At 41.1% G+C, this 53,583-nt stretch overlaps 5 protein-coding genes across 9 annotated transcripts; 2 read left to right on the top strand and 3 right to left on the bottom strand.

Moving 5' to 3' along the window:
* Positions 1 to 2,549: 2,549 nt before the first annotated feature.
* On the bottom strand, positions 2,550 to 3,683 carry drd1a (dopamine receptor D1a; the record flags this gene model as incomplete). Its single annotated transcript, XM_084549830.1, has 1 exon — positions 2,550 to 3,683. Exon 1 carries the CDS (start codon positions 3,666 to 3,668, stop codon positions 2,550 to 2,552), a length of 1,119 nt encoding a protein of 372 aa, XP_084405956.1. The 5' UTR covers positions 3,669 to 3,683.
* A 12,748-nt stretch (positions 3,684 to 16,431) lies between these two features.
* On the bottom strand, positions 16,432 to 19,944 carry nek12 (NIMA-related kinase 12; the record flags this gene model as incomplete). The annotated part of the gene is made up of 2 exons (XM_084549829.1): positions 16,432 to 17,114; positions 18,852 to 19,944. The coding sequence occupies 2 exons, from the start codon at positions 19,942 to 19,944 to the stop codon at positions 16,912 to 16,914; spliced, it is 1,296 nt and encodes a 431-aa protein (XP_084405955.1). The 3' UTR covers positions 16,432 to 16,911.
* Positions 19,945 to 20,704: 760 nt separating this feature from the next.
* On the top strand, positions 20,705 to 27,917 carry pin4 (protein (peptidylprolyl cis/trans isomerase) NIMA-interacting, 4 (parvulin)). Its single transcript, XM_084549831.1, has 4 exons — positions 20,705 to 20,842; positions 21,022 to 21,089; positions 21,729 to 21,848; positions 26,880 to 27,917. Exons 1-4 carry the CDS (start codon positions 20,806 to 20,808, stop codon positions 27,036 to 27,038), a joined length of 384 nt encoding a protein of 127 aa, XP_084405957.1. The 5' UTR covers positions 20,705 to 20,805; the 3' UTR covers positions 27,039 to 27,917.
* A 472-nt stretch (positions 27,918 to 28,389) lies between these two features.
* Positions 28,390 to 34,773, top strand: faf2 (Fas associated factor family member 2). The gene is made up of 11 exons (XM_084549824.1): positions 28,390 to 28,483; positions 29,327 to 29,395; positions 29,507 to 29,641; positions 30,606 to 30,682; positions 30,771 to 30,909; positions 31,003 to 31,088; positions 31,328 to 31,419; positions 31,972 to 32,149; positions 32,834 to 33,005; positions 33,103 to 33,246; positions 33,495 to 34,773. Exons 1-11 carry the CDS (start codon positions 28,421 to 28,423, stop codon positions 33,675 to 33,677), a joined length of 1,338 nt encoding a protein of 445 aa, XP_084405950.1. The 5' UTR covers positions 28,390 to 28,420; the 3' UTR covers positions 33,678 to 34,773.
* Positions 34,774 to 36,772: 1,999 nt separating this feature from the next.
* Positions 36,773 to 52,244, bottom strand: rnf44 (ring finger protein 44). Of its 5 annotated transcripts, XR_014699195.1 has the most exons (13): positions 50,265 to 50,564; positions 48,775 to 48,967; positions 48,074 to 48,296; positions 47,723 to 47,890; positions 47,091 to 47,264; positions 46,828 to 46,989; positions 43,296 to 43,411; positions 42,631 to 42,718; positions 40,936 to 41,057; positions 40,752 to 40,851; positions 40,496 to 40,648; positions 39,010 to 39,059; positions 36,773 to 36,888 (listed from the first exon to the last, which is right to left on the bottom strand). XR_014699195.1 is itself a non-coding variant. In XM_084549826.1 (11 exons), the coding sequence occupies exons 2-11, from the start codon at positions 48,879 to 48,881 to the stop codon at positions 40,586 to 40,588; spliced, it is 1,323 nt and encodes a 440-aa protein (XP_084405952.1). In that variant the 5' UTR covers positions 48,882 to 48,967; positions 51,961 to 52,244; the 3' UTR covers positions 36,779 to 40,585. The 5 variants fall into 5 exon arrangements, 3 of the variants coding, with proteins under 3 accessions (XP_084405952.1, XP_084405951.1, XP_084405953.1); XR_014699194.1 differs by having other exon boundaries at positions 39,010 to 40,648; XM_084549826.1 differs by lacking the exon at positions 50,265 to 50,564 and adding an exon at positions 51,961 to 52,244 and having other exon boundaries at positions 36,779 to 40,648.
* Positions 52,245 to 53,583: the final 1,339 nt, after the last annotated feature.

The raw sequence follows: 53,583 nt of genomic DNA, 5'->3' as shown, positions 1-53,583 counted from the left end.
GTTCCCCCTTTGGACTCTGGTGTGAAATTGGCTCCAGGAAGTTTGACGTGTGGAGGTCAAAGCTGTGCAGCCGGTCACACAAACACCACACAGCGGATTTCATCAAACTGGACAAACACACGTTTATTAACCTGTCCGTTGAGATATTTCCACATGGCTGAAGCAGACACTGCACAACGTTTTCTTCTGATGGGTTCTACTGTTGTGGATGAAACATAACAACATGTATGCAACGGTCAGACCTAGGTACAATTGCAATGATCACATTTACACACAGCTACAACTTCTGTCATTACAACTGACCAAAGTGGAGGTAAATGTTGATGAGAGCAATGCCGTCTGTTCTTTCTAATCCACCATGCAACACTTCTCTTTAGTGGATCATTCCCGGGTCTTATTGTCATAGTTTTGTCCATTAAATACTGTATGAAACTGAGAGATGCTTACCTTAGCTTAGCTTAGTTTAGCATAGCATAAAGATTGTAAGCAATGATTCTAACTGGCTTTGTCCAAAAGTCAAAAGAAAGATCTCCAAGACCTCTGCAGCTTTGCAAATTTACTAATTGTGTCGTAATTTGAACTGTAAAAATAGACAATTTCATGACTTGCGACACATTCTAGTCCCGTTCTTAATGTGTGGTTAAATGGGGCTGTGTAAAGTTAATGACCCACTTTCCAAAATGCGGAACTCTATGTTTTCATCCTGACTGGGGACGACACAGTGACATTACTAAGAATACGTCAGACAAGAAATACAAGCAGTCAGATACAATCAGATCATTGCTTAAAAAAAAAAACAAGTCTCCAATTTAGTCACCTTATTTGTAAGAAAACTAAGGAAACTGTAAAAATCATTTCCACTGTAAACATGCATCACAGTTCACAGACTCAGCTTTCACGTGTATTGTACCTTTGTTGTTGTGTGCGCTCAAGAGATCCCTGTTTAACAGAACTACATTCGACCTTAGGAAATCATCTGATCTGGAATGATTTGCTTGGAATTAAAGTTTTTTTAACATTCACAAAGTCCACCGTCCGTCTAATCCACCGCACGTCTCGTGGTGCTCAGTAAACTGGAGTATTGTTGTTCATTTTGTTCATATAAAGTGCATAAAACTATAACTCGAGGAAGCAATTTGTTTTTGAAAAACTGCAGATAACGACAAAGCTGTTTCTCTCTCTTTCGGTAAATCCACCTCTATGAAATAAACGGAACCACAATAGAGTTTAGGACTGGGTTATTAAAGTTGTTCAAGCAAATTACTTTTTTTGTTTTGTTTCTTTCTTACTTAGAATTTGCCAGCGTTGCATTTGAGCCATGCCGTTCTCTTTGTAGTGACACTACATATACATATATCACTCTGGGTTATGCCTCCAAGAAAAGTGACTTCAACGATATATACGTTGCCAGACTGAGGGCTGGTTTACAGCCTCTCTGATCATCTGGCAGCTTGAGTTTCATGCCCTGTTGTATTTCATCGAAGAATCACCAGTAAACTGAATGGTGTAAATATCACACCAAGGCCAAACCTATAAGAATAAGACCCACGTTGATGTAAACTAAGCTGATCCTTGAATAATTCACTTCAAACAGCAAATAATAGTCCAACATGGTTCAGCCTTTCACAGATGAGGTCCCAAACAGGTCAAGTAAAACCTTTGTTTGGGTCTCTGCATTTTCCAAAAAAAAAAGAGGTCATCAGCTGTTGTTTATAAAAGATAATGCACACACAGGTAATACGAGACACTCGTCCATAGAACACTACGTTCAACGAATCATGTTTGAGGTGTTTGTTGAGTAAATTTGGTTTACAGTTCTGATAATTTGACATTTGGACGTTATAAATACCTGGGCTCGAATCTGCCTGCATGCTGTCAGTAATGTTAATAAATCTCCACTTCTCTGATCTTTCTTTTAAAACACATTAAATCAAAACTCTTCATTCTAGTTGTAATATTAAGTCACTTGTGGGTGTATTTTTACCTGTGCATACGCATGATTTGGTTTGAAGCTTTATCGCGGTTGTCCTTGCAGAGCCCAGGGTTTTAATGCAATGAGTAACAGCGTTTCTGTGTGCTGTCACGTAATTTCTCGTAGCGTGCGTGCTCGGTGCTACACTGTATTTGGACGATCGCGTTTTGACAGTGTTTGTTTCTGTGTACGTGTATGTGACGGTACTAAAGAGAGCGGTGTCTGACGGCATTAGAGTGTGCTCTGCCCAGTCATGGGATTATCTATTCCAGGAGCGTGTCAGCACTGCTGCACTCCCAGATCCCTGGCACAACAGCCAAGAGTCTTTATCTCAATCCCAAATCCCCCTCTCCTCTTTCTGGAGCTTCTCCCATCTGAAGACAGTACAGAGACCTCTGTGATCACAGAAAAACAGTCTGCACAAAGGCAGCCCAATCACCTTATTCAGACATGGGGACACATACAGGGTTAGCACGGAGAGCAGCGTCCTCATCTGAAGTCGACCAGACCGGCTGCAGCAGGAACTCTTGGACTCTAAGAATTAAGGGATGAGTCAGTGCTGTGAGAGAGTCATGACTCATTTTTTGTTTAGACTGGCCGTCTCTATGTTGTGGCCTCCTGGATGCAGTCTGTGGCAGCCCAGCAGGATGGAGAAGGCCTTGCGGAAATCTGCATTGAAGGCATAGATGATGGGGTTGAGGGAGGAATTAGCCCAGCCGAACCACACGAACACGTCAAAAGTGGTGGGGCTGATGCAGGGGAAAGCCTCCCCTCCGCTCGAGCGCTCGCAGAAGGGCACCATGCAGTTGAGGATGAAAAATGGGAGCCAGCAGCACACGAACACCCCCATTATCACAGACAGCGTCTTCAGCACCTTTGTCTCCCTCTTGAATGTAATTTTGAAAGAGCTCTCGGACTCTGCGATACTGGAGCCTCCGCCCATGCTGTCGTGCCTGTTCTTGGCACTTTCGGCCGCCCGCTCCAGGGCAGATATCCTCCTGATTTGTCTGTGGGCGATGCGGTAGATCTGGGTGTAGGTGGCCACCATGATGGCCACGGGAATGTAAAAGCTTATGAGAGAGGTGGAGATGGCGTAGGTCCTGTTCAGGCTCGAGTCACAATTCTCTGGGCTGCGGTGGGTGGTTTCGTTTGCTCCCCGATATACAGAGGACCCAGGGAGAGGGCTGTGAGATTGAGTTTGGGCCTTATGCCAGTTGAGCTGCACAGGGATGAAGGAAATAAGGACCGACAACGTCCAGGCCACGCTGATCATCACGCAGGCCATTCTCGGCGTCATCTTCCTCTCATAGCGAAAGGGGCTGGAGATGGCCCAGTAGCGGTCCAGGCTTATGACGCAAAGGTTCAAAATGGATGCCGTGGAGCACATAATGTCAAAAGCCACCCAGGTGTCACAAAAGGAGCCAAACGGCCAGAATCCGACGATCTCTGTCACCGCCTTCCACGGCATCACTAAGATGGCCACCAAGAGGTCGGACACGGCCAACGAGATGACAAAGAAGTTGGTCACTTTGGAGCGCAGGTGCCGAAACTTGGTGACGGCTGCACAAACTAACGTGTTTCCCAGCAAGGTGGTGAGGATGAGCAGCGAGAGGAAGCAGCCAGTTAGGACGCGGCTCGACGGGGCCTCGTCCAAAAACCCACTGTCGATGACGGTCGTGAAGTTCACGAGATCCATCCCTGAACACGTGTTGGTTGGGCAGTGAGCATCTAAGTCATCCTGCTACATTTGGTCCACTGGATTAGGATCTAGGAGGCTCTTGTTCTCTAGCGTTGCCAAAAAAATATCAAAAACAGTCTCCCTCATTGTGTCCTCTGGTAAATGATGAAAGATGAGATGTTTGAGGCAATTGCTCTTGGGGCCGGACATTCGCCTCCTGACTTTGTAGATTGGATTTGACATAATTTGAGCCACAATTATGAAGAGATAGTGGTAACTTAATTCATCAGTGCAATGTTTGAGGCTCTTGAATCTGCTGTGTTTAAGTCCCAAACATTTCAGCAGCCCTGTGGATTAAAGAAATGAATTAAACCCTGGATACACCTTATGTTTTGATGCAATCACTAGCAGTTAAATACAACATTGTTTACATTATTATTATTTTGGTTTCTCAATTATGTATGCTTAGGCTACATATATATGTTATTTGTAGACATTCATTTGTAGACATAGACATGATCCGATTTAAAATCTAAAACTGAGCAGGACTTTCCAGTGAGCTGACTGCAATCATCAAAACATGACTCTAATCAAGAGTCACATCTTCCTACGCACAAACCCAAAATCTCTGTTTTAATTTATCTCATCATGTTTTCTTCTTACTCACAGGGATGCAGTCAGCTGTAGCTTGGTACAGCATTCAAAATCAAATAACCCATCGCTTCCGTTCGAACTTAACAGCGCAAAGTCCATCCAAAGGGCACCCGGTCTCCATGCCAATATATATATATATAAAAAAAAAAAACAATCCCCAAACAATCCGATTATATCCTCAGCGGGCGCCGCGTCGTTGACTGCTGCTCTGAATAAATAATAACACCACCACTGGATTCAAATGTCACTCAGCCATCGGCGCTCTGGCTGCGTCCTGCGTCCTCCTGCAGCCACAGTGCGCGTCTGCGGCCAAATCCTTGAAGACCGCGGGTTCACTCTCACACCGGCGCTCTGACGCTGTCCCATTCAGGCCGATGTAATTCAAGAGAACTAGGCAGGGAAGCGTGCGACTGTGGCCCTGTGGCGACCTATCTCGGTATGATGCTGTATGATACAACAGGTAAAACTCCTGACTTGTCCTGAGTGCGGTCCTTTGTGCGGATACTATTGGTTTTGAATATTATATCCCCCATCATAAAATTGCCCCCAGCTGCTCCTGACAGCACTTTATCTTAATGTCTTGTAAACATCTACTCTTTGGTGGAGCTGAATGATAAATAAGACACAGGTTATAAAATCAGGACAATAACCAAACGCTCCGGTGTAGTGGACTGTTGATGCCACCTAATGGTGAAAAGGTTGCATCTCTGCAGGGAAATAATACTGGAGACTGTAATAGATAATTGTGAGGAGGGATTTTACAGATGATGACTGAGATTTTAAGAAAACCTACTCTGCCCATGTCATAATGCTATCTGCTCTGACTGATGAATCTGACCAGAGCAGCCCCGGTTGTTCCGTTCAATCTGGCATCTTTCCTGCCGAGCATCATGGGATGCAGAAACAATTGTGACATGCCAGCTGTCACCTTACAGTGATGTAATTACTTCTGACAGGAGGAAAAGAAACGGCTTATACTCGTTTCCTTCGCCAGCGTCCACTCTATTGGTTGTATAAAAGGGAGTTGACATTCAGAAAATAACGGCGCTTTGTTTTGTCTTCCATCTCCCGCGCCGCTTGATTGTCTTTTATCCAAATCATGCACATATTTCTATTTTTTAGTTGCTAACTTTTTCTAAAGACCGTGGCCTCAAATCCTGGATGGGCAGTCCAGCTGAGGTGAACCCCGGCCCGTATTTCAGAGCGTCGCTCTCCACCTGCCCCGTCCTCTGCTGGTTTCCTGTGTTCAAAGGTGCAGCTGCTGTTCTTCTCAACTCGTGTCCGCTTTACTTCAAAGGCACTTCACGGCGCACAGAGGTCATTAGGGTTTCCCCCACACCTGATGACTACCGAAGCCTCGGCCGTAGACCATGTGAGATAAGGATACGACAGGTTAGATACTGGAGGCCGGAGTGGAATTGCACACAGCATTCTCAGGTTCTGTTTTCCACCCTCTTCTCGACCTGTAAATTTGCATACGATCACCCACGTGGAACAGTCACAGTGGGAATCTGAAGTAGATGGCTTTGATAACGAGGAGCTGCATTTGCACGCATTTGCAGACTGACATTGACGCTGTTGTTTATTAGACCTGCATATACACAGGTATTTATACAGGTTACGCAGGTAATCTCTTTTGTGAGCGTTACACCTGGTATGACCTCTGTTGTATCGTCTTGTTACAACTTATCAGTCAGTAAATGTGGGTACTTTGTGCAAAAGTTTAAGAACGTTACCTCGGAAATTCAGCGAGTAGAAGACACTGAAGTGTCACAGCCATTCTCACATGTAATGAATCACACATTTGGTCTCCAGACAGTGTGACGTTTAGAAGGAGGTATGATCCGCAGAGTTTCTCTTCCCTTTGTCTCACCACCACATGCTGTCGTGGTACCACTGAGCTGATTCAGCTTTGACTTATCAGATCCTCCGTGTAGCTGCAGTAAATTCACACACACATAAAAAAAAAAAAAAAGGGGGGGGTTTTGCTCCAATGCAGGTTGACAGGTAGCCGGCCACCCGCAAATAGCACAAATACCCTGAGTAAGATGGCTGAGAGCGAAAACAGGCTGTTTTAGGAACTGCGAACAGCCGCGTGTTTGTGTAAGTGCTCGTGTGAATAGACAGTTCTATGTTTGTAACCGCCATTCACGTCTGCAAGTTCATGCAAGTCCATTTGTTGTTGTTTTTTTGGGTTTTTTTTTTCCGACTGGCTGCTCTCCATATGGGTATGATAGATACGGCTATGAAAAGACACTGAGTCACTGTAACACCAACAAATGCGGTGACCTGGAGTGTTTATTTGTGTTGTCATTTGTCTGTAAAATCCCTTCTGCTTTAAGATGACAGGTGTCAAACAGTAGGTGGGGAACTTCAAGACTCTTCCAGCTTTGTCCTCCGCTCCTCCAACGCTTCCTCCTCCCCCTCTTCACTTGCCACGACATTAAATTCTGTTAGCATGTCTTTTTTTTTTCTTGGAAGATTTCCAAACTTATATTTATGCTCGTATATGGTCATTGTGCCCTGTATGCCGTGAATTGCTTTGCCGTCGTCATGCTCAGGATCCAATCCAAACCAATTCTTCAGTAGCCTCAGCTAAATATTTATGTTAAGAGTTGTCATCAACAAAACCCTGCAGTGAACCGAATGTGTAACCAGCTGCAATGCTACATGTTACAATGACAACAGACACACTTCTGTATCATTGCGTCTCTCTGTGGGCGTTGTAACACTGTCAACATGAGTCAAACCAGAAAATGGCCTTCATTATTTTCACCCAACATGCTGTTAAACTTCTAAAATGGAAACATTCACAAAGGTTTTACAAATAAAACTCAACGAGAACAAATTATGAAAGTAGGTGATTTATTTGAAAGCAGCACCACCACACTCTTTTACAAAGATAAATAAGGTTGTTCATATTGTGAATATTACGTGTCATCTAGTTGGCATAGTACACATCAAATGATTAAGTTTAAAATCTCATGTCTAATACATTCACAGGTCACGTCTCTCTTTTCATTTCTAACTTTAACTGAATGTAACACTTAACAGGTAACACTTGCAGCTTCCCCTGCTGAAAACAGGCTTTAATGTTCATTCTCTTCTGTTAGGTTTCTGGAGGAATCTTATGTATTTCTCAAAAGTCGCCTTTGACTTTGGCAGGTGTTTAAATGGGCACCTGCTGTCATTCTGGAAGAGGAAAAAAAAGAGGATTAGTTGAAGCTGATCTTGATGGCCACGACTGATGCAGCAGTCACAAGTAGATAGCTCATACTGAATTAGGATATTGTGTCACTCACTTACCTCTTCATGTGATCCCAAAGCTACCAAGTTTGCCCTAAGTTTTAGGACGTAAACTTCTGCTTCAGGAACATTCCTTACGTTGTTAAGAACGTTCGTCAGTTCTCTTTTGAAGACCCCCCAACAAGACTGCAATGGAGAAATGACAAGACCTAGTCAGGCTAATAACACAATACATGTATCGCCATGAACTGAGTAGTTTGGAGTAGTAAAGAAGAGCAATAGAGACACTGAATTACTGTCTCTATTGCTGTAAGTGCAATACTTACAGCATTGGTACGGATTTTGCTTTCTGGTGCACGCACACTGTTGTTCTAGAGGGACAGAGAAACACAGTAAGTCATTTTAATGCAACGTGCACATTGTATTTAATAACGTCACTGAGAGTGATTTGTTTGTAGCAGACATGCACCAGTGTACTTTGTAACACACAGCTGCAAGTGTCACATGAAATAAAGTGTGAAAGTATCAATTGACTATACTTACGAAAGTGAATTCAGTCAGAGTTTTTAGAGCCCTCAGACTGTGTATCATCTCCCTTTTGAAGTTCGAGTGTATCCCGATGGCGTAGCAGAGATGCACCGTGACGAGGACAAGCACAAACTTCATCGTACCGCAGTGTCGTCTCTTTCTTCCTTAGCAGCGTTTTTTGCTTTGGCTTAGGCGTGAGCGCAGATGTCATCAGTGTCTGCCTTGTCTCTTTTTATACACTTTTATGCCGTCGTCATGCTCTGGATCCAATCCAAACCAATTCTTCAGTAGCCTCAGCTAAATATTTATGTTAAGAGTTGTCATCACCAAAACCCTGCAGTGAACCGAATGTGTAACCAGCTGCAATGCAATCGTGTTACAATGACAACAGACACACTTCTGTATCATTGCGTCTCTCTGTGGGCGTTGTAACACTGTCAACATGAGTCAAACCAGAAAATGGCCTTCATTATTTTCACCCAACATGCTGTTAAACGTCTAAAATGGAAACATTCACAAAGGTTTTACAAATAAAACTCAACGAGAACAAATTATGAAAGTAGGTGATTTATTTGAAAGCAGCACCACCACACTCTTTTACAAAAATAAATAAGGTTGTTCACATTGTGAATATTACGTGTCATCCAGTTGGTATAGTAAACATCAAATAATTAAGGCAGACCAACCTTGGCGTGATAATAAATAAATAATAAGATGTAAATAGAATAGAAATAAATAGATCATAAATAGTACAAATAAATAAATACCATTTTGAAACAATCGTAAATCTGACAAAAAAAAAAAGAAAAAATTTTAAAATCTCATGTCTAATACATTCACAGGTCACTACTCTCTTTTCATTTCTAACTTTAACTGAATGTAACACTTAACAGGTAACACTTGCAGCTTCCCCTGCTGAAAACAGGCTTTAATGTTCATCCTTTGCTGTTGAGTTTCTGGAGGAATTTTATGTATTTCTCAAAAGTCGCCTTTGACTTTGGCAGGTGTTTAAATGGGCATATGCTGTCATTCTGGAAGAGGAAAAAAAAGAGGATTAGTTGAAGCTGATCTTGATGGCCACGACTGATGCAGCAGTCACAAGTAGATAGCTCATACTGAATTAGGATATTGTGTCACTCACTTACCTCTTTATGTGATCCCAAAGCTACCAAGTTTGCCCTAAGTTTTAGGACGTAAACTTCTGCTTCAGGAACATTCCTTACGTTGTCAAGAACGTTCGTCAGTTCTCTTTTGAAGACCCCCCAACAAGACTGCAATGGAGAAATGACAAGACCTAGTCAGGCTAATAACACAATACATGTATCGCCATGAACTGAGTAGTTTGGAGTAGTAAAGAAGAGCAATAGAGACACTGAATTACTGTCTCTATTGCTGTAAGTGCAATACTTACAGCATTGGTACGCATTTTGGCTTCTGGTGCACGCACACTGTTGTTCTAGAGGGGCAGAGAAACACAGTAAGTCATTTCAATGCAACGTGCACATTGTATTTAATAAAGTCACAGAGTGATTTATTTGTAGCAGACATGCACCAGTGCACTTTGTAACACACAGCTGCAAGTGTCACATGTGAAAAGTGTGAAAGTATCAATTGACTATACTTACGAAAGTGAATTCAGTCAGAGTTTTTAGAGCCCTCAGACTGTGCAACATCTCGCTGTTCAAGTTCGCGTGTATCCCGATGGCGTAGCAGAGATGCACCGTGACGAGGACAAGCACACACTTCATCGTACCGCAGTGTTGTTGCTTTCTTCCTTAGCAGCGTTTTTTGCTTAGGCTTAGGCGTGAGCGCAGATGTCATCAGTGTCTGCCTTGTCTCTTTTTATACACTTACAGAGAGAAAAAAAAAAAAAGGAAGTCAGTTGCGTTACACCTACCTAGTATTTGCTCATTTGGCATTTGGCATTCCGATCTATATGAGTTTCTAAGATTTGGGTTAATTATGTCTGTGAAAGTTCCAGGTCATGGATTTTAGACATTTCCTTTTAATTAATCCACAATATCCAAAAGCAATAAAGAAATGTTTTTTAATTGGACTTGTAAGTCTTGTAAGACCAGTTGCAAACCTTTAATTATAACTTAAAAAAATATTGATCTGATCTTAGAAAGCAATGCTTACATACATTCATGATCTCTGATGTGTGAAGCCTATAACTTGTTCTACGACATTCTCTGAAGACAGAATGATGAGATAATAGGGCTGCACTTACAACACTTTGACATGTTTAGTTAACTACTTCAATACGACCGCCGTGAGCCGTTGCAATCAGTTTTTCATTTAGGTTCAGGTTGACTGACTCTTTTGCCGGGTCATGTTTGAACTAATGCTGTATAAAAAGTGATATAGCTATAAATATTAGTTATAAATATTCTGGGATGGATTACACTCTCCACCAGGTTCGACAAGTTGGTCAGTGGGTCGTATTTTTATTTGTTTATTTATTTTTTAAATCGCTGTGATCAGAAAATGGGTTCTTCTTCAGTCAGGCATTGATCATATGAGCTTGAAGCCTCATATATTTCTCCATATGGTCACCATATTCCAAACATTTCATTACTGGTTAGTGCTGGATGCCCCTTTGATAAATACAAATGTGACACGTGTTTTGAATGAAATAAACTTAAATAAACCTCTTCGACTTTTCAGAATGAACTCTGAAACTGTTATGTCACTGGCATGAGATAAACATAGCGTGTTCCTCGAGCAAAGGAAGTATGCTCTCGAACAGAGAACAAAACTGAGAGCTAACCCTTCTGCTTTTTTCTTCCCCGACTTTTTCAGAAAGGCGACCCTAAATTAACATCTACAGACTAATTATTTACGCAGTGTGATTTGGTAGTTTCTGAGGCCTTTCTCATGTCCAGTTGATTGGTGATACCACCGATGACTCAGAAAAACTTACCAGAGGTAAGCCAGTGTAACACAGTGGTTAGAGAGGAGGCGTGGGGGGGGGGGGGGGGGGGGTGTATCACCCTCCCAGTTGTCTGTGATGGCATGCACAGAGAGCTAATTTCGCTTTTGGGGAACTCCAAGCACGGTCCATATTTGTACATGCTGTATGTCATCGCAAATCAACTTACAGATAATGATTCGTTTTTGTTAGGTCTGGAGAAAATGGCACCAAACCTTCAGACTGCACCAGCATCCTTTTATGCAGATGCTGCTCTTCCAACCTGTCTGGATATGAATTATATCTAGTTTCAACAGGAACTCAACTGTTGCACCTGGAGAAGTGGGACGGGAGGTGTTTAAAAGCTATATGTTCTGTAACGTGGGTAAAGAGAACTAACTCACCCCGCTGCTTGTGTGCATGGTGACGCTTCCCCTCCCGGCTGATAAACAAAACTTGCAAAAAAGGCATTTTCCCCCGGACAAGTCTCTTTATTTGACTAACAAACCCAGTGATAAGGAGATATTGCTGCACCAAGTGCTTGTCAAATCACATGGTCTCACTGACATTCAGGCACTTTTTAAAAATGTAATTGTTCGTTTCTTTAACAGGGACTATTTATTTATCTGTATTTCTTGGACAGGTATAACAAAGTCACATTATCTGTGATATTAACAGGAATGCTAATGCTTATTACCTGGTTATCATGGCACCTGTCAGTGGGTGGAATATGTTAGGCATCAAGTCCTCAACGTGAGAAACAGGAAAAAATGTTCAAGTGGAAGGATTTAAGGGACTTTGACAAGGACAAAATTGTGAGGGCTAGACAACTTGAGTCAGGGCTTGTGGCTGACCCTTGCAGCTTGAGCAACTGCTTAAAAAGTCAGTGCTGGTTCTGATTGAAAGGTGTCAGAACACGCAGCGCATCACCGTGTGTTTTGTACAGAGCTTTGTAGCTGTCGAACAGTCAAGGTCCCAGCCCATTATGACCCCTGTCCACTGCTGAATGCTCTGGACTGCAGATTGATGGAAGATGGCCAGGTGTGTTTTTCGCACCGGGATGCTCAATAGGTAGAAGGCAAGCCGTGCCGAGCCACCGTGATGCTTATTATGTAAGACCAAAATGTTCCAATAAACTTTGACAGACTAAAAACAGGGTGAAAAGGCCACAGCTGTAAAGTTGTTAGCGTGCTAATATTTATAAGATAAGAAGATATTTATACAGGCGCGATAGATTTGATACCTGATATCAATGTAACTCTCGTAACCACCCTCCAGTAGCTGGGCCATAGAAAAGTCAAAAGGCCTGTCTTCTCCAGTTCAGTTTTACAGCAACAGAGGTGTTTTATTTAATATCTGAAGCTTTTACTTGCCTTTATTATTTTTTATTTTAGCACTACACGCCATACTGTGCACGTATAGGCTGTGATAGATCAATTACATAGCTTAGCGTCATACAAACCCCATTCTTTTAGCGACAAAAAAAGTCTTTCCGCATTTTTTTGGTCCGGACTCTCAAGAGAAACGTTTGAACTGTTACCGGAGGATGGCTGCAAGCAAAGGTCTTTCGTCATCTGAAGGACGCAGTTTGCGTGTCTAAATCTATGAGGTGCACTCAGTCATACAAAAAGGTGCAAAGTCATTGCAGCTAATGAAACCAACTGAGTGCTGTGCCCTTTCCTTGGGGTGAGCAAGGTTTTCCGATTGCCTAATGTGATACTGGACGGAAGGTGAGTTCAAGTAAAGCTGTGGAGATGTAGAGATAAGGCCTTGTCAAAGATATCATCAAAACAGAAACAAGAGTGTGATTCAAAAAGAAAAAAAAGAAAAAAAAAGAAAAAATGACTAAAAAAAAAAGTCTCTTTCTTAAAACATAATAGTGTACTGAAAGCACTTCTCCTAAACGTTACCTGCCTTATTTTTTTAAATCTTTGTGGCGCTTCTGCTTGGCATGAGTCACTGTGTCTACCATAGCGCACACGGTTACAGCATTTTGCAGTAGTCATCATGGAAGTTGATGTGGTGTCTTTTGTCTTTACACCATCGGGGTAGAATCAGATGAGTGTAGAGGTGTTGGTGTGAGGAGAACTGAGGGGAACATCAGAGCTCTTCTTTGCACGACTGGCAAATGTTTGTAAAGAGGGAAAGTCGTGACAGGAAAATGGTCAAAAAAAATAGCAACTCTCAGTTCCCAGGTTGTATTGTTGATGTTGCATGCGTATGCATATTTGCTTTGGTTGTGTTGATTATGAACAGAGGGTTGTTAGTCCCCTCACAGATACTGCTTCAATTAATTATAATCGCAGTGGACGGAACCCCGTTTCCTCAATTTCTGGTGCTCACATAGTAATCAATTTGTGTGTGATGGGTTTAGACAAACAAACACTTGTATGTATGTATGTGAGCAGACTAACTCTGGCCCATTACCTCATCATTAAAAAAATATATATAATGATGCACATTGGGTAACAGGTTCTCCCCCTAAAGAAACTGCAGAGGGGAAGACTGTCGCCTTTGCGTTCATGTGTGCAATATTAGCTCATGGAAAAATGAATGTGTGTCTGATCTCTGTGTGTGAGTGTGGCTTGTGCGTTGTATTGCTTGTAAATGTAATGTGGGTGAAGATGAGACTGCTGACAACGAGCGGGAAAAACTTTGGTCACCTCATGAGAGATCGTGTGCAGATAAAAAATGTGAATCTTACATTTCCGTTGTTCAGCTTTCAAAGTATAACATGTCCCCATGATCTTCTTGAAAGTGCTCAGCAATATGCTAATGAGGAAACCGTGACTTACCTGTCTTTCTGTCACAAAGTGCAGATTCCAGGCCGCCAGTGATGAAGTAATGACCTGCGTATATGATGAACTGTTCCTGCCAGGGTGCATGCACGTCCTCAAAAATGCTCATTGGTGATAAAATCAAGAATTTAAGTTTAACTTTCTTGTGGAGTTGCAATATACAGCTTGGTCTCTTTCAATATAAGGCATGTAGAAATGTTATTTTCTATATTAAGACATCTTAGAGTGCACCATTCTGCTGATATCACTGCCCCCACATGCGTTTATTTCTTTAATTTAAAAGTCAGATTAGTATAAAACAAATGCATTTGTTAAGGAGTGACCCTGGAACGCTGACTCAGGACCAAACCCGAAAGCGGTCTTGCGTCCGACAATTGGCCTGATGGACCTTATGTTGGTCTGCAGACCCCCAACCTAAGGTCTCCTACCCTTTGTCAAGTCCCAACTTCCTATGTTACTGTTGCTAGGTTGGACAAACAATAGCATCGTGGGGGTCCATTACCACAGTTAAACAGCTGGAAATATGACTTGTCTTTTTTACCAGTTTTCAGTTCTTACGTATATTTCCTTCCTGCACTACTCACGCATGACGTATGTTTTTCACATTTTTCTGTGGAACCTAGCAACAGTGGCATAGTTACTGTCAAGGCTTGAAAAAAGGTAGGAGGCCTCAGGTTGGTTGAACTAGGGGTTGAACGACTTTGAATTCTTTAAAGTCAACTAACATGTGGTGAAAGTCGAGTCGACTTTGTCTAGTCGATGAACATCACACAAAAAAACACAGTAGAAAGTAATGCTTTGCAATAATTAAATCTATATTCTTGATCTGAACACATATTTTAGCGTTTCACACATAAGAAGGTATGGAGGTTTTTCTGCAAGGTAATTGAAGCTTGAACACGGGCTACTGTCGGCCGTAGCCCGCGTCAACGCCATAAACACCGTCAGTCTGACACTTCTAATGTGAGCAGGGATAAAAAAAACAGCTAAATGTATATGGTAGGTCCAGGGGTCGCGTTAACTGAATATTTTCTGTCATTGACCGTTTTTTTAAAACTGTGACGGAAAAATCTGAAGGCCATATATCATTTTGACAGATTGCAATTCACACCCCTGACCACTTGGTGGCAAGTGACGTTATTAACTGGCTCTTAGTCTCTCATCGCAGTTTGTATTCCAAACACCGCGGAACTTTTGTCAGTGCACGATTTCCTAGTACACCGATTATACTGCTGCACATGTCGGAGCTCGGCTAACCATAGACATATATACAATATATATTTATATATGTCTATGTCTATGCAGCTACGGCTACCAAAATGGAATTTGCATACCACCGAAACACTTCAACCCTACGATACCGTGTAAGAGTGTCTAAGCGGTCCAATTACGGACAAGACGGTGTGTCGGCAGCCCCAAATTTTTTTTTTACCATTTAAAGTCAATGACGTGAAAAAAAGAAAAGAAAATTAAACGCTATTGAATATGTCATTATTATCATTTAAAAAGATTTAAGTGACGGGTAAAAATAGATTATGACGGGATTTTTATGACCCTGTCAGTCAAAATGACAGACAACGAAAAAAAAGTATAGCGCAACCTCTGGGTAGGTCGGATAACTTTAGACAATGAAACTTACCAGCAAACTGATGATTTGCGGCCTGGTGCTCTCTGTTACAACAGTTTGGTGAAGTTGTTAACCGACTGCTGTTTGTTTTAGTTCAGGACTGACTCACATATTCGGTATGTTATAGTAGAATGGGATTCATCTTTAGGGAAGTATTTCCACACATTTGATGAACCGCTGAGTTTGCTGCAATGACCCACTGGGCCCCTCAACTGTCTTCTCGGAGGCGCCCGTGTTCTCGTTGTCACATGATCGGCGACTAGCCCACTTCCTGCTTCAAGTTAAGTCACTAGTCGACTAATCGGTATAACCCCTAAATACCACTGTAATCTAAAAATACATTCTCCACAGAATCAGGAACAAGGGACGCTTTCATCGTTGGAGGAGCTGATGCTTATTTAGGGAAGTACTGATTTGTGGGTTAGTGGTTAAAGTCAAGGTCAGGGTTGAGATTAGGAAAGGCATTGCTATGATTAGGCGGTCTCTGAGAGATTGAATACAAACCTATGTCAAGTGTCCTTTAAGATCAGTTACTGAATTTATTTTATTCAGTTCCTCTCAGACATATCTGTTTCACTGTGTGGGGTGCACTCATATACTGTACAGGGCGCTGTTTCTATTTTAATTTCAGCTTCTAAATACATTTCTTACACTTGCTTATCTTTGTTTTTGTTATAATAGGTTTTTATCCTCTCATCTTTGAGGCCTGCTGCATACACCACATACTGCCTTTGAAGGCACGACTGTGCGCATAATTGGCCTTCCATCTCATTTTGAAACAAAGATTAAAATCTTGATAAAAAAAAAAAAAAAGCCGTTTGATTTCATGTATTGTGTAATAGCTTAACAGACACACTGAAAGAGAAAGCTGGTGTACTAAAATACACTTAGCGTTGTACAGGCGTTAAGCGTTAAGATAATAAAATATATGGGAAGTTATGAATGCAAATTAAACACTTGTAACTGGAAGGAGGTGATTTATATATACGTATTTATTTTTTATGTTAAACAGTATATGTGATTTACAACTCAAGAAATCGTAACCGGTGCTTTTTTAAAATGGGGAATACAATATAAAATGGAAATTTCATAAAAAATAAATGCACCATCCGGTAACTTGTGCCACATTCGTCATTGCTGCCGTATCTTATGCCACTGATCAGAAACGTCGTCAAGGGATATTCACATCACCGATCAGCGACAGGATCTGCTCGCGCTGAAGCAGGACGGTTCAATCTCTCTAGCCCCACCACGTGTTTTCAGCGTAATCCAGCAGTGAAACAACTGATTTCAGCCGCACACGAATTCTTTATGTCTAGTAAATAGACTCAACGCTCAAACTGTGGCAGTAGATGATTATGTCCCTCCCTTTGGACCTCAAATACTGAAAATACTTAACAAACAAGGCGCTTGAAATATTTCCAACAGCTAATGTTCCTTTATTTAACATCGACGTCCATTGCGATGTTCAGTTTTTCAGGCTGTAATGTTTGTTTTTTAGCCCTTTTCCTTCAGTGCTTTCAGCGTGACGGTCAGTCCTCCAGCATCGCAGAGCTGAAACTCTTCCACCAGCGCTTCGTCCTGTGGCTGCTGAAGAGCAGCGGCGTATGACACATCGCCATAATCTTCTTTTTCCTCATCTTCCTCAAAGTCATCCGGATATTCAACTTGTTCTGAAGTGTCAGGAGACTCTGGAAAAGCTGGAAGACACAAATCATCTGCTGAGCCGTTTGATTCTTATGCCACCAATTTATGCCAAGATTGGAGATCTTTGATTTTTGACATCTTACATTTTCAAACTGTCATGTAACATCATCAGTTTGTATCATAAGATTCCACATGCACGCTTTAGTCAGATATGTGTATCTATGACAGATGTATGTTTATCTTGCTGTTCTCTTCTCTCTTTCTTCTGTCTCTACCCGGCTGGCCTTAGGCAGATGGGTTCTGCTCAAGGTTTCTTCCTGTTAAAAGGGAGTTTTTCCTTGCCACCGTCGCCTTCAGGCTTGCTCTGGGGCTTCCAGGCCGGGTTTTTGTAAAGCGTCTTGAGACGATTTGTATTGTTATTGACGCTATATAAATAAAATTGAATTGAATTGAATTGAATAATCATCTATAGACATCAAAAAACAACATCTGAAATGACTAATATGGCTACGTTTTCATTAAAGCATAAGCTTGTTTAGTCCCAACAGGTCAGAACCATTTCTAGTATCGTGGTTTTAAACAAGTGTGGAGGTTTGTGGCTGCACACCATGAATTAATACTTCTCTTAGTGTCTGAAGCTTTATCATAACCTGCTTAATTATCTTGTCAATACGATGAAATCAGAGGTTAATGACTAGTCGCAATTCCCGCGACCCAAAGTGACCTCCTCAGATCGTTTGTTTTGTCCAAATGAAGCTTATGCAAAAGTTCACTGAGGAAGATCTGCCCCAGTCACAGTCTGTTTCCCTCCGGTGAATGTCGACTATTTCTGCCGCTCCATTTCCTTATGACTTTCCTCTCACCACCCTGTCAGTTAAGTCTGTCCTCACTTTCTACATCGCCACTTTCATCCAAGCAGCTATTTGCCCACCTTCTCCGAGCCAATCATTCCCTCGTCTCTGTGATTTAATCTCACAGGCCATCCTGTCCCTATCTACCTTCATCGTTTGGCTCCTCTGAGTCTCACTGCCAAACACTGACACCTTGTTTCCTCAATAAATATTCATTCTGTGTTCCCACTTGACCCTTTCCTTATTGAACAAAGTGGCACTAAGATCCACTGAGATTTAAAATCACAAAGTAAGGAGAGAAAAACAAGACCACTGTGAAGGCATGTTACAGCAGGAGTCTACACTGATGTTTTGGGAACACACGTGTTCTGCAGAGCTGCTGGTTTTTCCAGTTTCTTGACAATATCTAGAGTGTCAATTTGTTCATGTGTATCAGGTTTGGTGCTTCTAGGATGTTTGTCTTTCATCACTGGAACGTGAAAGGCAGGGTTAAAACCTGTGTCAGTTCAGCATCTGCACAGGACGTAATTAAACTTTTGATTGCGACGTCTTCGTTGACAAATTCAGAAGATCTACAATAAAATGTATAGTGTGTTAACTCACTCTTCAGGAACACATCTACTGTGTAAGAGTGCAGAACAGGAAGTAGAAGTAGAAGTCAGTACTGTTGTACTATTGCACTGTTTAGTACACCTCTGGTTACGTTCACTTACAATACCTTGATACGCTTTTAAAATTCAAGAAGTTACTAAGATCAAAACTGTCTTTTGATTTCCCCTCAACATCTCACGTGGTTACAACTGACCACAGGTCTATGTAGTAGATCTCTCATTGTTTCCTGTCCCATTTATCATATGCATATATTTAACCATTTGTAAGGTCGCCGCCATCGCCACTACTAAGATGATGTGTCACTTTCCATTTCCACCTCAACATTACCGACAGAGTCAGCAGAGTTGCTCCTCGTTCCTGTCCCACAGCGTTCACTGTGTTCCTCTAGAGATGTCAAGCTTCCGTCTTCGTCAAAGTCCTCAGGATAGAGCCAGTGGTCCGGTCCACCAGCGCTCAAACCATCTTCCTCCTCTACCTCACAGCAACTGGCCTCCGAATCATCTTCTTTGTTGTCAAGTGTGAGGGACTGACTGAGAACATCTGCTGTTTTGTTGATGTCTGCGCTAGTTCCTTCTGTATAAATACCACTCACAGGTGTACAGTCTACCACTTTGAGAGACTCTATGTGAGCTTGCACATATGCTATGCCAAGTATACAAGCAGCACTTGGCCTGTTTTCTGGGTTGAGGCTGAGCATTGTTTTGATCAAACAGGAAATGTTGTCTGAGAATGCACTAGGTACAGGGTCATACTCTCCTTTGGTGATCTTATAGAACAGGCTCAGGAGGTTTGTGGCTGCAAACGGAGATCTGAGAGCACAGATCTCGTACAGGAGACAGCCAAGAGCCCAGATGTCAGACTTACAGCTGTATGGCAAGTCCTGACAAAGCTCAGGACTTACGTAGCTGGGCGTCCCAACACATGTGGACGCCATGTCAAATGTGTTGCTCATCACTCTGGATATGCCAAAGTCCCCTAACTTTACCACGCCTTGCTTCGTCAGCAGTACATTTGAGGTTTTGATGTCCCTGTGAAGTATCTTGGCCGCATGTATATAATTTACAGCCATGGTAACCTGCGCAAACCACCCCATCACAGCATCCCCGGAGAAAAATTCCCCTGGTTTCCTCCCTTTGACTCGGTCGTCTAATGTTCCACCATCACAGTAGTCCATCACGATGTAAATGAAGCCGTCGTCAGAGTTGACAAACGCATCAGGGCATGTCACAATGTGAGGGTGCTGCAGCCTCCTGATGATTTCCGCCTCCAGCAGAATAGCCCTCTGTGTCTTCGCTGCCCTTGTGTCCTCCACTTTGATCCTCTTCACTGCACACAGCCTCTTGTGCTCCACATGTCTCATAAGGAACACGTCTGCTGCCCCTCCTCTGCCCAAACACAAAACCTTCTCGTACTTCTCCATCTTCTTTTTAAACAGGTCTAAGTCTTAACAAGTAGTTAATATATTGATTTAAACCGCGTTGAGGTGAGCAGCACCTGAAAACCAGACAGCTGTCTGCACTGCAGCACGTCACACCGTTTGTGTGCACTGTCGTCGCCATGGTAACGATGTGACGCTGTGAAACTGGATAGGTGGACAGTTTATTTTTTTTATTTTTTCTATAACTTTTATAGATATAGTAGCTTATATGTATAATAATAGTTTTAGTTACACATAAACATTGAACACGACTCTTAATTTATTATTATTAATAATAATAAAGATAATAATAGGTCACGTTTATGTAATTTCCGTTATTCTAGTCGTAGTAGCCTATGTTTTTGATTTTAAGTTAACTTTTAATTGCAAGAGGCAGCTCTTTATTTATCTCTGGTGAATTTACGCCAGTGTTTATATTAATGAGCATGTAGCTGCCATGTAATGAATAAATTCATACATTTTAAGTAGTTAATGGACATGAGGAAGATGGTGCAAGCATGGAAAATGTGTGACATTAATAAAACCATTAAAAGGATGTGTCTATTCGTTCATCGGAGAAAACGAATGATCAGTTTCTCCGTCTTTCAATTCAACGTGATTAAAACTGCGCGCCCCTTGGCCTACTTTATGCTCCCTACTGCTTTATGCCATTTCCGTTTCATTACGCTTGGTGGCGTCGTGGGTGTTATATGACTGCAGTCTGCCAATAGCTAACCAAAGAAGAAGACTGCGGCGTTCTGCGCACGTTTCTGCGCAGGTTTATCATAACACAGCATGAGCGCATGCTAGTGCAGATTTTCCTTTTATCATTATTGCTTAAAGTTGAGTGTACGTTGTTCTGATATGCCGCCAAAAGGCAAAGGCGGCAAAGGCGGTAAAGGTTAGTGGCCCACGAGATATGTATGTTTAATTATATTTTAAATGTTATTAGCCGAAAGTAATATGTGAGTTAGCACACAGCTACATGTGATGATACAGTTCACTGTAACAGCAGAGTTATTTCTTGTGGTTGTCTGTCTTTCATGGTTGCTGTGCCGTGTCGGCGTTGAACCTGTGTAGGAGCTGCCTCAGGAAGTGCTGACGCTGACAAGAAAGAAAAGGCCCCAAAAGGAGGAACTTCTGTAAAGGTGTCGTTCACACTAATGTTTCAGCCAAATGAAGCTGCACATAAATGAGACATGGCAGGGATTTTTTTTTTAAAAATATTTTTATATATGTGTTTTTTTTTTTCTTGTGACACTACCCGCCACAAAGTGACTTGTGAATGAGTTTCAAATGAGTCAGACATGACTCAATGGTTGAGTTAGCATCCAGATCATGCACTTGATTAGAAGTAAAATTCTTAATACAAACACACACAAACTGATAAGATTTATACTCACGCAAAAGGCTGTCATCTCTAAAATAACTTAATATAAATCTTCATCAGTATACATCTTGTAATATAGTTGCATTTCCCCTCCATTCCTGTCCATTCCTGACACCAGCTGTCATTGACTAAGTGAGATAAATTTGTTCCACTCAGAAAGACGGTTTGTTGTCTGGAGATATATTTAAACAGCGTAAGCATCAGTATTGGATCACATCCTGCAGAAGAGGAAGAGGCAGTGTTGGAAAGTGTTAAAGAGTTGGGGGACGTGACCTGCTGTTGAAGCGCTTCATCTGTGCTTGCCAAGCAATCCCAGTGTCTACAGTGACCTTAAGCAGTCATAGGTTGCATCTATTCGAAGGCTAACATTGCTTTTATGATCCCCGTTTGTCTCCAGGTTCGGCATATCCTCTGTGAAAAACATGGAAAGTGCATGGAGGCAATGGAGAAGCTGAAGGCTGGAGTCCGTTTCAGTGAAGTGGCGTCACAGTACAGTGAAGACAAAGCTAGACAAGGCGTAAGCACATGCACTCATAAACACTTGTGTGGTGTTGCTCTTTAGTATTTTTTTTGCATTTTTGTTTGGATATACAATTACGAGTATTTTGTGTGGAATACTCGTGACTTTTTCCAGACTGTTGAAAAAAAGAAAACACATTCATTAATACACAGGATTAGATGTTACAATCCCATGTGCCAAGATCCCAGGCAAAACACATTTAGAGGCCCTGTCCAACTGAGAAACCCTTACAAACCTACGGTCATGTGATATGACGATTAACCTACAATCTGAATGAACTAAGTAAATGCTGCTGGCTTGTATGGACCACAGAGCAGCAGAGGATAAATTCAAACCTTGTAAAATGTAAGCTAATCTAATGCTGCTGGCTTGTATGGCCCGCTCAGCAGCTAACCAAACAAAGAAATATCGCTACCAACCCACATGAAGACATCAGATACCTGGCCAAACAAACAAATCTACCGTGGTTCGCCCCGTTGATGCGGACTGAACCATGAACCAAACAAACAAATCTACCGTGGTTCGCCCCGTTGATGCGGACTGAACCACGAACCAATCAACCGTATCTATCATGATTTGCAAACACACTAAAGTCACGCAGCCATCCTTACCTTTAGTGAGCTCCCCAGCTAGCATGCTTCCTACTCACCCAGAGCCACTCGCTCTCTCTGCTGCCCGGGACACACCGCATACCGCAGTCCTCTGTTTTTTTCCGCGTATGCCCAGCGCAGATTTTGTCACAAATCCACGCCAGCCCATTTCTACTGGGCGGACATGAGCCCTCCAGCCATTCTGCTCTGCTCCTAACCACTAGATCCTTCGACTGAGTGAGAGTCATTTCCAGTCTAACTTTTTTTTTTTTTTTATACCATATTTCCAGTCTAACTTTAATACACTTAAACTCCTCTGTTAGGCTGGTAACTGGACCTCCAAAATGCCTTTCCCATACAAGGCTGTTCAGCTTAAGCACCGTGGGACACAGAGCGTGGGACACTTTCTGATAGATGAATTAATCATCCTTTCTAACTTTTCTACCTTTGAAAGGGCAGCCTCATACACTGTCATCGGCCACATTAGCTGGGGCAGTAAACCAAACTGCAAGCACCATAACTTTGACTTCCCTGGTAGCCCTGAGCACTCTATGCTTGAAATGCCTTGAGTCATTTCCTGCCTCAACCCTTCAAATGCCACTTTATCACTGAGACTTGCATCATACCATCTTCCCAAACTCTTCACTGGCTTCTCTAGGCCTGGGGGAACCACCTCATCATTTATAACAAACTTCTTATCTACTACCTTTCCTTTAACAATAGAAATACTCCTGGATTTCATTGGCTTCACTTTCATCCTAGCCCACTGCAGGTTGCTGTTTAGCTTATCCAGCAATCTTCTGATACAAGGAGCGGTTGACGTTGTAGTCGCCATGTCGTCCATGTAGGCCCTAATTGGGGGGAGGCGAAGCCCTCCCTGCAGCCTTTCTCCGCCTACCACCCATTTGGAAGCCCTAATAATGACCTCCATTGCCATTGTAAAGGCTAGTGGAGAGACTGTACACCCTGCCATGATGCCTACCTCCAGCTGCTGCCATGCTGTAGTGTACTCTGTGGCAAATAATCTAAACATAGAAAGAGAAAAAATACAGAACAGTCGTGGTCCCAAGTGTTCATCATCAAATAAAAGGCGTATACAGAATTAAAAAATATTACCTCTCACTATAAGTTGATAGGTCATGTTTTACAAATCTCTTTTATAATTCCTAACCAATCCTCTATTGTCATTATCAAAGGCAAAATCCCAGTATCCCATAATCCAAAGAATATTCAGCCATGTTGCAAAAAACTAGCAGTAGCGAATCAGAGGTAAACAAGCCGACTGCCATGGGTGCACGTGCCGTTCAGAAGACATCATCCGGGGTCTGTAGGTCAATCTACAGACCCCGGATGATGATAACAGGTAACTCTGGACTCAACGAGGATTAGCACTAGAGTATCATAACAAAATATTGGTGAAATGAACGAGTTCCGCGGCAGATAATGGGTTATTTAGAGGCTGCATTGCGGTGCCCTGATCACTCTTGCTAAATGGATATACGCAGATCTAAATATCTCCTGAACAAAAAAAACATGAAACAAAAGTGATATTGGTGAGTAAACGAGTAAAGAAATAAGGTCCAGGTTGTAAAAAAACAGTAATTCCCCTTTAAATCTGGATATGGTTTTAGAACAGTTATTCCCCTTTAAGTCTGGATATGGTTTTAGAAATGTCAACAGGTGTTATGAGGTTGTAGCATGTTAATGAATTACTTCATCTGTGGATCCCCATGGCCTAACACGGGAAAGTTTTGTAATTCTGTGGGATTGTGAGAGATCTCTGAGCTGATATATCTAATCTTGTCAATTGTATTCACAGTCTATTGTTTTCAAAGTCCCCTCGTCAACAGTTTAGCAGCCTTGGGATCATCTTCAAAATATTCCTGTTTGACGAAATCTGCGTTTTTTTTTTCCCTTTGGTGATCTTCATTTCTCGTAACATGTTAAATTTCTAGAGTAGTTTCACTGTGGCATTGTTTCGATAGGCTTCTGCAATGTCACAAGATTTATTTCCATCCAGTGTTGCATTCATTTATCACCAAGATCTTATAGTGATGATGGGAGGTTCTGACCACTGCACAAAGCCTTCTCTAGCACTTACCAAAGATTCTCAGTGGGGTTAAGGTCTGGACTCTGTGGTGGCCAATCCATGTGTGAAAATTATGTCTCATGCTCAGTGAACCTATCTTTCACAATTTGAGGGGGGAAAAAAATCAGTAGTCAGCTGACCCCAGTCTTGGGACACATAATGTTGCTGAACCTAGACCTGACCAACTGCAGCAACCGCAGATCATAGCACTGCCCCCACAGGCTTGTACAGTAGACACTAGTCATGATGGGTGCATCACTTCATCTGCCTCTCTTCTTACCCTGATGCGCCCATCACTCTGGAACAGGGTAAATCTGGACTCATCAGACAACATGACCTTTTTTTTTTTTCCATTCTCAAACAGACTGACATCTTTTCCACGACCACAGGATGTGTCTTTCAACATGGTTGTTTAAGAAATGAGAAGCTACTCATTGCATCAGTTGGGGTTAAATAACTTGTTGCCAGCTGAAAGATAATCGGCCGTGCAGTAATTATTCAATAGGAGGCTCGTACCGATTTGCTTAGTGAAATCCAGGTGGCAACTTTGTTTTTGGCCAGGCAGTGTATTTAAATGTATGTTTCAGTGGATTGCATTATAATCTCAGCCAATGTTCCCTCTAATTTTTCATGTGTCTGGGCATACACAAAAACTCTGTGAGTACACTGTGGACCACTGTGAGCAACATCACACGTGCACGCTGGGGCCACACACCAGTATCACACCTGTCCAAAACCTGAGATCATAGCAAGTTACATAGTTTATCAAAAGAATCCCATTATAGCAGTAATTTTTTACCTATATATTATATTCATCTATTTATTGCGCATAGTGCTGTCTGTGATGTGTGTGTGTTGCTTGTATGTCTTTATGCCACTGTCAAAGACAATTTTCCATTTTATGTAAGTTTTATGGACATTAAAGAAGTCTAAGTCTAACTGTATAAATGAATATAAAACAATAGAAAGCAGAACATTCCTCTTGTAATAGCGCAATAAGAAAAGTTCAAACAGAAAGTTTGAGGAAAAGTTGTAGCTTTGTTGTCTTCTGGTATCTTCTTCACAAGCAACAGTACCTCGACCAATGAGATGAGCAGGATTCCCGCTGTCAGTTTATTGGTCACAGTTTACCGTAAATGTTCATATAAAGCGCCTTGTTACTCATTAATTACATTGACATTTTACACGCTACTTTTGATTCTCACGGTAATACGGGACAAAGTGCGTCCTGTTTCAGCTCAATACGGGACGCGTACTTTTGTTTCTAAATACGGAACGATTCTGTTTTTCAAGGGACTGTTGGCAACCCCAAGTTTTGCAGAGCAGACCTTTCTCTCTCGAAAAAGAAAAATCTTACCCAGTGTCACCGCTGGTTCTTTGTTTGCACACACTCCGACAGCCATTCCATCTTAAAAGAACCACATTTAATTTTTACTTTGTCTTGGTGAGTGGATGCGCCACTGCCTTAACTCCGCCGCACTGTTAGCTAACCTGCAAAACACCGGCGCCGCGGTGGATATGGGGGGGCACGTACTGTCATGATTGGCAGCGTAAGTGAACCGCATCATACCATTGGCTGGACAGCTGTCACTCACTGAGTTACATTGCAAAATGGTACATAAACAAATAATTTACTTGTTTAATTTATTTACAGTTCATGTTGGATTTTTTTATGCGCTGCATAGATTTTCTTGTGCGCGGAGAACGTGCGAGCAGTGCGCGATTGCGCAAGCGCGCAGCTTAGAGGGAACATTGATCTCAGCCAACGTTTTACTGACTCAGCTCTTTTGTTGCTTGAGTGGACATGGAAATGTTGATTCATTGTGTTACGATACCATTGTGGAATTTCTCATGCTACATCATTTGTGGCTTTGATGAGGTCACTATTGCAAAGGAACTCTTTCAGAAAAAATCAAAATAACACAAAAGTTTCCATGTCTGTATAAATAAGATTTGTTTATGACTGAACAGAAGGGATGTGATTAATAGGATGCTAAGACCTAAACGTCATGAGTTTCACAGGTGGCTCAATCCAGACTGATGAATACATTAATTCTTAAGTGTCCTCTAACTCGAGTGCTGTTTTGTTACTGACTCTGTACACGTACTCATTCTTATTCACACTACGCTGATGTATTCTTAGCCACTAACGTAAATATTAGAGCTTTTAACATGCACCACCATGTCCTGTGACCTCATCATTCTTGTTAACCTAAGCTAAAAATAACTTTCCACCAAAGAGTCAAAATGTTACTTGCAGTTTAACTTTTGACCTCTCGTTTTTACAGCACGTTGTCTATATTAAGAGCACACTGTATGTTTCCCTAATCACTCTTACGTACATGACAGGGTGACCTGGGGTGGATGACGCGAGGATCGATGGTTGGACCCTTCCAGGATGCGGCTTTTGCCCTGCCTATCAGCTCCATGGATAAGCCCGTCTACACAGACCCGCCTGTCAAGACAAAGTTTGGGTACCACATCATTATGGTAGAGGGGAAGAAGTAGCGTGGGCCAGCTCAGCACACGAACCTAGGACAAATTCTCCAGTGTGCTGTACGGATTTGATGATGATCCTGGTGTGGAGTACTTTTCTGTTAAATGCACACAACCATGCAGACAGTTCAGCCTGGGTGAATGATTTCATGTGATTAACTTGGTGAAAGTGTACAAAATGGCCAAATAAATGCGTTTTTATTCACGTTTTCACGAAAAGTGTAAGGTTGGTATATGTGCGTATGAGAGAGTAAGTGACAAATTTGGAAGAATTTGCTTTCTCTTAAAAAATCAACTACTTTAAACACACTCAGTAATGGAGATGCTGCTATTACAGTAACTTTTTTTGTTTTTCTTAATTTCGGCTCATAAAAATAAAAGATTATTGATGGCTAAAACAAATCTGCATTTGTGTGAATGTGTTTTTCTGTAATTCTGCACCCAAGACAAAACCATAGTTAGCCATTTCCTGTGACTAAATTTAAAGTTAAGAGTATTTCTAGTAGTTTCTCAGTTATAAAATGGGAAAACTTTCACCAGATCAGGTCCTCGGGGTCCCTATATCACACAAGGGAAAATGTGAAATTGATTTAAACAATAGTAGTATAGTATCAGTATATATTTAACTGAACATTTCTCTATTATCTTTTGAGTGAATACTTTGGACACTTATGTTACAATTACTAAGATGTACCTTGTAACTCGAATGCAATCTGTTGCACAGATATTATGGTTTATGACTATACTATGATAATAACCATAGACTGTTTAGACCAGGGGTGTCAAACATATGGCCTGTGCCAGATCTAGACATTAATTGCATGTTTTTTTTTAATAATAAAAGTAATTGCTATTCTTAATTTGTCCAGTTCCCGCGACTCTTAACAGGAACAAGCGGCTACAGAAGATGAATGAATGAGTGAATGAATTTGTCCAGTTTTAATAAGAGTAGTGGACATAAGTAAACAGCAGATGGCAGCAATGTGCCCCAAAAAAATGCACTTAATTTTCTTAAGAGGTTGTTCATAAAATGTTTGTAAACGAATAGTTAATTAATTAAATGTAAACATTTTCATAATTTGCGTGTATTTCTTTACATTAAAACATAGGGAAACATTTGTTGTTTGTTGTTTTCGTTATTTACAGGCTTATATGCTGTCATGTTGCTATTGTGTTATACCCGGCCCGCTTGAGATCAATTTGGGTTGTATGTGGCCCCAGAACTACAATGAGTTCTGGGTTTTAGAGGGTCTGTGATTACACCCCGGGCCGTGTAGTGGTACTACATCCAGGGCGCTAGGGGGCAGCAGCCCGCGCAGCGTCTGACAGCACAGCCAGCTTCAGGAAAAGACAGTTGACGTTGTTACGCCTTGCTAGATGATTGGCGAAGTAAGATGGCGGCGCCAGAGGAGCCAGAATTATCCCAGGCGCAGACTGAAAAACTCCTTCAGTTTCAGGTAGACAGCCTAAATTCCACACTTAACACACATCCGTCTGAAACCTCAAATGTCGATACTCCGTCGTTGCTGTTGAGCTGCTGCGAACAGGTGGAGCCGTGCGGGTTTAAACGCTTTTTTTGCACAGTCAACTTCGAACGTTACCCCCAGCCCCCTAGTGTTACCCGTCAACTTGAGTCAGAGCTAGCGTTAGCAAGGCTAGCGAACGTTAGCTAAGCTAGCTAACAAGTTAGCAGACTCAAATGGCCAATGGGTGGACTCAATTAACATATAGTTTGCCGTGTGTATATCGACATATATCCGAACCAGCCCCGACATTCACCCTCAACCATACTGCGCATTTAATTAAAAAAAAATTTGACTTAACTTGGCTAACGTTAGGTTTCCATTGACGCTGCTCACTGAACACTTGCTGAGTTAACATTAGCATAGCAGTCACTGTGAAGCTGTCCGTTAAGTTGATGAGCTACACAACTGTATTAGCTTTTAAGTTCAATTTATAACGGTGACACTGGTGTAGCTGTTGTTACTCTACCATTAATCTGTACCATTTGAAGGGAGCTACTATAATTATAACACCATCCTGTTGGTCGTTTACGATTTTTTTTCCCCCCTGTGTGTATGTTTACTTTAGTTTCGATATTGGATAGCTGTGTCAAATTGCAGCTGATCCGCTACTTTAATTATTTTCAGTTTATCCCTTTGACACCTGAGCCAATGTTTTGTCTTTTATCATGCCTGTTAATTCTTGAAAAAGCATCCCATAGTAAGCTTGTAACACACCCATTTTCATGGACCACTTGCAACATCTTCCAGTCTGACATTCTTCTCGTGTCTTAACAGGATTTAACTGGTTTGGAGTCCATGGACCAATGTCGCCGAGCGCTAGAGCAGCATAACTGGAACATAGAGGTAAAAATCACAAGGCAGTGGAGACGCGTTTTATTCCCGCATGGACAAACTGATTAATTCTTATCTTGACCGAAGTGCGGCGAGCTCAAATGTCCAATGTGTCTTTTTCAGGCTGCAGTACAAGACAGACTCAACGAGCAGGAAGGAGTGCCCAGTGTGTTTAACCCTCCACCTTCAAGACCACTTCAGGTCAACACAGCAGACCATAGAGTATATAGTTACATCGTTTCAAGGCCACAACCCAGGGTAGGTTGGCAGGATTTCATGTCTAGTCATATCTGTATTTTTTTCCCCCCACCCAAAACGAGACGCTAGATTCCTGTCACAGCCGTCTTTCAGGCCTTCTCAGTTTAGGTTTATCTCATAAATGTTGCCACCCGGATGACTGTTCTCACATAATGACGTGAACATTACCTTAAAAAGGGATGGTTTAGTCTTTTTGAAGTGGGGCTGTATGAGGAACTCATCCATAGTCAGTGCATCACCTAGGGCAGCTGGCAGGCTGCCGGTTTGGAGAAACAGGAACGAGTACCTGAACGGAAGCCAAACAATGTACTTCTGTGACAGGGTCAACGGCAAAATATATTTTGGCCACACAAAACAAGGTCCATCTAACAAAATTAATGTTTTTTTAGAATATAATCACTACGTTGCCTTACCATGAGACAGTCTTCTGTAGCAGGAAGCCGAAGCGGTTATATTGCTCTCTTCAAAGCTACCTCAGAAAACAGAGAACAGGAATTGGTGGTCTACCAATGGCTTGATTGGTTAGAGTGTGTGTTTTTTTGTTTTTTTTTGTTTTGTGTGTGTGACTTCGGTGTGGTGTTCGGATCCAAATAAATGTGTTAAAATATCATAGTTATAACGTGGTAGAACAGCAACTCGCATGTTCTGCAGTGTGTAATTATAGCAGAGTCTGGCTTTGAAGAGAGCGATATAATGGAGAATGATATCTGATGATATTTATTGTGGCTACACAACTTTTTGTTTTGATGCTGATCTTGTTGAATGTGCCATTACTCCTGTGTGGCTCTCCCAAGCTTGAGGCTTCCTGACCACCATCTGCTAATGATAAATGATGTCATACGGCCTCGCGTCGAAGAATCTGAATTGTTTGATTGTTTTTCTCCAAGTGAACAGACAAATATTTGCATCTTGGAACTTTGTTTTCTACCTATTGTAACTTGTAGCCACTGTTTTTTCTTTACAGGGATTATTAGGATGGAGTTACTACTTGATAATGCTACCTTTCAGATTTACATATTACACACTTCTGGACATATTCAGGTAACTAAATCACATTGATTCACACTTGTACTTGTTGCTGGATGAAGCAAGGTAATTGACTGCCTGTGTGTGTGTGTTTTGTTCCAAGGTTTGCCCTGCGGTTCATCAGGCCAGATCCCCGTGGTCGCGTGACGGACCCTGTTGGAGATGTTGTGTCTTTCATTCATAGTTTTGAAGAGAAGTACGGTCGGTCACACCCTGTATTTTACCAGGGAACATACAGCCAGGTGAGTTTCTAGACATAGAGGTTAGAAATCCTTTTTTTTTTTTCCTACTCTCATGTTCATATATGTTGCCTTTGTTTATTGTGATACGTGTAGGCGCTGAATGATGCCAAACGGGAGCTCCGCTACCTATTAGTGTACCTTCACGGAGAGGATCATCAAGACACTGATGAGTTTTGCCGGTAAGACACGTATTTTTATGGCGACATCTCCTAATTAATGTACTGCCTGTGGTCTGTGTATTAGTAAAGTAGAGCCGCAGTCCGCTTGGGTTTCGCTACATGTTTTGTGTGCAATTAAACTCCAGTTTAATATTTTTATATATAACCTGTGTGTGTTTTTTAAGCATGTGCACATGGAAAAAAAACAAAACATTCCTTGTAAATTATTTGTTTTATGCCACTGATCTGTCACTGTCTAGTTCCACGTTATGTACGGAAGAGGTCATAACTTTCCTCAACACGCGAATGCTCTTTTGGGCATGTTCAACCAGCAAGCCTGAGGGCTACAGAGGTATGCAAGTTTTATTGTTATATAACACCCACTTTGTTGTCAGTCAGCTGCTCTGTTCGTGAAAAATATTGTTAAGTTTCACTTGTTCATATTTGCACTTCCTGTATGAAAGCGAAGCGGAGGATTTGAAATCAGAGCAACCTCCTTATTTTTAACCTAATGAAAAATGTGTGGCCAGATTTTGATTATAAAACAGTCGTTCAGCATGTAATAAGTGGAAATCATTTTTCCTCGTGGATGTGTTAAAGTTGATAAAGCAATACATTTCAAATTATAATAAAACTATAATAGCATTTATCCATGTAGACCATTTTTAATATTCCCACATTGAGACACGTGATACACTAATACAAACTTAATGGAGTTTTGGTTTCGCTGTGAAAAGCATGAAAGGATTAAAAGTTGCTCTTTTTGCCTTGAGCTGGAATAAACACAAATTCAATTGCTAAACAACAGTTTGCATGTTAATTAACAACACGTTTGCATCACAGCGATGAGTGACATGTGACCGTGTCATCTAATCGTCTTATCTTGATTTACTTTCGCTTTTAGTGTCCCAAGCGCTGCGGGAGAACACCTACCCATTCCTGGCCATGATCGTGCTCAAGGACCGTAAGATGACGGTGGTGGGGCGCCTCGAGGGCCTCATTCAGCCGGAGGACCTCATCAATCAGCTCACGTTCATCATGGAAGCCAACCAAACATATCTGATGTCAGAGCGCCTTGAACGGTACGACGAGTCGGTTCATTCATACGACTTTGATTGGCTTTAAATATCTCTTCAGTTTTTATGTAACAGGAAGTTACATGTTGGGGTGACCCCAGCGTGTTCATCGTCATGGTTACAGTTCAAAGCACGTCTCAAGAGGGCGACCATGCCCTTGAATTCTGCTGGAAGCCTCTGTCCCAGCGTATTCAAAATAGAACAGAGCAATGAGTGTAGCAGACATGGCCTCGTAGTGATGTGGCCTGTGACGTGATATGAAGGGTGAGGGGACAGAGGGCGGATTTAATGAACACCAACCACTGTAACATGGACAGAGCTGGTAGTCAGAGCCATGAGAAACTCTATATATACACAATATATACGACTCTCTGCTTCTCCTGGAGTGTGATGGAGCTTTGTTTTGTTTTGGAGAGAAGCTCATCAATGTTTCCCTGAGAGTTTTAGCAGATAAAATATTGAGTTATGTGTTTTCCCCCAACTTGTAGACATCAAATTCATAACAAGCAAAACAAGAATTTGTCCAATTAACCACAGTGATGTGGCAAATAAGTAAATAAACCAGTCAGGAAGTTGTAGACATACTTGGCTCAAAAATGATTGTAATCATCCTCCGTCTAAGGTCACGCACTGTTATTGTACCAGAGTAGATCATTAGTGTGCAGTTAAAGACTGAAGTGTTTGTTTCAGCGAGGAGAGGAACCAGACCCAAGTCCTAAGGCAGCAGCAGGATGAAGCCTATCTCGCCTCCCTCCGTGCCGACCAGGAGAAGGAGCGAAAGAAGAGGGAGGAGCAGGAGCAAAAGAGGCAAGAGGAGGAGATGGTCCGACAGAGCGCGCTGGCCGAGGAGCGGAGACGACAAGTGAGTCTTGTTTCCTGTTTACGCTGCACAGCTACACATGGAATCCTTAACTTTTGTTTTTAATTTTCACGTGGTCACATTTTTGTTGTGACTGCAGACACTCGAAGAGGAGAAGGAGAGGAAGTCAGAATGTCTTCCTCCGGAGCCGCCTGCAGATGATCCGGAAAGTGTCAAAATAGTGTTTAAGCTGCCCAACGACACGCGAGTAGAGAGACGGTTCCTGTTCGGTCAGTCTCTGACTGTGAGTACCAGTGTTAATCAGTACCCTGCACACATACCTGCTTCACCCTGCTTGTTAGATTCAGTGGTTTTTAGTAGCTTGAACTAGTTTGAATTAGTTAAAACCCAGTTGTTTTGTAATGGAGGTAAGTTTTCACTCTAAGCACATTGTAGGAATGACGTTAGCGGAGATTAAACACTTGTAAAGTACTACAGACTTGTGCTACATACCATATTCTTTCTCATGTTTTTTTTTTTCTCCTTTCGCAGGTAATATACGACTTCCTTTTCTCCTTGAAAGAAACTCCAGAGAAGTTTCAGATAGTTACAAACTTCCCTCGTCGAGTCTTGCCCTGCCTCCCGACTGAAGAGCAGCCTAACCCACCCACGCTGAAAGAGGCGGGACTCAGCCGCTCCGAGGTCCTTTTTGTTCAGGACCTTACGGACGATTAATAGATGACATACCTCTTCTACATGGAAACACACTTTCCTCTGACGCCCACCCACACTTTTTTTTTTTTTTCTTTTCATTTTTCTTATTTTGTTAAATGGCCATTATGCATAAGGGATCACTGAGATGAAATCCTAACCTGGAAAAATGAAACCACCCTGCATCCAGTTCTTGTTTGGTTGTGTTTACAGGGTTCCCAATAGCCTGGAAAGTCTTGAATTTTATCAAATAAATATTTCTTGAAGTCCTTCCTTGAATCATCTTTATATCTGTGCTGACTAAGTTTGTTTTCCATCGTCTGTACTAGCTCCCAGTTGATTCTTATTCCTTCTCGCCAGTAACTGTTGCAGCGGCAGTTTAATCATCTACTCATGTACTGAAACACTAGCATAGCTTTGTGCAAAACCAGAACTATTTCCCAAAGTAGTTCATGTTTGGGCAGCTGAGGAAGACAGGTTGTGTTAATACCTGCTGAAACACAGGATGCAGCACTGAGATGTGTCTATCATGGTGTCAATGCCTTGCCTATTTTTTATTTTTTTTGTCTCTGTCAAAGACTTTATCCATTTGTCCTAATTCAACATCCTCTTCGTCTAGAGTTTACACGTGCGTCCTCCACAGTAATTGACGAACACAACAAAACTGGTCTAAGCTGGGTTTGGTACTTGTGCGACTGTTTATCCATGTGGTGTGTGTGGAGAGCACGTTCTACTTCATGGAGCAGGTTGGTGGATTTGGACATAAAGGACGGATGGGAACCCTGTTTTAAATGAGCCATGACCTGTACATAAAGTTAGATATTTAAAGTCCCCAAGTTGACCTTATTTTTTTTTTGTTTTGTTTTTGACTCGTGTGTCATGAAATGACCAAACGCAGGTTGGTTACTATGTAAAGCAGACTGCCTCAAGCTCATGAAGTTTAAAAATAAAATATTTAACGGAGGCCACAGCTTTTACATGTGGCTTTATCTAGCATAGTACGAGTCTGCCCATAGTGTGCCTGTGGTTACTCATAGATGCCTGTTTTGCCTGTAACATCTAAATGGGCTCATGTAAAGATGTAATTTTCCAACTATAAATTAAAAACATTTTAAAAATGTGGGTTTATTGAGAATGTACGACGCTTGCATGTGTTAATGAACAGAAAAGGAATTAGGGCCGCTTGTTATACTTTTTTCCAGAATTAGAATTCTGAATCCCAAATTTAATCTCAGAGTTCTAGGCATAACTCTTTTGTAGAGTTATGCCTAGAACTCTGAGATTAAATTTGGGATTCAGAATTCTGAAGGAAAAAAAATAAAATTTTGGATTTTTTTTTATTTGACTAAACTCAAGATTTTGAAATTAAAAACATTTTTTGAAGAGATTAAAGTAAGAATTAGATTCAGAATTAAAATATTAAACAGATTACTTGAAAAAGAATTCTGACATTAAACTAAGATTTGTAGGATTGAAATCTGAATCAGAAATCAAAAATGAGATTCTGGACTTTTTTCAAAAGAATTCTGACTGTTTTCTGAGGATTTTGTGATTAAATTTAATCTCAAAATAAAGTCAATTCTAATATCAAATTTTTTTGTGTCAGAATTCTTAGAATTTATATCTGTTAAATCAGAACTGATTTTCTCTCAGAATTCCAAGATTAAAATCAGATTTTTTTCCAGAATTCTAGAATTATGACTAGAACTCTGATATTAAATTTGGGATTCAGAATTCTGAAGGAAAAAAAATTGAATTTTGGATTTTTTTTTATTTGACTAAACAAGATTTTGAAATTAAAAACATAATTTATTGAAGAGATTAAGAATTAGATTCAGAATTAAAATATTAAACACAGATTACTTGAAAAAGTCAGAATTCTGACATTAAACTAAATTTTGTAGGATTGAAATCTGAATCAGAAATCAAAAATGAGATTCTGGACTTTTTTCAAAAGAATTCTGACTCTGTTTTCTGAGGATTTTGAGATTAAATTTAGGTATCTGAGATTAAATTTAATCTCAAAATAAAGTCAATTCTAATATCGAATTTTTTTATATGTCAGAATTCTTAGAATTTATATCTGTTAAATCAGAACTGATTTCCTCTCAGAATTCCAAGATTAAAATCAGAATTTTTTCCAGATTTCTAGAATTATGCCTAGAGCTCTGAGATTAAATTTGGGATTCAGAATTCTGAAGGAAAAAAAATTGAATTTTGGATTTTTTTTATTTGACTAAACTCAAGATTTTGAAATTAAAAACATAATTTTTTGAAGAGATTAAAGTAAGAATTAGATTCAGAATTAAAATATTAAACACAGATTACTTGAAAAAATCAGAATTCTGACATTAAACTAAAAGTTGTAGGATTGAAATCTGAATCAGAAATCAAAAATGAGATTCTGGACTTTTTTCAAAAGAATTCTGACTCTGTTTTCTGAGGATTTTGAGATTAAATTTAGGTATCTGAGATTAAATTTAATCTCAAAATAAAGTCAATTCTAATATCGAATTTTTTTATATGTCAGAATTCTTAGAATTTATATCTGTTAAATCAGAACTGATTTTCTCTCAGAATTCCAAGATTAAAATCAGAATTATTATTTTTCTTTTTATAAACAGTGTCTGTAATCTTCTTCTGTAATGAAATGTTCAGAATAAGATACTTTGTCCACAGTGAGTAAATTGGATCAGTGGGATATTTTGGGCAGTTTAACAGTTTTAACAGAAAGACCATTTTAAAGTGTCGTGAGTCATTAATCACTTAATTTTAACCTTTCAATAACCTGTCACATGAGACCCGTGTGATATTGGTATACATCATACATTTATTAGTGAACAACCCTCTCAAATCAGCCACAACAATTAAGAAAAAAAAAAATATGATTGCACTACTTGGTAAAGCATAACTAGCAACTTTCATTTAAAAAAAGTACAAATCTTAAAAATTTCAAACAGTATACAGATGTATATATAATACACTAACTAGTTATGTTAAATGCTACAAACAATATGATTCCAATGGAATGAAAAATTATAACATTAATAAGAACCATTTCCTATATATAATATATATTAGTCGTTTTCTCCCGCCCCACCCTCCCCAATACAAACATGGAAAAAATGAGGTAACTGTAAATGTGCAAGTACCAAAGCAAAACATCTGCCTAACACAGAACACATGCCCCTGGCTCTGTTGGTGGGTGGGTAGTCTGGTGTTCAGGCAAGGACCCCTGGAGGCCAAGGAGAGTAAGAACAGTAAACCACTATCCCACCACAGCAAAAGAAAAGAAAAGAAAAAAAGAAAAAAAGAAAAATCATTGGTAAACAATAATAAATGGCGTCTACGGAGCAATCAATCACAAATCCTAAATAAATTTTTAGCTGCTTATTGGAACACGTTTTTGCACCACACAAGCTGTGAGATTATTCAATAACTCTTAACGGAAAGACTACAAGACTCTATTCTCAGTTGTCGTTAAAAATTACCTCATTACCTAGGCCTTAACGGGAGCTTCTTTTTATTTCATAGGGTAGCTGGATATTGTCAATTAAATATTTAAAAGAACAGTGCTAACATTAACATGAATTAAGGTATCTATATGTGAACAATACATTTTAAGATATTGATACACTGAGAGCAAGAGCCTGATAGGCAGGTACAGTACTACACTGAAATAAGTATGACAACACTTTAATCGTCTTCTTTTTTTTTTTCTTTTTTTTAAATCCCTTAAACTATATTGGTTTTTCACTGACATTGTTCAGGGGTATTGGTATAACATGCTTTAAGAATACATGGGATCCATGACAAACTATTGCATTCACGCAAGTGAGTTTTCATACCTAAAAGCAGAACATCTAGCACCTTTTCACTATGGCTTTTTGATAAACTACAGTAGTTTCAGAGCATGTAATTTTCAGTCGTTAGGGCAATAACAGTAACACAATGTATGTAAGAATTTCTGGATTCAAGACCAGTTTCTTTTTTTTTCTCCTCTTGTTTTTTTTTTTATAAAATGAAGGTAGCGCAATAAAATCTTGTAGTCATTCAGTTCTATTACAAATGTGTGCAGTACAATGCATGGCAGTTATCAGCTGAGCGTTAAGATCCAAACCCCCAGAACCCAAAGCCAACTAGAGCTAAAAATCAGTTGGGATCTGGTCGACAAGCATGCATATTGTGCACCGTTAAATAGGTCCCCACCGCATTTTGAGATGTCCTCCACTATAACACACTTGTTTTTTTTTTTTTTTTGTTTTTTTTTTCTCGTTTTATTTTTTTCTTTTTAAAGTCATGCAAACACCTCTGAAGTAGATCTGGGAGTGAATTAGGTAGAATAGTGTGCGCCGTGGCACGTTTAGAAATGGGATCACAACCGCTACGTCTGAACATGTGGTCCGAGGACGAGAACGAAAGTCAAACAGGTTGGAGTAATACACTTGTAATGAGTTGCAGTGTACATTGCCTCTTTTCAGTGAATATTATTAACATATTTACTGATCTTTTTTTTTATTTCTTGCATGCCTGTCTTTAAATGATGTATTACCTACTATTTCAGACGAAACAGAATATTATAATTGAGTACATTAAATTATTTATGGTCTGAGGAAAACGACCAAACTTAAATTCAGATATACCCTTTTCATGGCATCCGTTCCATTTGAAATGGACTGTTCTCCTTTATTTTTATATACCGAGAGGCCCTGAGTGATTTTTTTTTTTTTTAAACTTACAATATATGCCAGCGAATAGATATGTACACATAGGTTAATTCTCAAAGCTGTGGGTTTAACTCATTAAATGGCTTCTTTTCTCTGTCTCTCTCTTTCTCTCTCTCTCTCTCGAAGGTGGCACACGTCAAAGACTCACATTCACTTAAGAAACGAAATAAAAAGGCAAGATCCCCTTACACATAAAAGCAAAGGTTACAACTGCCTGTTAGTGCTTACTGGGGCAGTTAAGAGAAGAGTGAATCCAAAGGTTCATTTGTCGCTCTTTTCCCTCCCACCCCGAATATATCCTGTTGTATTTTTTATTTTTGTTTTTTTTGAATAGTGTTAACACAAGCAAGGAATTAGAAGTCTAACAGTGTCTCTACACTACTGAACACTCCAGCTCTGTGTCATTTGAAGCCTGTTCTGATCTGACGCCGGGCGTAACGTGGAGCGTCACCAGTGACTTCTACAAGAGTTTTTAACATTCTTCTGTCTTCAAACGTTTTTTTGTTTTGTTTTTTTTTAAATCCTAAAAGCATTCACACTGAAGCTAAACATACAGTTGCTCTTTTACAACACCATTACCATGGCCTAAGACAAATGACCTGACCAAGTTACCAGATTATAACACATACCTTACACAAACATTGTTAGTGCTCCGACGGTTTCCTTCAACGGATTTTCTCTAGAAGATAAAACCAACAAATAAACCTTTTTTTTTTCTCTTTTTTGTTCTTTTTTCAACGGCATACTTTTAAAACAAGTGGAAATGACAAAGTATTTTTTTTTTTTTTTTTCAGGGTTAGTAATAGGTTTGTGCTTGTCAAGGTCATAAAAAGGCAGATCTGAAATCTTCCACAGTAGGCTATATCTGTATATTGGATTTGGCTCACAAACAAAGAAATAAAAAGCCCAGTCTTCCGAAAAAGGGGAAGAAAAAGTTCATTTAAAACTCGCTGCTCACTGCACAATATTGCTTTCTGCACAGGCCTCCAGAGCTCTACGGCATCGGCACGGCCTTCAGACGAGGACTCCCGTGCTCAAACGCGGCCGGGGCTGTAACCACATGCTAGTCTTCCCTCATGGCGCTTTCAGAATAAGCAAGCAGTTCTTTTAGTATGCTTCTTTGTCTCTTCTTTTTTCTTAAAATTGGATAAATTTTGGTGGCAATGCTTGATTAAAATATTGCTAGTCTGACTCAACAGTTCATGCAAATCCTAGCATGCTGCCCTGTATCCAGTGGTTACACAATGCATTGGCTCTGTGAACAGGACAAACACACACACACACGCGCACGCACGCACGCGCGCACAATATGCACACACGCACTTGCCAGAGGAGCGATGCTGACGTGGAGGGTGGATGTAGCACTTGTGCAGTTATGCCAGGCGACCTCAAAAAAAAAAAAAAGACGCAGTCCATTAATCCGTGACTGCTTTTGTACAGATCTGTGTTCCAGAGTGGATTATCTGGGGTAGAGGACACCCCACAGTTGCATGTCCCGTCACTTGCAGTCCATAAGCTCAGGCTTAACAGAATCTGCATTTAACCACAGCGAGTCGCACTTTCACAATAGCATTGGCAAAGTCTAAAACAAACTAAGGGGTAAAACTGTTAAAAAGGATCGATACATTATTGCAGAACATACATTATTAACAAGTCGCTTAGCCCAACACCTACACAAACATGCATCTATGATGGTCAGGCGTCGCCTCCAAACACAGACACCCATGTTGAAGTACTCCTATTATTTTTCTGCTAATTGCACAAGGTGTCCAGCCTATCATCCTCCAGGCTCCCAACACATCTCTTCCAATGCAGGACTCTCGCTTTTTTCCACAAACACCACAACCAAATCCACTAAATAAAAACGAAACCCTGTAAACAAAAGCAGCAAATAATGCATTGTAGGGAAAAGATCTTTGGAATCTGCAACGAGGGGGCAGAGAAAGGACTGGCTGGCGATCCCAGAACTCTGGCTATAGGCTGCAATAGGCAGTGGGTTTTCATGAGATTCGGACAATGAAGCACAGCAGAGGTACAACAGGCTCCGGAAAACAATCCTGGATTGCTTATTATTTAGGAAAGGGCAGGAGTAGTGGGTTGGTAAGCTATATTTACTGGAGGACGCAGGTTAGGTGGCAGGTGTCCCCAGCTTTGGGACAGACTCTGGTGTGTACAGCTTTCCAGTTCAGCACTCAGAGACAGTTCTCACTCCACCTCCCGGTGTACGTCCGAGGCATCGGCTCGGCAGATAGGACAAGTGCGATTGGTCTGGAAGTGGAAAGGACGTCAGGTTTAAAAACACGAACCATTAGACGTGACGGCGTTACACCAGATAAATAAGGTTCAAGTGTCAAAACTGACACGAACTCACCTTTAACCATTTGTCCACACACTTAGCGTGGAATTCGTGGTTACAAGGTAATACCCGAAGTAGCTGCCTACACTCAAAGTCACTAAAGCACACAACACACCTGTGAGGAAAAGAGGAGCGAGTTACCAGGACGCTGATCACGTATACTGGCAGAAAATAAATCAGAGTGGGGGGGTAGGCTTACAGCGTTTGTTCAGATAGATGATTCTCTGAGTTGAATCTGTAGGACGGAAGTTGCTCTATGTCTGCTTTTGTGAGTCCACGTGGTTTGGCTTCACCCAACCTCTCTGCCAGATTCAGTAATGCCTGGAGAGAGAGAGAGAGAGAGAGAGAGAGAGAGAGAGAGAGAGAGAGAGAGAGAGAGAGAGAGAGAGAGAGAGAGGTTGATGTTTTAGACCAGGGGTTCCCAAATTTTTCCATGCCAAGGCCCCCAAACAGCATTAGCTTCTGGCCGAGGACCCCCTTTGCAAACCCACAGACAATGCTACAAAATATGTAAAGAAACATCAACTTTTATAATGTTTTTTCTTACTTTTATTCACTATAAAATAATATAATAATAATTAAAAATAATTAGATTATATATTTTTTTATTTTTGCAATTTTTTTTCTTATCTTCCCTCCAATTGTCTGAGGCCCACCTAGTGCCCCCTGGTGGCCCCCCAGGGGGCCGCGGCCCCCACTTTGAAAACCAATGATTTAGACCAAGGATTTAATCTTTGAGATACAACATATTGAAAAAAGGAACGATTCGGTGCTGCTTCTTGGTTTTATCATTTCTGACCATGTTTAAAAATAAGAACCATATTCTACACATATCTCTACACTTAAACTGTAAATTTAAAACAACAATTTCTGTACAACGACTTATATAATCAGTGTTGGGAACGTTACTTTAAAAAAGTAATTAGTTATAGTTACTCACTACTTGTTCCAAAAAGTAACTGAGTTAGTAACTGAATTACTCTATAATAAAAGTAACTCGTTACCAGGGAAAGTAACTATTTGCATTACTGTTAAAATAAAAGTTGCTATATGTCAAAGAATTTGGATTTTTTTTTAGCAGTTTTCACAAGTCAGTTGAAATGAGTAGAACAGACACGTGTTTGTACATAACTTTCGAGATATATATATATATATATTTTTTTTTTTTATTTTTTTTTTCGGTATCGGTGTTTTGGCCACTAGCTTTGTAGATGCGTGTGTCGTTGTGAGATGCTTCATTAAATTAGAGTCGCTTACAACGGATGTCAAGAAAGTCTTCGCTCCTGGACATAATGTACACATTACATGCACGTTCCTCCCTTTGACCAAAATGAATTTTTTTATTTATTGATGTAGTGCTTATATCTCTACCTTGAAAATGCCAACTTTTCATCGGATTGCTCCTGACTCGCCATCTCTGCTGCTTCGTGGAATCTCTGTTTCGCTGTGTGTGTGTGTGGCGCTGGCATGTGTGTAAAAACCTGGCTCTGATTGGCTACCATGAAACATGGCTCTGCCTTAGCCAATCATAATCGCTTACCTCGTTATTAACCCACCTCCTCACTAGCGGTGAGCCAGGGGTGCGTTCGGATTACACAGTTTATTCAATCAATAGTAACGCACCGCATTTAATGTCCAGTAACGTTAACGGCGTTGTAACGACGGGAAAAGTAATTAATTAGATTACCCCGTTACTGAAAAAAGAACAGCGTTACGTAACGCCGTTATTTTAAACGGCGTTATTCCAAACACTGTATATAATATAGCACTTCCTGTACTGTCTACTGTACTAAATGTGTAAATGTATCCAAACTAAGGCCACTCATCAGCACTTCTGCTCACATCTGTTCATTGTCATGTCCAGTGAATTATTATAACTGACAAATTCACTAACTTCATAGTTCTCCATCTCCACATCATCCACATCCAGGTCTAGGCTGATGGCTGGGCCCACTGCGGTTGGAGGCACAGGAAGCATTGACCTGAGAGAAAGAGAGAGAGACTGAACCTGCTGAGCAAGTATTAACCCAAACATGGAGACTTCACTGTGATCAGCACATGTGCCACAAATACCAGCTATTAGGGTGCTTTAATGCTTAGGTCTTGGGAGCATCTCGCCCCCAGGTTGGTTCGTTTGGGCTGGTGTGAACACAGCAATCACACTCCACTCTGGAACAAATCAGACCAGTACGACTACCCCTATAATTACATAACCGAGCAGTTTACCTGAGGTGTCTGGCAGAAAAATCACGATCAATCACAAAACTGTTTGCGAGCCCACAGAGTTGAGGGCGTGTCAATTGCCCTGTGAGCACTAACTGGACCACGGTTAAATGCGACATTATAACATCCTTTATGAAAACAAGAAATGAAAAAAAGCCAGCCTGTCTGCATTATTATTAAATAACCCATTATTATTAACTCAGCTGCAGTGTTCTGGCACAAATATTAGTAAAACGGTCAGTCGCTAAGAACTGTAACTTTCACAGCTGAGTAAATAACCGCATGGCTGAGACTGCTCGACTCCATAAACAGGATACTTTTATTGCAGGTACTCACAGGAAGTAAGGGAGGAAGCCTGGGTAGTAAGATGGAGGCGGGGGAGGAGGAGGGAGAGGCTGCTGCAACCGGTATCGCTGTCCACTCATTCGCCGGGGCAGCATGTGGGGATATGGCTGCAAAGAAATAAAACACAGATCAATGGAATTATGTTTGGGAAAAAAAATTGGAATTTCAGCTCTGGAGAAGTTCACCTGCACTGACAGCAAGTTGGAAAATTCTTGGTGTGTAAATGAAAGTCCTGAGTTTACATCATTGCTAACCCATTGAGACCGGATCACGCATCTATGCGTAGTTACCATTAAGGCCGGCAAACGCGTCTGTGTCATTTTGAGCGTTGTCGTCTTTTTCGAGGCACATGGCCAATTATATGCACTGTGATTGGCTGAAATATTCTTGGGGTGAGTGACAGAGATGCTTAGGGATTTTTTTTAAACTCATGTGACTAATAAAACGCTTTGTGATTGGTCGAAATAAGCCTACACGTGGAGTATGTTTTGGTCGAAAATTTTAAACACCGTGCTAGCGATCCGTCAAGTGAAGGAAGTGATATTGCTGAAGTAATTGAAAAAATAGATCTTTACTGATTTTCAAAATTTTAAAAATGTTTGGTGTTTATTGATTTAAAAAAAAAAATGCATTTGAAGATTATGCCATAGCAAGTCAGTCAAGGTGAAAGCCAAAGAAGTAAGCTGTCAAATGCTTTTCATCTCATGTTTTTATCTGCTACAGAGCCTGAGAAATTAAGGTTTTAGTAAGCGTTGACATATTTTGAAAAACCTCAGGTTTTGAGAGGGGGTTTACAGAAGAGTATTTAGGCCTAAATGGGTTAAATTAAGAGCATGCCAAAAGGTACCTTTGACAGAGCTGTGCAGAGCAACAGCAGGTAATGTAACATGTAATTTAAACAAGTGCAACTGTTTAGAGGAGCTATGCCATTTTTTTTAAAATAAGAAGCCGTTCCAAGCAATGTGCCTAAAACAATAGTAGAGCCCATAACTATCAGTTTCCCACGTAAATAGAGTCCGTGTCAACACCTGAGTCATGATTATGAATGGGGGAATTTTTCTGAAAGTGCCAATATTTGTCTCCGCTAGATTAAAAAAAAAAGGTAGCAGAAAAAAGAAGCACACATGAATATCTTACATAAGTCAATATCCATTGTTAGAGGTAGCTAAACAATCACATTCAGTGGTTCCCTTACTATTATATAAGGAGGTGCCCCACCCCAACCAGAGGCATCGCCCCCCCCCCCTTTGACGGTCAAGTTAATTTTCTTTTCTATGCAGTGCCAGATCACAACAAAAGTCATTTAAGGTTACATTTCCTATAGAACCATTTATTAAACAAACTAATTAGCCTCAAGTTATTTATCTTATTTGCACAACGTCATGTCATTTCTGTCTCTACATGGTCACGCGTTGTTCCGCCCTGATGCATGGACACACACAGACACGTGCGCGCAGGTTAGCACAAACTGTCGAACAGACTGAGAAGAAATATCCAAACGTTTAAATAATTGTTCAGTTGTTATAAAAGAAATACATGAACGCCATGATTCCCTTATCTGCCCCCCCTTCCTCCATTCATTTTAAGTTTTTAGTAAACAGTTTGCTTATGATATTCTTTGAAGGGATGTTACATCCAGCACTAAGGGCTGCTACAAACATATTTCTTCAATTAAACTATCTATTGCAATTTCTAAGTAAATTATTAATCCTTTGATTACTTACTACTAAATAATAAACAAAACTACATAACCTTAATGGAAATCTACATTGTCTAGTTTTACAGGTCTATATGCATAAAAAATAAATGCACAATGCGCTGGAAAGCACTGCCACCATACGAGCCAATGGTATGAGTTATAAATCACCCGTTTCTTTATTGTCTAAAAATGAATTTGATTCACATACACTATATTACCAAAAGTATTCGCTCACCCATTCAAATGATCAGAATCAGGTGTTCTAATCACTTGGCCTGGCCCCAGGTGTATAAATTCAAGCACTCAGGCATGCAGACTGTGAAACAAGACATTTGTGAAAGAATGGGCCGCTCTCAGGAGCTCAGTGAATTCCAGCGTGGAACTGTCATAGGATGCCACTTGTGCAACAAATCCAGTCGTGAAATTTCCTCGCTCCTAAATATTCCACAGTCAACTGTCAGCTCTATTATAACAAAATGGAAGCGTTTGGGAAAAACAGCAACTCAGCCACGAAGTGGTAGGCCACGTAAAGTGACGGAGAGGGGTCAGCGGATGCTGAAGCGCATAGTGCAAAGAGGTCGCCGACTTTCTGCACAGTCAATTGCTACAGAGCTACAAACTTCATGTGACCTTCAGATTAGCCCAAGTACAGTACGCAGAGAGCTTCATGGAATGGGTTTCCATGGCCGAGCAGCTGCAGCCAAGCCACACATCACCAAGTGCAATGCAAGGCGTCGGATGCAATGGTGTAAAGCACGCCGCCACTGGCCTCTAGAGCAGTGGAGACGCGTTCTCTGGAGTGATGAATCACGCTTTTCCATCTGGCAATCTGATGGACGAGTCTGGGTTTGGAGGTTGCCAGGAGAACGGTACATTTCAGATTGCATTGTGCCAACTGTGAAATTTGGTGGAGGAGGAATTATGGTATGGGGTTGTTTTTCAGGAGCTGGGCTTGGCCCCTTAGTTCCAGTGAAAGGAACATTGAATGCTTCAGGATACCAAAACATTTTGGACAATTCCATGCTCCCAACCTTGTGGGAACAGTTTGGAGCGGGCCCCTTCCTCTTCCAACATGACTGTGCACCAGTGCACAAAGCAAGGTCCATAAAGACGTGGATGACAGAGTCTGGTGTGGATGAACTTGACTGGCCTGCACAGAGTCCTGACCTGAACCCGATAGAACACCTTTGGGATGAATTAGAGCGGAGACTGAGAGCCAGGCCTTCTCGACCAACATCAGTGTGTGACCTCACCAATGCGCTTTTGGAAGAATGGTCAAAAATTCCTATAAACACTCTCCTCAACCTTGTGGACAGTCTTCCCAGAAGAGTTGAAGCTGTAATAGCTGCAAAAGGTGGACCGACATCATATTGAATTCTATGAGTTAGGAATGGGATGGCACTTCAGTTCATAGAATGAGTAAAGGCAGGTGAGCGAATACTTTTGGTAATATAGTGTATTCTTTAAATGTCAAAGCAGGAAAAGCAGAAGTGATTTCATTCATTCAAACCATCACTGCCACACAACAATATGATTGGTTACATGTTTAACTGGAAACAATTTCCACCGTGAAACAAATCTATTTAACCTCAACCTATTAAGCCCTGCTTGTGTGTAGAGAGAAACGCTCGTCCCACAGCGGATACTGAGGCCCCTCTGAGCAAGACAGTTAGTCCCACACTGCTGCAGTGGAGCAGCTCAGGGACCGGCCGTATGAGAGTGCAGATGAACTCAAGAGCCTCCAGCAAGAATGTGTCGCACTGACTGGATATGTAGCAGGTTAAACTAAAATCGCGTCATCAATTTCTGATAAGAGCATCTTACCACTCCGAAGGGAAGCTCCTGATGCAGAGGCTCTTGAGGAAGATACTGTAGGGGCAGAGAAGGAGGCAGCGCTGGTGGGTGATGAGAGGGAGGGTAGGAGAAGGTCCCTAAAGGGTGCTGGTCCCCTCTTAGGTCAACTTCATTGTCTACCCTCTGTAGAGGCTGACGGGAGGAAGAAAAGGTGGAGTTCAGACTCAAAATATGCAAGCTACTACATTCTTACATCTTCTGTCATGTCATTGTGTAAACGGATTACTACTCACCATGCGTGGGTGCTGAGGCTGTAAAGGGACAAACTGGCTCAAAGGAGTAAGGTGCGGCGGCTGGTGGGGGGGTACAGATGGGGTTGGGTGCAATACAAAATGTTCGCTGGAGATCAGGGGAGGAAAGGCTTGATAAGACACCGGTATATGCTGCATGGTACATGCCTGTATGAGCTGAAGAGAGAAAACAACAGAGGAACAGACGTACATTTAGCTCAGTTATGAACCAAACTCCACACTTTAAAGAAGCCTCACCTAACCAAAGCAAATATTCTTCTCACATTCAAAATAAAGTCATGAAAGCGTGTTATAAGCATGTAGTGAATAGAAGCGATGCATTACATAAAGCCACACCACTGACAGGAATTCCACAACATCAATCCTGATTAATAAAATAATTATTCCACTAACACCAAATATTGCTTAAAATGTTTCCACAGCAAACAAATTAACTGCACAAAGGAACACAAGTTTATGTTGCCTAACTGATTCTAATTACTGCGCTAACATGAGCACTAAATTACAAATCCAAGCAACTTGTTTGTTAGTCATGAACAGTGACAGATTGCATGGCTGGTATGGTGTGCTACATGGATGCCACTGACATTCGGGCTCTTCCTTTTCAAACTCACAGGAGGAGGAAGGCAGCAGAGCAGAGAGAGCTGTCCGCTGAACATTACCGAGCATGCTGGGAGCTGCTGAGTGTTGCACCCTGGAAGGGGCTGCCCGGTGTGCATGGGAAATCCATGGGTCGTCACCGTCGTAACAGTATATGATATTGGAACGGATCCCTGGTGCATCTTTCAAGAAACGAGAGGAGGAGGAGGAGGTAATTCAACAATTCTAACCCAAACCCCACCCCCCTTGCTCAAATTTCACCACACGCTATCACATAACAGACCCGCATTATATTAAATATGTAGCTGTGGAAGGCACGTAATATTCCATAAATAAATGGCTTCACCCATGAGGTGTTCAGTTACCTGGTCATGTAGATCCACCATGATGGGGCTCTGCTGGGGCAGGTGAGCAGCAGGGTGAAGCATGCGTGGTGGTGTGCTGGTGTGGCTGTACTGTCTGGACTCATCTAAAGGAACCTGTTGGTGATGTTGGGAGAAAAGCAGATGATGGAAATTCTCATCCTGGACCGGGGATGTGTGCAGTACAGGTCTGTCTCGTCTCCCCCACTGGCGTCTCACTGGTGGGCTGTAATTTCACACACAAAAAAAAAAATGATCAGCTCGGCGTGTTCAACACATTATCTATGAAAATCTTAGCTGGACAGAAAGTTATTCCCATCAGCTTTGCTCTTGAGACCATAAGTTGATTTCACTCAACAACTTTAATAGCACAGCAAATGCTTTTTATCTTCAATAAGCCAATGTACGTTTGTCAATAGACAGCTCTGTTACTAGAGTAAGATTGTAACGTGTGTAAGGCTTATATACACTGACAAATGTTTCTTCCTGTTAACAAGTGCTTTTATGTTTAATCGTGAACAAAGAACGGTGGATGTTGGGATCCTCATTAGCCAGTAAGAAAGGCAATGAGTCACACGCAAAGCTGACAGCTGGTGGACGTGGAAAACACCCCAATCTTCATTTCAGTGCTTTGAAATGATTCTACATAATAGCCACCTTTAAAATAAACATGTCTGAAGGAAGGACAAGGCAGGGATTTATACCTTCTCCTGAGATGCACTGGGGCGTTGCAGGGCTCTCCGAGGAACCTCCTCGGATTTAAGGGGGCTGTTGGTGGCAGCCTATTTACTGCTATTTCCCATGGTCGCATTGGTGACGTCGTGCAGACGAGTCACACTCTGGGAAAGGAAACCGTACAGTGGAGGCACTTGTATGTTGCCTCTGATTGTCTTAACCCTGTAAAAACACATCAATTGACAGGTTAGCAACCCTGCACCTTGTGGCATATTGTTTACGCGCACACTACAGAAACAATACATATCCAGGAATACACTCGATATTAAGTGAAAAGACTCAAGATTTGTGCTGCGGAATTATGTAATTATATGCAAATATACGTATGTTAAAATAGTAGAAATAGTAAAGCTTTCATCCTAATTGCTTTGGTTACAACAACTGCACTCTTCAGGTTAAATCTGCCTTAACTGTGCTGAGCGTCCCCTAAAATTATTACTTTATACAGGCATGATTTCAGAAACTCTGAATGTCTTCTTCTGGAATCACATATCCCAGCGTTACGTTCATTTCGCTGACCACATTCACCGAGTTGTAGCTTTTATTGGAAATGTCCTAGATTACGATCACTGCCCTTCTGACTGACGCCAACACTGTCAGCATAGATTAAAATACAGCTCACCCCAGTTTCTAGATAACTGACACCAAAAGCAACAGTGCTCAAAAAAATGCCCTTTTTCCAGTAGTTTCTCTGGTTTCGATAAATATTTTTGCAACGCTTATTCAAAGATCTCAAAACTACATAAAATCAAGCCCCATTTTCCCACACATGATACACTTGTTATCACATGATAAAATACCAGTTAGGCACCTGTAGCAGAAAGCATATGTATTATTCATGTAATTTCTAATTAATTATTAAAGGCCCAAACATATCATACATGACAATTGTATTTTTAATGTTATGCTATGTGCTTAGTTTAACAGTAATGGTGGTTAATTAAGAAACGTTTAAGGGTAATTGACGCGGTGGATAATAAACAGGGGTCGCTGCAGCCTGCCTGAACAAAAACATGGAAAGCCATGTGCTCATAAGACAAAGCAACAACAAAAGACGTGGTAGGTAAGCGGGACGGCTCGCTACCGTGCAGTTTAGGAGGCCACCGCACCACTACACCGTTTCTCACAAGCATCATGCAGAGCCGTGAACGCACCACTGCGGAAATTACAAACATTATCACTGTAGCAGCAGCTGGTTTCTCGTAGTAAGGACACATCCGTTGCCCCCTGTTGAAGGAGAGAAGCTAACTTTAGCCGAGCTAGGCTAACGCTTTGTCCAACATAGCAGGACTTAAAACTGCTACTAGTTAGCTATTCATAGCCAGCATGCTAATGCATGGGTGGGATGTGCTCAGTTACTATTGCACTCCTACCCCCGTAACGTGTTACAGCATATTCAGAGCATCTGTGTGGACATGTTTAGCTGTGAGTTTGAGCAACAACACTGCCCACATCTTACTTTCTTAGCTAGTTTGCTTGCGCGGTGATGAAGGGTGATGGCAGGTGTTTCAGTCTCCGAAATGTCTCGTCCCATCAAGTTATCGTTGAACGTAACCGCCTCTAACCGACAACCATGTCCCGACGGAAGACAGCGCTAACGGGCTATCAATCGGACTTGCTGCCTCCTCCGACTGTTTTTTTTTTTTTTTTGACAATGTCCCGCGACAGACACCAAGGTATTAGCTTGCTAACGTTAGCCAGCTAGCACGGGCTCTCCAGCTGCTGCATAGGAAATCCGTTTTCTTCAGAAACAAGGGGGGGGGGGGGGGAAGAAAGCTTGTCCGTTAACGGCAGCGACTACCTCAGCGTGAAATACCGTTAAACTAATGGCTAAGATAACGTTAGCTACCCAACGACAGAAAACATTCCTTGGCGCGTGTATGTTCCTTGAAATGCATTGTTATGGTGAGGCCACGCCTACTTCCCCGAGCGGCCAATCAGCGTGCAGCAAACACAGACAGCAGACACCCAGACAGCCCTGGTTACAATATACCAAAACAAGCAGTTCCTGTTGTTGGTGCTAGCTTATAGACAACACAACTCCCCGAGAGGTTGCAGGGTCATCGAAAAAAAACAACAAACAAACAAAAAAATTGAATTAAGTAGTGCAATTTTTGTATAATTTCTGGGCCATGTGTGGCACCCTTTTCCTTCACAACATCAAATACTGAGACTTGATTTGTTTTCCAGTGCTATAAAATAAACTACACCATAACATGTCAAGCAATTTAGATTTTAGTTACACTTAAACATGTGTTAATTCATTAAAGTACTGCTTTCATGTATTAGTACTAATAATAATCAAGTAATATTCACTAACCCTGGTTGTCTATTCTGCACCATGAGTACTTTAGGTACTTTAAGTGCATTTGGTTCATAATTCTTTTTACTTTTATTCCATTAACAGTCACATTAAACTTTTTTCCTCACGAGGATCCTGGTTTGACATTTAACCATCTCTCTAATCTCTCTAATGCACCTCTTTTGCCAATCTGACTCCCTTCAATAAGCTTCAGTGTCAAAGAAATTTTAATTTTTAATTAATTAGAAGCACCCCACTGAAAACTGACACTGAGGGTTTTTATTTTGCAGAACACACTGCTTGAGGTCTGTAACTCTACTGTTGCTCACAGTCTGTTTTGACTCCCACTGGAGGCCACAGTGTCCTACTGTAGACTACCCAGTCGGTTATGTAATGTTGCACTTGCATGATTAAGTCAGAATCCTCGGCTATTTTGAGAAATGTTGCACTTATGGTTTGCAGGACAGTGCATGCAGCTGCAAAACATGTCAGGTTAATGCTGCACTTATTATTAGGCCTTATTATTAACAGGCCCAGTTTGTCCTGTAAGAGTTAATAAATAATTCCGTGTGTTTTTGGAGGGTTCACTGCAAAGCAATGGAGCATATCGGGTCTTTTGAATGCATCCAAAGCGCGCACCTAATGGAAAGCGGGCTAAGAAGAGGAGCAGCCGTATGCAACATAAATGTAAACATTACAACATCGCACTCGGTAGCAGCAAAACAAGGAGGGGCTGGAGGTTGAGCAGGATGACAGCCTCACTAAGCCGTCTAACCATCTCATCGAAAACGCGCCGCAAACCTTCCAAAATGCAACCAAGACAAAGCAACAAGGAGAGGAGGAGTGTAGTTACCTGATTGTTAGTATGCAACCATCTGATCACTGATATTTTCCCTGTAATGTTCACATCTCGCTAGGCTAAGTGCGGCATCCTATGGTCAGCTGTTGCCGTGTGGAACATTCCGTGGATTTCACCACTGCTGTGAAAAAGGTGCAAAACATTAGAGTCTCACATTATCAGTACGTTCTTTCCGGAGACTGTGCCGGCGTATGGCTTCGCAACAGTCGATTTTACTTCCGCTAAAGACACTTTTTCCGTTTTGGAAGCGGCGATCCGGCCCCGCGGTTGTTTTGGGTTTCTGCAGTTCCCTGTTACACCCCCATTTCTGCGTATTTCATGAGCGGTGAGCACACGCCGTGCGGCCATTTTTACCGTAATGAACAGCAAAAAGTGGAGTCCCGTCTGGAACTGGAAAGTTCAAGGTTCGCCTACCAAAAATGATCAGTTGTATGAAAGTATTTTACCGAAACTGGTAAAAGAGATCACAGCTGTGGGAGAAGTTCTCAGAATTTTTAATTATGATATAACTTAAATATCTTATCTTATCTATCTATCTATCTATCTATCTATCTATCACATTTCTTGATTATAACCAACAGAGTTTAGCGATCAAAAGAAGGTTCTCACTCTGCAGAATCAGTATTAATCATTAATTATTATTATTAGATAAAGCATGGCTATAGAGTAGGCAACTGAAGCTAAAGAGAGGGAAGTTTGACTCCCAATCAGTCACATGTTGTTGTTCATATTGTGTGAAAAATGAATCCGCAATGTGACCATTAATGAATTTTCACTGCAGTTCAGTTTTCATTTTACATCAAGGCAGAACCCCCCCTCCCCAGAGCAAACAAAAAAAAAAAAACGCTTTTTGCAGGAAGAAACCTTGAGCAGAACTGCTTGAGGCCAGCCGTGTAGATGGACAGAAGTACTGTACACAAAAAAATGTGGTCAGAATTATAGTGCTTCCCTTACAGTGTAGATGAAGTTGTGTAGAGTTGCAGGAAATCACTTTTAAGCCTTTTTTTCACCACTCTCCCACAGTAATGTGTGTAGCAGATAATGGCGACTTAAAATTGACGAAAAAAGAGAATAACATAACAAACATGGATGATTAAACTACAAGGTATTCTACAGGGACAGCAATCGATATCACTATTAAGTGACTTTGAAATCTTTGCACAGTGAAATCTCAAAAACACAGAGCTGTTAGAGATTATTTCACCGCATTTTTGCGTATTTTTTCTTCATCTAATTACATCTTTTTTTATTGACAAATCTATTTATTTATACGCACAGCATTAGTTGTGTCAGGCGGTCTGCTTTAACCATGTTAGAGCTTAATGCAATGTGTTCAGCTGTTTCAGCTTGTTTATGTTCCAGCCACTGAGGCACAAATATATCCATGCAAAAAAAAGTCTGTTTCAACCCTTTGCGAGGTAATGAAACGCACTTCAGTATCCCTTCACAAGGAAAAATGTTACGGAAAATAAGAACAATGCATCTGTTTGTTGGAAGAGAAAAAACTAAATACACAGTCACTAAAGTTTAGACATTACAGGGGCTCCAAAGAAAGGAGGAAGGATGGGATGGTTTTTAAACAACAGTGACTTAGTAACTATCAACACTTGTGTGAGA

This window comes from Chelon labrosus, assembly GCF_963514085.1.
Source record: "Chelon labrosus genome assembly, chromosome: 8".
Taxonomy (NCBI): domain Eukaryota; kingdom Metazoa; phylum Chordata; class Actinopteri; order Mugiliformes; family Mugilidae; genus Chelon; species Chelon labrosus.
The sequence above is the reverse complement of the archived record's forward strand: the minus strand, read 5'-3'. Positions and strand labels throughout refer to the sequence as shown.

Bases quoted from the DNA above. Each gene is read 5' to 3' on its own strand.
- pin4 (XM_084549831.1), top strand. From the start codon at position 20,806: ATGCCGCCAAAAGGCAAAGGCGGCAAAGGCGGTAAAG. The intron at 20,843-21,021 runs GTTAGTGGCCCA...GAACCTGTGTAG, and splicing joins AGGCGGCAAAGGCGGTAAAG to GAGCTGCCTCAGGAAGTGCT. The intron at 21,090-21,728 runs GTGTCGTTCACA...GTTTGTCTCCAG, and splicing joins AAGGAGGAACTTCTGTAAAG to GTTCGGCATATCCTCTGTGA.
- faf2 (XM_084549824.1), top strand. From the start codon at position 28,421: ATGGCGGCGCCAGAGGAGCCAGAATTATCCCAGGCGCAGACTGAAAAA. The intron at 31,420-31,971 runs GTATGCAAGTTT...TTTCGCTTTTAG, and splicing joins CAAGCCTGAGGGCTACAGAG to TGTCCCAAGCGCTGCGGGAG. The intron at 33,247-33,494 runs GTGAGTACCAGT...CTCCTTTCGCAG, and splicing joins TGTTCGGTCAGTCTCTGACT to GTAATATACGACTTCCTTTT.
- rnf44 (XM_084549826.1), bottom strand. From the start codon at position 48,881: ATGCGACCATGGGAAATAGCAGTAAATAGGCTGCCACCAACAGCCCCC. The intron at 41,058-42,630 runs GTTAGTGAATTT...CTCTCTCTCCAG, and splicing joins TGGAGATGGAGAACTATGAA to GCATTACTGAATCTGGCAGA. The intron at 40,649-40,751 runs GTGAGTTCGTGT...TTCCACTTCCAG, and splicing joins GTGTGGACAAATGGTTAAAG to ACCAATCGCACTTGTCCTAT.